The sequence below is a fragment of the Xenopus tropicalis genome, chromosome 4 (assembly GCF_000004195.4).
Source record: "Xenopus tropicalis strain Nigerian chromosome 4, UCB_Xtro_10.0, whole genome shotgun sequence".
In the NCBI taxonomy this organism is placed as follows: Eukaryota; Metazoa; Chordata; class Amphibia; order Anura; family Pipidae; genus Xenopus; species Xenopus tropicalis.
The window spans coordinates 58,098,587-58,166,333 of record NC_030680.2 but is presented as its reverse complement, the minus strand read 5'-3'; the positions used below and the strand labels follow the sequence as shown (position 1 = coordinate 58,166,333).

The following is a 67,747-nucleotide window of genomic DNA, read 5'->3' as shown; positions in this document are numbered from 1 at the left end:
TTTCTCCCTCTCATGTGTCTCAATTCACTGCAAGAGGTCAGTAATATCTCATTTTGCACAATTTGCCAGTGAACGGGTTTCATTTGCTCTTGGCATCCTATGTATTCCAGAAGAGGTATATAGTGCTCTCTGATCCACTGTTTGACAAAGGAATGGCTCAGTAAAACGGTACTGCTGCTGTGTACCCTTAATCCCTGAGGAAGCACCTCTGTGATAACAGCTCTGAGATTTTCAAGTGCCATTCACACCTGGAACAATATTGATATGAACCCCTACCGCGCACAAAATGCATCAGAAGACAGGGGAACTGCATCAGCAACCAAAGTGTTAATGCATTGTTGCATGTATACAATCTGTACTGTGTATGTTGCCTGCAGTGCCCTGCAAAGTGTCCCTCTATATGAAAGGATCACAGTGATTGATATATACAGGACATTGAATGCAGGTATTTAGCTTTTTTGGCTGCCAGATGTTTTTTTTTAATTGAATTTATGTTTTTTGTTTTGTGTTTAATTTTTAAAAATTCTGCAGTTCAGGATAACATCACCTATAGGCAGTCTGAATATATTTCATTCCCACAGTTCCTCAGAGCGTCACTGTGTGCCCCAGAGATCAAGGGTCTTATCTTTTTATATTGGCTTTTATGATAACAACAGGTTTTGGCATTTTTACTGCATTAGTGTGAAGCTTTGATATTTTATAGTGTAAAAACCTATGTAATATACACAAAGATAAGGAGACAATTGTTATTCTTCATACCGCAATGTCTGTGTTTGGTCTGTAACAATAGTATTTTTATGGAACATAGGTACTTGAAAAAAAAAAAGTCTATTTTTTTTAAAACATTTTTCAGCTTTAGAGCAGTTGGTTTAAAATCTGATATGGTTCAAGGAATGATTCCTACACTTTTTTTTTCAGAATGTGTGCAACAAAGGTACATCTGCCCTTAACTATTTTGACATATATTTTTTTGTACGCACAACCACATCTCAACCATTCTCATTTTACCAGGCTGCTTACCAATACACAAGTTTTTTTTGTGTTACATTTTGTTACATATTTGTTACATACTTTCTGGACTTAATGCTATATATTGCTTTTTCACTGTTGTTTATGTTTATCTTGTCTGATACATATGCTACTGTGGGTAAAAGCACATTGATCTGGGTCAGTGTTTAGTCATACCCTGACTCAACTCACTAAAACAGGCCACATGTTCAAACATCTGGCTCCCAAGGTAAGGATGGCAATCGGTTCCCCCAAACAATGCTCCCACCATGCATTTACCCATGTATAGAAAAGTTAGTGATGAATACACACCAGATGGCACAGTGAGCTGGTCCATTGATCTGCCACTCATATAGTGTGCTGTTTTGTACTGTAATAAACATTTGCACCCAGTGGCCCACTTAAGCCCTAGACAGGAGCCTCTGCTGCCTAGCCATAGTTCTGGCCCGATAAACATCATTCATGAGAAAAAAGCACATGTTCTGTAGCTGCCTTCTGGGGGCCTGTTATATTAATGATATGGGGCTTTGTTGCTAGTATTAAAAAAAAGAAAAGGATTTATAACAAAAGCAGCAATCAAAATACCATGTGTGGTATTGCTCTTAAGTGATACTTGCATCATAGAATGTTCATTTTTCTGAGCATTAGAAATGCTTATTAAAGCATGAGGATGGGTTGTTATCCACATTCAGCCTTATTTACTTACCTAGTCTTTAGGTCTTTAGCCCTTTTCCCCTTTACAAGGAGGGATGAATTTACATCCTCCAATCAAATTGCTACCAGTAAAATAATTTGTCCATGCAACAACACTTGTTCAAAATTCAAGTGAAATCCTGTTGTCTCAGGACTACTGGGACAAATGAACCCTTTTTTGTGAGATGGCAATATTTCTCATAAAGGCAGGTTTCCTCTTTAATTTAACCTCTGTTGCTTGTAACGTTTTTAAAGACTTGAGCCAGTTTAAATAATGCAGTGAATGATTATGACCAGTCTATTACTCAGAGCTTGGAAATAAGGTAATCGATGTTTAGCACAAATGAGAAGTTAACATTTCTAAAAAATATACAAATACCGGTAGAATATGTACAATATGTTCTTTTGTAGAGAGAGAGGGCAATACAAAAGGCAATGTGTTTTATGCAAAAGGGCATAAAGCTAAGGTCACATTGACACAATGTGTTGTCTTTGATAGGGTCTGGGTAAATTGCCGTGACAGTATTACAGGTTATAGAGCTGAGTGCTCCTACTGGAAAATGGGTTACTTAAATGTACCTAGTATAGAGGAATGCAGCTGCTTTCTTGCTGCCCATAAGCTTGAAACAGTGAACATTTGTCATTTATTGTACCCCAGCATTAGAGGTCCGTGGCTCCATGTACCAACAGTTTGGCAGTTTGTTTAGTTAGGAGTCCGTGACCTGCATCAAGTGAATAAAAGGTAAAACAATGGTGAGGGAACGAAGAGGCAACACTCAGGAAGAAGCCCATCAAACCCTCAAAATCAGTGGTAGACTTTCATGTGTTTAGTCAGGCCAACTGTCCTATAGTGCATATGGTACATCAGGGGGTGCCTGGTTCATATAAAGGGCCAGACGAGATTCAATTTAAAACGCAATTCAAAGTCTATGGAAAAAATTAAACTGAATTAAAAGAAGTTTTTTTCTCCTCAACCTGAATCTTGTCCATAAGTCTTAACATGATAAGCCATGAGATGACTTTTTCTTATTGAATTGAATCTGGCCCTGTTACCCTATGTTAGTGTTTTTAATTTTTAATTCACCCCATGCTTCTGTTGATGCTAATGATTTTTGTGTTATGAGTAGTTTTACGAACTTGCTGGTTTTTCTTTCCTTGTATCCCTGTCATGTTCCCGAGTGTCCGGTAGAGGTTACTAATCATCCCTTGCATGATGGCCTTTTGCACATTACTTCAACCTTTTAGCTCCCTTTTGGGTAGGAGTGGGCAATGTCGGTACAAAGCCTCTTATGATCTCTAAATGATTAACACTTGTAGATGCCAAAAGGGTTGTAGTTATATATTGCTGCTAACTTGTTGGTTGCAAATGTCAGGAATGTCCAATACATTCTGGTTTGTTATGTATTTCCTAATATCCACCACTTTTCCCATACCCCTTATTTCCCCATTGCCTTGTACACATCAGGTTAGCAAGAACCAAGCGCCCATTCCTGCACTGCACATACCACATGTATCCAATGGCTTCTGATGAAGAGGAGCACCTTTGTGCAGCACCTTTCTTAGATGTAATGTTTTCATTTGTGCATGAAGGCAAATCTTTTACCTCAAATGAACAATGCAAATACTTTATTCTTTCTGTTGGTTGTAGGCTGCTTATTGGTTTGTTCTTGTTCAATTCTGTTTCCTTTTTGTAATTGAATTTGACAAGACTGATTTAATTTCTTCCCCATTGTTCTATTGAGAAGGATTATAAAGGCACCTGGAATCAGCATGGTTAAAGTTACTGTCGGACATTCCAAGCTGAAGTGGAGGAGAAACTGTACAAAACCTGGATATGCTCAAACACAAACTTTAGAAACTTACTGCTTTAATGACAGTTGTCACTTTGCTGGTGTTTGGGACAGGCCATGCTGAGAGTGACAGTATTAAGGCAGGGCGGCTTGCAAAGCTCTTTTATCAGTTTGCTGGAATAAAGCAGCTGAATGCTTGTTTTCTTTCAGGACTGTGCCACCCTGTGGCAAAATGAAAGAAGAAAATTGCACATGGTTTATGGATATTGTCTGTTTGTCTGTCTAGTTATTACACTGTGTCTCTGTTACTTGTGTTATTTTGCAGAACATGCTAAATACTAGAAGTTTTGATGATAAATACTGTTTTTTGAAAGTAAAACAATTTATTATGTATTTGTAGCAAAACCATTTTTCTCAGTAAAATGCAGTTTCATTTCACTTGCCTGCAGTTGTGTCTATAATTTACCAACACAATGACTGGAAAATAGTAACGGTAGGGAGTATGGAAGGTACCACTCACCAGAAAGCTTGAAAAGAAATGCTTGTGTGTATGTGTAGCAGTCAGAGCTAGATACAGTCATGCCCCAAATTGTTGGCACCCCAGAAATGTTTCCAGAAAATCAAGTATTTCTCACAGTAACCTTGAGATTGTTAATATTTTAACACAATTTTGGTTCTCAAGTCCTCAGACAGTTCTCTTCTCCTCTTTCTGTTGTCCATGCTTAGTGTGGCACACACAGACACACAATGCAAAGAGAACTTCTCTCCTTTTTATCTGCTTTCAGGTGTGATTTTTATATTGCCCACACCTGTTTTTTGCCCCAGGTAAGTTTAAAGGAGCATCACATGTTTGAAACAATCTTATTTATCCACAATTTTGAAAGGGTGCCAATAATTTTGTCCAGCCCATTTTTGGAGTTTTATGTGACATTGGGCCTGATTCACTAAAGTCCGAAATAAGGAGTGCTAATTTATAGCATGCGTTAAAAATCTTATCACTTCTTATTTTTCGCTTGATTCACTAAAAGGACACTTGTGATAATTAAGAAGCGATGTTCTTGGCGTTATTTATCTTACGATGACATATTTTAATGAAAAAAACTATGCGATAAGCGTTATAGGGGCCGATTCACTAAAGGTCAATAACGCTTATCGCATTGTTTTTTTTTATTAAAAAGCATGCGATAATTAAGTACCGATTCATCAAAGTCAATTCGCATGTGTTAATCCGCATATCGCATGCACAAAAAAAACGCATTGCGTTAATTCGCGAATAGAAATAGTACTAACGCATGATTCACAAACACATATGAAGCTTTAAACGTGAAAATATCGTGTTAATCTGTGTGAATATTAACCCTACTTGGGGCAGGCGGTACTTAAAGAAAATTGCGGTTCGTGAGCTATTGGCAACACAACATGGAGTTTGCAGTCGTATTTTTTCAAGTATATGTTGGCCCTAGAGTGATGCATCCTCCAGTTTTCAGGGAAATGGTGGTTTTCAGAAAGTAATGGTTACCTGCGTAATATATTGCGCTCTGCGTAATATATTGCACTCTGCGTAAAATATCGCGCGCTGCTTAATATCTTGTGCGCTGCGTAATATATTGCTTGAAAATATGTCATCGTAAGATAAATAACGCCACAAACATCGCTTCTTAATTATGACAAGTGTCCTTTTAGTGAATCGAGTGAAAAATAAGAAGTGATAAGATTTTTAACGCATGCTATAAATAGTACTCCTTATTTCGGACTTTAGTGAATCGGGCCCATTATGTCCAATTTGCTTTTTTCCCTCCCTTTTTTGTTCTGTTCCAATACACACAAAGGAAATAAACATGAGTATAGCAAAACATGTTTTACTGCAATACTTTTCTGTGAGAAATACTTGATTTTCTGGAAAAATTTCTGGGGTGCCAACAATTTGAGCCATGACTGTATCTCAGAATGGGTTACCCTGACCAATGGAGAGCATGATGCACTGTCGTACCAATCTCTTACCTTCTAACCTAAATAAGTTTAACTAAAGTGATTAGACTTTACTTAGTTGGGGGGTAAGATGGTGGCAGCCCACCCTTGAGATAGTTTCCCTGGGCTTATGTCATTTTTATGAAATTTGAGTGCTGGCCTACGCTAGAAGGTAACAGATTGGCACCCCAGTGAATCATGCTCTCCATTGCTCAGGGTAGCACTACCTGAGATGCTGGCAGCCTTGAAAAAAACATCCCCTGGGGTACATGGTAAGTGATTTTAGCAAAAGGTAAGAGATTAGAGCCATTGGGGGTGACAAACAAATTGGCCTTCGTAGTGAATCTGGGTTTCTTAAAGTGGACCTGTCACCCAGACATAAAAAGCTGTATAATAAAAGTACTTTTCAAATCAAACAAGAAACCCAAATTCATTTCTATATTAACACATCCAAACCCATTATAAAGGAATTTAATAATCCCAGTTGTCAATCATATAACTTAATTCTTTAATGAGTGTGTCCCTTTAAATGTCTGTACTTTGCTGTCACACTTCTTATTTCACTGATAGAATTCAGTTGGTTCTGTGGAAGCTCTGCAATAATGTATATTTTCTGTTGAGCAATCTGCTTGATTTGACATTATCTTGGAAATATACATGCATCAGAGATCATTATTCTCAGCCTTCCATTTGTTCCCAGAAGACCTTGAATAATGTTGTGAAATTGAAAACCCCAGAAAATACCCTGCCATAGATAATACTGAGAATTGCCTCTGCTAAAACACGAGTAGAGACAGTTATCAGTAAGTGATCAGCATTGTCTATTTCTGTAGCCGTGACAAGTGGCTGCTACTAGTAGCTGTGTGTCTTCACATAGAAGACTATGGCCAATGTAAAGTCATTTTCCAGTGAATTTGATCCGTATTAAATAAATCCACTTCTCTGGAAATGGATACAATGTGACTTCATACAGAACAAACCATTTTTGTCATAATACAGTGGCTTGCAAAAGTATTCGGCCCCCTTGAACTTTTCCACATTTTGTCACATTACAGCCACAAACATGAATCAGTTTTATTGGAATTCCACGTGAAAGACCAATACAAAGTGGTGTACACGTGAGAAGTGGAACGGAAATCATACATGATTCCAAACATTTTTTACAAATCAATAACTGCAAAATGGGGTGTGCGTAATTATTCAGCCCCCTTTGGTCTGAGTGCAGTCAGTTGCCCATAGACATTGCCTGATGAGTGCTAATGACTAAATAGAGTGCACCTGTGTGTAATCTAATGTCAGTACAAATACAGCTGCTCTGTGACGGCCTCAGAGGTTGTCTAAGAGAATATTGGGAGCAACAACACCATGAAGTCCAAAGAACACACCAGACAGGTCAGGGATAAAGTTATTGAGAAATTTAAAGCAGGCTTAGGCTACAAAAAGATTTCCAAAGCCTTGAACATCCCACGGTGCACTGTTCAAGCGATCATTCAGAAATGGAAGGAGTATGGCACAACTGTAAGCCTACCAAGACAAGGCCGTCCACCTAAACTCACAGGCCGAACAAGGAGAGCGCTGATCAGAAATGCAGCCAAGAGGCCCATGGTGACTCTGGGGGAGCTGCAGAGATCTACAGCTCAGGTGGGGGAATCTGTCCATAGGACAACTATTAGTCGTGCACTGCACAAAGTTGGCCTTTATGGAAGAGTGGCAAGAAGAAAGCCATTGTTAACAGAAAACCATAAGAAGTCCCGTTTGCAGTTTGCCACAAGCCATGTGGGGGACACAGCAAACATGTGGAAGAAGGTGCTCTGGTCAGATGAGACCAAAATGGAACTTTTTGGCCAAAATGCAAAACGCTATGTGTGGCGGAAAACTAACACTGCACATCACTCTGAACACACCATCCCCACTGTCACATATGGTGGTGGCAGCATCATGCTCTGGGGGTGCTTCTCTTCAGCTGAGACAGGGAAGCTGGTCAGAGTTGATGGGAAGATGGATGGAGCCAAATACAGGGCAATCTTGGAAGAAAACCTCTTGGAGTCTGCAAAAGACTTGAGACTGGGGCGGAGGTTCACCTTCCAGCAGGACAACAACCCTAAACATAAAGCCAGGGCAACAATGGAATGGTTTAAAACAAAACATATCCATGTGTTAGAATGCCCAGTCAAAGTCCAGATCTAAATCCAATCGAGAATCTGTGGCAAGATCTGAAAACTGTTCACAAACGTTGTCCATCTAATCTGACTGAGCTGGAGCTGTTTTGCAAAGAAGAATGAGCAAGGATTTCAGTCTCTAGATGTGCAAAGCTGGTAGAGACATACCCTAAAAGACTGGCAGCTGTAATTGCAGCAAAAGGTGGTTCTACAAAGTATTGACTCAGGGGGCTGAATAACGCATTACGCACAACCCACTTTGCAGTTATTTATTTGTAAAAAATGTTTGGAATCATGTATGATTTTCGTTCCACTTCTCACGTGTACACCACTTTGTATTGGTCTTTCACGTGGAATTCCAATAAAATTGATTCATGTTTGTGGCTGTAATGTGACAAAATGTGGAAAAGTTCAAGGGGGCCGAATACTTGCAAGCCACTGTAAATTGCAGTGCTTGTTATGAATTGATAGGAATCTATCTTTTGATAATGATCATTAGAATTAATGTATTTCTGGAGTGTTGTTGACATATACAAAAATTCAGTGTGTCATTGCCCTTAACTACCGTATATACTCGAGTATAAGCCGATCCGAGTATAAGCCGAGGTACCTAATTTTACCTAAGAAAACTGGAAAAACTTATTGACTCAAGTATAAGCCTAGGGTGGGAAATGCAGCCGCTACTGCTAAGTTTCAATAATCAAATTATTTAATAAAAGGACACTCACAAGTGCTTACATGACTACCATATTAATAAACACAAGGTATGGGCTAGAAAATGAGGCACATCCAACATAAGATAACCACATGCAAGGTTGTACAGGTTAATATCTCATTTAATTTTACATACATATTGAAATTTTGATGTGTAAATTTGTTATTTAATTCTTATATAGTTCTGTATACTTTTTCAGGTGAGTGATGTAGAATCACAAGTTTATGTTTATCTAGAAACTCCGGCTCCATAACTGTAGCCTGAAAGTGAAACAAAATGTAATAAATGATGTATAATGTCTGTAGAGCACCGGAGGGAATATGGCAGTGCTATATAAATTATTAATATTTGCTCCCCAGCAGCACTTGTATAGGAAAATCTTGTCACAGTTCAACCAGTCAAGTTATCATGTTTCTATGGGATATAGATATATTGATTATGTATTGGCTTTCTAAGGGATTCTACCAAGTTATCATCCATAAAAAAAACCTTTTTCCAACCCTGCTTTGAATCAAACAATAGGAAGAATATAGTTTAGCTCCAAACACAGAACTGAAGCCTAACATAAGGGCTAATTAACATTTAAAACAAATAATGAAAGCACCAGTAAAGGTGGCAATACTAACTAAATGGAAGTCCTAGACATCGCTTGTCTAAGGTGCTTCCAGCGCGATGCTTGCCAGCCAGCTCCTCCGCTTCCGGCTCCCTGACATGCAGGACTTCATGTGCACCGTAAGTTTAGGCGCCGCGTAACCATGGATACCTTCCGATCCACTGGGCGACGGGGGGATGTTGCGCGCCTCTTCCATAGCGAATGAACGTCCGTGGGGGGTGATGTGTCCAGAAGGCCAGAACGTAAACTACCAAACTACCGTATATACTCGAGTATAAGTCGAGGGGCCCTTTTTCAACACATTATTGGTACTGAAAATCTCGGCTTATACTCGAGTATATACGGTACCTCACAACTACACCAGGGGGAGAGTTTTTTAAGTGGCACCATGGCAACCCATTGGCTAAAAATTGTGGCTGAAAAAATTCAACCACCTATTCATTCTAATAGAAATTTTAAAAGAGTATTTATCAAATGATGAATAGAAAGTAGGTGGTTCTTCTGTGATAAGTTTTAATCTCACATTTTGATAAATCTGCCCCCAGAAGTATAAAAAGGACTTTTGGATACAACCATGCCATTATAATGCCCTTTGGCAATGACATTAAATGAACTGTGGCCCGTGGTATTGTCCAGCAATTAATTCAGTGAGGGAACAGGTCTTTAAGTTGATTTCCCTACCCTAAAGGTGGCATACATGCACCGATATTATCTTGGCAAGGGCCTTGGATATTGGTTGTCTCATACCAACGGTTGCAGGAAAGTCATAATTGTAATATGTATGGCCACCAACAGTCAATTCCAATGAGACCTGAAGCAGCACTTATGTACATGGGCACTTTGTATGGAATTTAGAATTCACCAGCAAAATTTTATATGTTCAGTGCCGCAGCTCTATATTGCTAAAAACTGGAAATAGCACACACCAGGGAGTCTGCAGTGTAAGGGCAGTGGCACACATGGAAATTAATCGCCCGCGATAAATCTTCGTTACTGTGGGTGATTAATCTCCTTGACATGCCATCCCATCGGCAAGAATGTAAATCGCTGGTGGAATGGCACTCGTGACGCTTTGTTTTCTCGAAAATGCCTTTCAAGGAAACATTGGACGACTTCGGGAAACCGAAGCGACGCATATGCCATCCCACCGGCGATTTATATTCTTGCCGGTGGGATGGCATTGCGGGGCAGATTAGCCACTTGCGCTAATGAAGATTTATCGTGGGGTGACTAATCTCCCCGTGTGCCACTGCCCTAAATGTTCACAGTACCACTAAAAAGATGGGTGCCCCCCCCCCAAAAAAAGTGAGCAAGGAGAAGCCTAATTTCCATAACAGCTTTAATTTTCATAAAACTGAAGTATGAATGTTCTTTATGGCTTTTTTATGCATCCATGAGTTTATAAGAGAGGAATCTAAGGAATGTACAGTATTTAAGTGTCTATGTAGATGCTAGTCTTAGAGAACCCCATTAAAACTTATCTTTCTCTATATACTATGCTATGCACCACATGCCTCGCCATCCATAAAAAGGGGTGTAAAGGCAGCATACACCACTGCCACTGGACGCCTTTTGGGCAGGCAGGAAAGACACATAGTGGGGGGCAAGCACTTGTCACCAATTCAAAAGCTGAAACTCTAAGGACGCCAAAAAGAGGTAATGTGCTGGGAAACAAATGGTCCCATGGACCAAAAAAACCCTGTCCCTAGCATACCTTATGGGCAAGCCTAATGCTTTCCCAGGGTTTAGAATCAAAATTTTACTTCCAACAGGAGCAAATGCAGAATTCGAATAACAAGACAACTGTAGGAGGTGAGGCTGATGTTTTTGAGAGGGTTCTTTAGATGGGAGCAGTGGAAAGGGACTATCCCAATTAGTACCAGCATGGAGTTCATCAAGGGAAAAAGTTATGGTTCATGCCACTTGGGGCAAATTTCTATTTTTTGCCTGTGCACTTAGGCCAAAACATTAAAAACACTCCAAATAAAGTCCAATCATTAGAAAATGTAAAGAAAGGAAAATGTGACTTGCAGGGTTTGTTGCGCTTAACAACTTTAGATACAATTTCTGTGTTTTTCCATGTATTTGCTAGTGCTTATTGTATGCAGCCTTCAATAAAATGTGGTTGTTAATGGTGAACAGAAAAACCAAACAGGCCTAATCCGGTCTCCAGGCAGGAAGAGTTACCACACAAACAAGCTGATAACTCCAAGAAGAAATGTGTTTGCATTCCTCTCCGCTGACAGCACAGGTAGCTGGGAGTATGCTGAGGGATCATTTGGTGCAGTCTGAAGAGGTAAGTAAACCCAAGGTATCTTCAAGTGTTCCCTGCAACTCACAGGGAAGTGATAGCAATCAATGTGACTGCTCTCTGTGACCTTATGAGGTGATCTATTAAATACTTGAGTCTGATTTAAGTAGAGAATGTTTTCCTAACTCCCCCTCTCATCTATATTGCATTAACCCATGCTGCCAGGCTTGGAAAAAGAGCCGGGAACCAGTAAAATGACGTGTAATCTATCTTTAAGTGGGGTTTGTCATAAATAGTCACATGGGTGGTTACTGTTCCTCTAGCAGCTTTTCTCTACTGGGGTAAAGTCAAATGGTATTTAGGTTACAGGCAGGGCTGGTCTGGGGTTCAACATGGGCCCTGGCGTTTCATGTACACAGAGACCCAAAGAGCAGTCCACAGGCCCAATAAATAGAGCCTATTGAATCTTACTGCAGACCCTCTGGAATTTTATATTTTAGATTAGATTCCATGAGAGGAAGCAGTGTACAAAGCTTTGGTACATAACTGTTAATGGCTCATTTCTATTGACTTCTTAAAAGGGGATCCCCAAGACTATCAGTCATATGACCATGTGCCTTGCCAACTTTTGTCACATCAGTAATACCAGTGCCTGTATCTTGCACTTTGGTCTCATGTTTGGCAACCATTTTAACATTGCCTTTGGAAAATTCCTTAACCAGAATGGCAAGTCTAGTTTATATGTGCTGCACACTGTGTTAATAAGTTGCTATAACCAGCAGGACCCCCATCTGAGATGTAATTGCACACGACTCAAAGAACTGCAGCCACCAAAAAACATTGTTTTTGCCAGTGTTTTAAGACCAATGGCATATGGGCATTTGTAAACAACAGGTCCTCTCAAAGAATCACAGCAATCAAAATGCTTTTAAAGGAAAACTATACCCCTAAACAATGTAATTCTCTCTAAAATATATTGCATTAACAAGCTCATATGTAAAACCCTGCTTCATTTAAATAAACCATTTTCATAAAAATATAATGTAATTAATGGACAGAGTTGTCATTTGCTTCCACACTTTTTCCTGTTACAGGTAGAGCTGCATTATTTCTGGTCGTGTGATCTCTGAGGGAGCACTCAGCCCCATCAGAAAGGCAATATTAACTGGTATATATTCCTGTTTGGCGAGATTCTTTAATAGGTCACATAATATACACCTCTTAATAGGTCACTTAACATGATATAAACTATTTGTAAGTATTCATTCTGGGGGTATAGTTTTCCTTTAACAACAAATGCAGCCCCAATGTCTGTCATAGAATCTTTCCCCATTTTGTAAAGTCAGGGGGACTAATAACAGAAAAAAAAATATTATACAAAAAATTAGGTTTGCACAAATAAAAATTAGTTATTTCAGATATAGCTGTTTCCATGAATTTGTTCTAAAACTGCTCGGTCACTGTACAAAAGCTGGAAATGCACAGTGCTGTAAGCTCCCTCCAATGCACCTGCTGCAGCTGGGAATATCAGCTGGGAAACCCCTCCTTATGCTTTGCCCACTGCACTTGTCTGGCTCTTTCATTGGCTCCTCTTTAGTTTCCATGCTAATTAGCCCAGGGAATTTCTGTCCAGAGTGTCACTGTCCCAGGCTGGAACAGTGGGAGCAGGAAAGTGACAAAGGATGCCCAGGTCATTCCTTGTGAAAAAACCTTGTAGCTACAAGATCCCCAACTATGGACAACTGCTAGAGGCACAGGCAGGTAAGGAAGCACATTCTGGATGGGTGCCCATGTTTTTCACTCCTTAAAAATGCATCTTACTAAAATTGTTTCTGGGCAGGTGATTTCATATTACATTTTGAAAAAAATCTGATTTGGGGCTTCTCAGAACAGGGTGAGACGAATGCATGTGATGTAGGGATACCTTTAACTGCAGTTTATGAAGACAGGCCCCTGACATGCTTGGAATCTGTATCATGTAGGAAGACACCTGTCATTCTCAGCACAGACTGAGCATTTCTCTATACTGTAACAAATATGTTTCTGAACTAAGATAAACCATGTAGCTAACCACCTAAGTGCAGGTGTATATATATCTAGATGTTTTACTAACATAAGGTGCCTTTTTGGATACAGAGATCCAGATTGGCACATACTGTGCTGGCTGCTATATAATATAGGTGAGCTCCTGACGGCATGCTACCCTTATTAAATGTTCTGAGTGTTGGTCTTCTGTGTAATAGAACTTGTTTTCCTGAGTATAAGTCCTAGAGCACTCACAGCTAATATGTTTCTTATTATCTATTCTTATACTCCCTACCTACCCTGTAGCTATAGTTTTTCCAGGAGAGACCCTATTCATAGTTTTGGTTATTTTAGTAATATATGGGTGACTTTTAAATGTCCATTTTTAGAACCCAGTCATCTGAGTTCCAACAGCAGAGTACAGATCTGTTGCATAATAAATAGTAACTGCCGCTGGTTTTTGAGTTAGAGACATTTTCTATAAGTGCAGAGCATTTCCATGGAAAATGTACAATCTTAGAGGTGCTACAAAAGGCACAGCCATTCCAGAAGCTGGTGGGTATAAAAGATAAAGGTCTGGGAGATGAGAGAAATGTTAATAGTAAAGTTGAGTCCAGTAATCTCTAATTGTGGTACTGTTTAATGACAAACATTTCCAGCACATGAACTGTTAGGTCCACTGAGGCTGGAAACTGCAAGGCACTTTTATTTGCCTTTTGCTGTGATTACCTGCATCTACAATACCATCCTTGTGAGCTGCGTACAGAGCATAAACAAAGGCAGCAAGTTTAACATTAAAACTTAAAAATTATTTCTTTTTCTATAGCCATATTGAGGAAAAACCACCATTTACCAACAGAATTTTTAAATTGAACCGTATCATGGCACAAAGCAATGCTGTACTTGCTAAGCTGGGAATTAAAGTTAGTTTCAATTAAAGGGCTGGGAGTTTAGTTTGCATTTCTATTTCACTCTTCTTATTACACTATTCCTATAAAAATTAGTTATTTTATACAATTAAGAAGCAGGTCCAGCCAGGAATCAATGCAATGGAGAGACCAGCTATGGTACAAAATCCACCTGTAGCCATAATTTGATAGCACTGTTACTATTATGTTGAATAAGGGTTGCTTACAACCAATTTCTCTTTATTCTACTTTTTCATGAGAAACAGCAAAGGTAAAAATAGCTCTGCACCAATGCATACAGTTACATATTAACTTTCACAAATATCTGGACACCCGTTCTTATTAGCTTAAGGTTCTTAGTTATGTGACCGTGGGTGTATGCAGCTTTACAGTAGGCAGTGCAATTTTTTAGAAAATATTTTCGACTCCTTGATGTATAAATTTATCAGTACCTCTGCAATGTACCTCTATATGGCATATTATCAAAAGTTAAAATAGAAATCACTGCAGCAAATTAGTACAGGAGCTGAACCAACCCCGGCTCCATGCCGTAGCCCAGGCTTACACGAACCAAAAGCAAAGCTGATTAATAGGCCTGCACACATTGCAAATAAGAGCCAGGTCAAAAAATGTGGATTGCCTGGAAATTATATTAACAATCACAACAACAAAAGGTTATTAACATAATAGAATATACATAATAAAAAATATAATATATATAATATCAGCTCTAAATGATTTTCTTATACCCACTCCCTGAGTATGCATTCCCTGAACTATTTCACACATGTCTGAGTGGCACAGCATTGCCATGCCAGAGAGAAATCAAAAAAGCAACTGCTACAGCAGCCAACAAATGTTTTTTGTTAGAAGAACTACTATTTTCCAAAGAGAAAACTTATGCCAATGATGTAAATGTTGCCACCCTCCAGCTTTCCTGTTTAAAATCAGAGCAAAGAAAAACAGTCGGCCCTCTGACTTGGAGAAGAAAATATCACCCATCCCTCTAGCATACTAAATCAGTCAAGTCCTTGCCAAGTACAGAGATTATTATACTATATGTTGGGGGCATATCTATTATGTATCGAAGATCATTTGTGTAGTATATTTGTGTAGTATATTTGTGTAGTATATGATATGGCATTGATTGCTTTTTAGACATTCACTAAGTACATCAGACATCATTTACTAAGCCCCATACTCTTAGGATTGAAGCATTTTTTTTGTAGTTTTTAATGTAAGAGAGGATCACTGACAAAAGCGTGAATATTAGGAAACACACAATAACATGGGTTTAGGGGCATATCCCCACAGATGTAAAAAAAATGTGCAGTATTTTTTAACATCTACTTAGTGGGTGTTGCTGCCTCAAAGTTAAAAATATTACCATTTATTCTGTTTGGGTAGTTCACTTTAAAATATATGTGTGGAGGCAGATTTATTGACATTCAGATTTTTGTGGTTTTAGAGGTTTTGGAAAATGAGAATAAGCTCATTTCCACTAAAACCATTAGTCATTTATTCATTTTGTACAAATTTTCATGGCCTTACAAACAAATAAAAAGCCCTGAAAACCTACCACACCACAAATAAAATAAAGATTGTTACAATTTGCCTAGGACAGTTTCCATTGACTTCTACATGACTTCGACAGCTTTTAGACAGCATAATTTTACATTTCTGGGTTTTCGTGGTTTTGACACATAATAAATAGTAAAAAATGTGTTTTTTCCAACAAAAAATAAAGTTTTAGCTTAAAAAACCCCACAAATCGTGGGAAAAACTTAACATTAGTAAATGGTCCCCACAGAGTATGATACAGATAATGATATTCTGAGACTACCTCTAACTTTTTTTATGGTTTTGAAATCATATCGTTTTTGTTCAACATTTATTCAGTTTGTAATTTTACCAGTTATATGGTTTCTAAGGTCCATTCCCCCTAGCAACCAAGCAGCAGTTTGAAGACCAACTGCAAGATGAATAGAAGAGGCCCTAAGACAGATAAGTGCTAACAAAAATATAACAGCATTGTACCCTCACAAAGCAGCTGTTTTGTGACCGTGTTCAATGCCTCCACACATACAGGCAGCATTTGAAAAAACAAGAAGGTTAATAATTAAAACTATATACAGAATAAAAAGATCAAATATAAGATGAAGACCAGTTAGAAAGGTGTCAACAACTGGATAGTATGTAACATACTAAAAGTTAATGTAAAGGCCAGCATAGCCTCAAATTGTGCTTAGAACAGGGCAATACCTATACTTAGATTTACAGTATATCTTTGTACAGACCAGGGGACTAACGATAGAGAAAGCAGTTTCAATAAAAAAATATCTTATTTTCAAAGTTTAGGTAGGCACTAAAGTGATTTTGCTGTGGGACCCAGCAACTTATAGTTACACCATTGGTACATGCTATGTGAAAATCTAAGGAAGTTCCATTTGTGGCCTTGTTCAGCTGGCCAACAGGAAGCCTGCATAAGCCATAGGAAAAAATGCATCTGGCCTATCAGTGAGACAGTGACTAATTAAATATAGATATAAATTGCATAATAAGCCAGTAAGGCATATAGCAAAAGACAGACTTTTGGGTTGCTTCTTTCAGTTCGGCTCTAACATACCTAAAAATCACCCTTGCCATTTATAGGAAATGCCTGAATGTGCCATAGTAGAGTGTTTCCATCCTACAGTACCCTGAAAAGAACCACTCCTGGAACTCTTTTTCACATTCAACACAATTGGACTATATTGAGCTTTTAAGTGGCATGCCTAAAATGTGGTGGGCAAACTGACCAAAATTGCATAGTGTGCTATAGGTCGTCTTAAATACTAAGGGTGGGATAATAATAATATTGATGTATATTGCTCTGCAAGGTCACGGGATGGCATCGGAAACAGCATTATTTCCAGCCCTGCACTTGAGTGGGAAGGCTGGTCAAAATGCCTCTCACCCTAAATGTATGACACTTTACATGACCCTAATGGTGTATGTAGAGCCTATAGACCTCAGCCCATCTTTAGCATGTCCCCCCTCCCCATGCACTACCCCAAGCAGGCAGCTTCTTCTTGAGCAGAAGTTTGAAACAGCAGCATCCCAAGTGGATGTTAGTAAATAATTTGCTTGCCATATTGCTTACATTACAATATTCTCCATAAACTGTGATAAATCATTCCTATTTTCCTTTAAAGGTGATGCTCCCTGTAAAATATAGTTTACTGATCATAGACAGTAGTAATGTTCTTATACTTTATTGTGTTTCAAAGAAATCTACATGAAAAAAACTGTTCATACAAATGAGCTACATTGGGGATCAAGTACAAGGTACTGTTTTATTATTACAGAGAAAAAAAAATGTGAATTATTTGATTAAAATGCAGTCTATGGGAGATGGCCTTTACATAATTCGGCACTTTCTGGATAATGGGTTTCCGGATAAGGGGTCTGATACCAGTACTGACACCAAAAAAACTACTCTTTAAAATATTAAGGTGCATTAAAATTTCCCTATCGGTAATGTTTATTGTTTTTGCTGATAGGGCTGCTTTTCTACATAATTGTCACTTGAACTTCCCATACCTGACTTGTTTGCTAACCTGTCCTTTCTCAAACTGTCAGTTATAGCTTCTAATGCTAATGGACTCCTGCTGCACAAATATAGCAGCCCCTCAAATTGGAACATAGGGATCAGATAGGGAATGTAAAAGCATCAGGAAAATACTTTTATGGCAAAATAATAAATAGCATGCAAAGCCAATGTTATGATATATGTAAAAAGGTTTTATTTCTGTTGTCAGTATCTCTTTAAGGTTCTACCAGCTGACATGGGTATTCTCATTGGTTTCCAGATGAAATTGGAAGTTGCAGACTACTTAGAACTTGATAAGTGGACCAGGCAGAACTGTTTGCTGTTTGAGTCATAAGACTAGCAGCTCTGTTGTGTGATATACACCAGCTCTCTCCAAGCATACTCATATTTATATCATGTGACTGACAAATAGTTATTTCTGCACCTAATAATTTATAGTGCCAGTACTGCCATCACAGGACAGCTATCAGCACAACCTCTTATAAGTCAATGAGTGGTCTACACATGAAGAGATTTATTATAATCTAGCTGCACTACAGCTACCTACACCTCCACTTTTACTACAGGTACAGTATGTGAAGAAAATTAGTGCATCCTTTTGGTAATAGAAATTTTATAGCTATTGTTACTCCCCCAGTACCAACATATTCTGCAGTGCTTCACAATTATACAGCTGTCACATCAGCTCCTGCTTCAGCTGAGTCCACAGTATAAGGTCCCTATTACATTCACACACTTTGTTTAGGAGCCAGTTAACCAGCCAGTATAGGTTTTTGAGCGTGGAAAACTGGAAAACTGGAAAACTTAGAGCAAAGCAATATATGCATGGCAAGAACTCCTTGCCCTGCAGTCTCAGGCCGGGATTTAGCCCACACTATTTTCCTTTTCTTCTCACTAAACTTCTTTATCATCCTTCCTGACTTCTAAGCCCATCAGGAGTTTTCCTGGTTTCTTGGTTGGCCAGTCTGACACTGGTGCTCTAGCTGGAATCAAACATTAGATACCAGCAGTGCAAGGCAGTGGCAGTATCCACTGTCATACAGGTGTCTGTTATCCAGAATGTTCATAACCTGGGTTTTCCATAATTTGAATATCCATACCTTAAGTCTATTAACCCTTTAAGTGCCACAGGACGTAGAATCTACGTCCTGTTTATAAAAGTACCTAAGTGCCACAGGACGTAGATTCTACGTCCTCCTGCACTTCCGGATTTGGGAGCGGAGGAGCAGCTTTTTAAGCCGCTCCTTGACTCCATACTCGTTCCCCAGCCCCTAGGCAACGAGCACAGGCGGGGAAACGAGTGTCCCCTGGGGCGCAATCGCCCAGGGGCCCCATAGGAAAAGCCAAACACGTGTTTGGCTTTTTCTTCTCTCCCTCTCCCTTCCTCCGCTCCCCCCCCTCTTCCTGCAACGCCCACTCACTGAATCGGCTGCAGCTGCTGCTGTGATGTCTCTCTTCTTATGCCCAGGTAAGTGCCACATACACACACAAACACACACTTATTACACTTATACACACACACATTTTGGGGGGGGTTGGGGGGTTTCACACATTCACAGCACTTACACTTACTTGAACACACACACATGCACAAAAAACACATTTTACCTAGTGTACACATACACTTACACACTTATGTAATTTTGTAATTTTTTTTTTTATCCCATCGTTTTTATTCTTGCCTGAAAAAAATCTTTTATTGTGATTGCGGATAGCGTATTCACTAACCGCATTGTGCAATACCTTTTGTGTATTATTTTGGTGTTTCTACTACATTTTCTGTGATTTTGGTGCATTTTTGGGTATTTTATTGCATTTTTAGCCATTTTATGGCATTTTTAGTTATGCATAGTTGTTGTTCGCTTGATTTTGTCTGTAAAACTTATTTGCCTAAGCCACAATACTCAAACTGTTATTCTGACCGCAGATATTATTAGGCAAAAAAAAAATGATTTTAGTGATTTTTTTTTATTTTTATCAATTTTATTGCATTTCTCATTGTTCTTTGTTACTTGTCTTTGCACATGGACATTTTGTCTGCTGTATTTCAATTTGGCATCCTCTGTATATTGCATATTGGACATCAAACTGTTCAGTAGACCCCTGGCGTTCATATTTAGAGTGTTTTATGTTGGTACATTACTAAATGTGGGGTACATAATGAGGCAACATGCAAGCTTTGTGACGATTTTCAGAAATATCACAAAAACCGTTCTGTTTAGCATAGCTTTGTAGTTTGGTAGTTTGCAGTAGAAAGTTGTATTTAACCATTTTTGTTTTGTCAGAATGTGTACTTTCGGAAAATATATGGTTTTCTAGGGTCTCCGTACTGTTAGGGGGTCTTATGGCACATAATACACATACCGGGTGCAAAAATTGCATGAGCCGGAGTATCTTATGTGAAAATTCATATGCACTATTTTTATTTGCATGCCCTTGTATGGCACGTAGTTTGGCCAATATATGCATATAGGGCATCAAACTGTTCAGTAGACCCCTGGTGTTCATATTTAGAAAGTTTTATGTTGATACGTTACAAAATGTGGGGGTACATAATGGGGTAAAATGCAAGCTTTGTGACGATTTTCAGAAATGTCATAAAAACCGTTCTGTTTAGCATAGCTGTGTAGTTTGGTAGTTTGCAGTAGAAAGTTTTATTTACCCATTTTTGTTTTGTCAGAATGTGTACTTTCGAAATATATGTGGTTTTCTAGGGTCTCCATACTGTTAGGGGGTCTTATGGCACATAATACACATACCAGGTGCAAAAATTTCATGAGCCGGAGCATCTTATGTGAAAATTCATATTGACTATTTTTATTTGGGTGCCCCTGTACGGCACGTAGTTTTGGCAATATATGCATATAGGGCATCAAACTGTTCAGTAGACCCCTGGCGTTCATATATAGAAAGTTTTATGTTGATAAGTTACAAAATGTGGGGGTACATAATGAGGTAAAATGCAAGCTTTGTGACGATTTTCAGAAATGTCATAAAAACCGTTCTGTTTAGCATAGCTTGGTAGTTTGCAGTAGAAACTTGTATTTACCCATTTTTGTTTTGTCAAAATGTGTACTTTCGGAAAATATATGATTTTTTAGGGTGTCCGTACTGTTAGGGGGTCTTATGGCACATAATACACATACCGGGTGCAAAAATTGCATGAGCCGGAGCGTCTTATGTGAAAATTCATATGCACTATTTTTATTTGGGTGCCCCTGTACGCCACATAGTTTGATAACCCCTGGCGTTCACATTTAGAATGTTTTATGTTGATGCGTTACAAAATGTGGGGTACATAATGTGGTAAAATGCAAGCTTTGTGACGATTTTCAGAAATGTCATAAAAACCGTTTTGTTTAGCATAGCATTGTAGTTTGCAGTAGAAAGATGTATTTACCCATTTTTGTTTTGTCAGAATGTGTACTTTCGGAAAATATATGGTTTTGAGGGGTGAATGTATTTTTTTGTGTTTTTACCCCACAGAAAATGCAGTAAACGTGTTGAATTTTCAGTAGCTAAAGAGACCTCTGGAGCAATCTCTATGCACTAACTTCCTTATGGGGTCTCTAAATGCCAGATACAGTGCTGATCCTATGCACAATGGTCATCAACTGTTCAGTGGACCCTTGGCTTTCATATTTAGGGTGTGTTCTTTTGGTACCTAATGTTATGTGGGAGATAAGGTGCTTGAAAGTGGAAGATTTGATGTGATTTTCAGGTATTTCATCAAAACTGGCAATTTTGGGAAAGCATTGCGACTCTGTAGTTTGGAGTAGAAAGACATGGGTACCAATTTTGAATTCGCCCGAATGTGTACTTTACAAAAATATATGGTTTTGGGGGTCAATGTATTTTTTTGTGTTTTTACCCCACAGAAAATGCAGTAAACGTGTTGAATTTTCAGTAGCTAAAGAGATCTCTGGGGCAATTTCTATGCACTAACTTCCTTATGGGGTCTCTAAATGCCAGATACAGTGGTGATCCTATGCACGAGAGGAGCTATAGGGAGCTCCAATAAAGGGGCCATTGTTACAAATAGGGTTAATGTTTAGCACAAAGTGAAACCAGCACCATATATTATTCATAATTGCCTACAAAATTAGGGTTTTCCCCCATTTATCTAATATGTCTCCTTTAACACACCTGCACACTAGCTTGTGTCCGAGTAGTAAGGACAGAGTAGTAAGGGCAGCGCTGGATTACTTGTCCAACTGGCCAACCTAAATGTTATCATTTTAATTTTGCAAAACCTTATGGGGCTGAACCCTCACTAATCAGTTAAAAGAAACTGCCGGATTACTTATACTTTACTTGTTTTACAACCACCTTATTGTTTTACAAACACTTTAGCACCATAGCAAAGGTTCTGATTCCTCTGTAGGAAATCTGTGTTACTGAAAGCCGTGTATTGGGTTCCCCAAGAGATATTTTATGGCCTCTAGACTCGAGCTTCATAGTTGGATCATTCTATTTGGTACTGAGCTACTATATGGAAACTGCTGGAAAGTGCTGATTTAAAGCCACGCCCCTGCCTGAATATAAAACATAGCTGTTACTCACTCGGTACTACTTGTATGGTTGGCCTCCGGACTTATCCAGGTGCACCCCTCATAGTTTGCTTCAAAAGGTAATGGCAACCGTCGCGCACGCACGTCGCGGCGCGCGCGGGGGGGTTCTCCTGAAAAAAACAATATATAGTTTGCCTACCTAAACTTAACCCTTCCCCCATTAAAAGCCCCTAAATTGAGAGAGCACAGAATGTTTACAAAACGTCTGGCACTGAGGGGAACCGAAATGTCAAAATCATTTATACATAAAATAAACACAATAGTATTGTTTTGCCTTCAATAAGGATTAAGTATATCTTAATAGGGATTAAGTACAAGGTGCTGTTTTATTATTACAGATAAAAATTAAATCATTTTAAAAATTTAAATTACATGCTTAAAATGGAGTCTATGGTTGATGGCCTTGCACAACAGTTGCTTAACATTGTTTAATTAGCAAATTTGACCCAAAACGGACATATCATGTGTGGCCTGTCTTACTTTTTAAGGGTAATGTCCCATGGAGAGGTTAGTCGCCCGCGATAGATCTCTGCTACTGGGGGCGACTAATCTCCACGAAAACCCTTTTCCCCGGCAATAAAGGGGAGAATAGTCACCCACAGTAGCAGAGATTTTTCAAAGGTGACAAATCTTCCTATGGGACGTTGCCCTTAAGGAGTGAAGCATGAATTGTGTTCCATATAGAGGTGATTAATGCATGAACTGTTGTAAAAACTAAAGTAGAAAAGGGAAAAACCTAGCATAGTACAATACAGGTATTATGGTACTTATATATAATACGGCACAGGTAAAATTCTAGAATACAATCCACAACCAACATTCCAAACTTGATTTCCAGCAGAGATCAGATATATGACTGCAACCACACAATACCACTAAGCTGTAGCTTTTGGGGAGATGTAATATACACCATGGGGCACATTTACTTATCCACGAATGCTCCGAGCGCTCGTTCGATCGGTCCAGTCGTATTTTCCATGACTTTTTCGTACCTTGCGCGACTTTTTCAGCGCTTTCGCGGCTTTTTTAACACTTGCGCGACTTTTTTTGTATTTTTTTGCGCGAAAAAAAACAGATGGGTTTTGCCGCTGTTTACAATCGTTTGGTAAGAAAATTTTGTGACTTTTGGATCGCCAATACGATATTATCGTGACCAATACGATTTTCTCGTAAGCATTTTCGTGATATTTGTGATCTTCAGAAATTTTCGTTTCCAATCCAAATTTTTCCCATTTGGGATTCGAACTCGTGTTTTGATAAATCTGCCCCCATGAGTCTGCACACACAAAAAAACCAAAATAACTTATAAGCAGCTATTTTTGCTTTTGGTTAAACACAGTTCTTATAGGTTAAATATAGTAAGAAATTTAGTGTATATATAAGATGGAATTTAAGGCATACCCGATCATAAAATAGAGATCTAATGATATGCAGAAACAGTAACATGGGATAGCCATTACACATAGCATGAAATTACAGATTTGTAATTCATCCCTTGTTGAATCCTACTCCCCAAATTGAAAATCCAGAAGCTCTGCTCTTTGCCAATAAGACCAGTGTACCAGCATAACTGTTTTACAGGAGGATACAAATAAAAATGTAAAATTAGTTACATTTATTTTTTTTACTTTTTGGTATTTTGCTTCATTAGATATTACTGTGATATCAGTGATGCCTCACTGGATTACAGAGGGCTCTTGACAGTTTCAACGTTGGTGAAATCTTTTATATTGGGGAAATAAAGCTCTGAAGTATTTAGCTTTGGGCCCCAATGAGTGTAGTTCAGCGCTTTTCAACCGCTGTTCCGCGGCACGAGATATTCCCAGATAGCAAAAATCATGTGGTCCAGATCTGGCCCAGACCCATCGTAAGTTCTGGGCCAGATTCGCGCAACTGACTTGGGCCGGTGTCTTTTGGCACAACGGGCCAATACTGGCACATATCCGATTGTACTTATCCGGACCAGCACTGAGCCGGCTCCGGGCCAGATGCGGATTCCTTTATGATGATCTGGCTCAAATGTGGACCAGATCTGGTCCAGCTCTGTTCTGGTTCTGGTCCCATACCAGCCCCAGATGTGGGCCAGAAGTGTGGAATAGATGTGGGCCAGATGTGGTTCACATTTGAGCCAAATCATCATAGCATCTGGCCTGGAGTTCGCTCAGCTGACTCAGATCTGGCCCAGACTGCGGAGACTTATTCCCTTCCTTCCACCTAATCCCCCCCAATGAGCCCAACTGACATAAGAAAAACACAATGACGCCGTTTTGGTGGGTGGAGTTCGGCCACAGCTTTATTAAAGAATCCAACAGTATATTTATACTAATTTATACTAATAAAAGAAACACAAACACTGATCTTTACAACACTGTTGACAAAAATAGGTATTGTGCAAAGTGTAAATAAAAAACAAATAAAACAGTACAAGAACAATGCAAATAAATTCATTTATTTATTTATTTACTATTTTTTTAACTGTGCAACTACAGGAGTTGGTCCCCTGAGTCCAAACAATGTGGTCAGAACAAAACAGAGAATACTAATAATAACATATTTATCCCAATGAACTAAAAACACAATCAGATAGTATCTAGTAGAATTAAGTCTAAAACAACTGGACTTTTCTGAGTCCAGTGTAGTGAAGAGTGCTCAGACTTATACATTGGGGAGACAAAACAACCTCTCTGTAAGAGAATGGCCCAACATTGGCGGGCAAACTCCTCAGGACAAGACTCGGCAGTCTATCTACACCTCAAGGAAAAAGGTCACTCTTTTGAGGACAGTAACGTGCATATTTTGGACCGAGAGGACAGATGGTTTGAAAGAGGTGTGAAAGAGGCCATTTATGCCAGCCTGGAAAAACCATCCCTGAACAGAGGAGGGGGCCTGCGACACCGCTTGTCACCAACATACAATGGCGCGTTGACATCCTTACCCCGGCAGTTTCACAACAGTTCACACTTCCAGTCATGTACTTTGAAGGATTAACACCTTCATCAATGAGAATCTTGGTACCATTGTGATTGGATCATACCTTCCTACACCTGTCAGTTTCAGCTAACACCTAACTGAACAAGTTCAATGGAACCATTGTGATTGGATGTCTGTGACTCTACTACCATCAAGAGTTTAAATACCGGGGAATTCCCTACCAGTCATTTGAACTGAAGAAGCCACTCGGATGAGTGGTGAAACATTTCAAGAAAAACTCAGAAAAGTCCAGTTGTTTTAGACTTAATTCTACTAGATACTGTATATCATGACCTGGATGAATGAGAATCTTCATAGACACAATCAGATAGAGCAGTCAAACAATTTAATTCCCATGGGCCATCTGAAAAAAAAAAAAAAAACACCAATAAGAAAGCTGTTATTTTTCCACTAAAGCAGATTAAGTTATCTCACAAATTCTAGTAATATTTTTATTTATTTATAAATTTTTTATCTATAAATCAATGGCTGTTTAATAATGTTTGAGTTTTTTGCCTTAAATAAAAGTTGAAATTTATTTTTATCATGAAGTCAACCTCTATTACTGACTTGTTGTCCTAATGAAAAAATGTAACTGCCACTATGCTTCTTGGATCTGAATTTACCTCAGTTAACGCCTCTTTGATTCTTGAACGCTCTTTCCGGCCACCGCCACGGTCAGGAGCAAGATTGAACCAACGGATGGCATAAGAATCTATCTCACTGTCTGCTGCATTGGTCGAAGACTGGTTCTTTCTTACAGCCCCTGTAAAAAAGAAAAATAAGAATCTTTAACTTCCACAGAATAATAAGCTCCATAATAATGGCATAGTAACTTTATTGCTTAGGTTTTAAAGATGTATCTAATACTCAACTTCTTGGTATTACTCAATACTTACTGATCAATAAACTTCTTGTGAGCATTTCCTTAAAGCACTTCGAGTCCCATTGACTCCTTTCCAGTTTATTTGTTTGGCTACTGCATCTGAGTAAAGCCTTGAAAGTATGTTCCATGTCACTCTTTTGGTGTTTTGACCTCCAACAGCACCCAGAGCAGATATCTGAAAAGACAAAAATATATTATATTCTCTGCTCTAATCAAAACGAACAAATTTTATATAATGTAGAGAACAGCATATTCCAGGACCCTCTCTGACTACAAAAGTAGAGAGAGACATTAGTAAAGTCAAGATGCTTTTATTGTCATTACAACCATATATAGCTGATGCAGTACAGCAAAGGGACTAAGTTTTACCTGCAACCTGCAGGTAAAACTTAGTCCCTTTGCTCAGAAGGGCCAGAAGGGATGACTTTGACGTAGTTGGCCAGCTTGAAGTATATTGCAATATATGGACAAACAATCCCTCTTTTTGGGGTGGGGGGGGGGAAGGCATTTCTTAGTAGCTGAATGCACAGAAATGTCCTAATGTCCTATTTCTACATATTGATAATGGGTGAGTGCAGAGGATTTTTTGCGGTTGTTTATATTTCTTTCACCAAAAACTAAAAAGCGGCGGTTGAGTCGGAATTTAGGCGGATTTCTGTCTGTGAATCTGGAGAAAGTGTTTTCCACCGGTTTTTCCACAACTTTTACTCCAAAAAAGGGCTCTCTCCACTTTTGTGAATTCCCCCCCCCCGTAGGAACAACAGCGCTGCTCAGGAAAATGTTAAAGATGCTAGCTGTCCTGCACATTCCCTGAACACTCTGCCAGGAATGTTGTCTAGTCCAGCAGATTTCCATGGGTTAACTCTGTATAGAGTTTGCGTAATGTTTCTTAATGGACATACAGAGCATCTGATCACTGGAGGGAGGGATGGTCTTCATCATGTTGTTCTGTACCATGAACCGAACGAGTACCAAACTTTATATTAATTGGTGCCCTAAATCTAACACTCTCACCTTAAATAATATGTAACCAAAACTAAGAATATTAATATTCGAGGCCAGTATCACTACAACAGGCACAGAACCACTTTAGATAATGTAGGTACAACAACCATAAAGTAGCTTTAGATAATGGGAAAAAAACATACCATGTTTTGTTTAGCTTATGAATTTCCTGAGTCTTTAAGCCATTCCTCAAACTCCTCAACTTCAGGCACAGTGGTCAGGGGGATACTGATGTCTTTAGGCATTTCAGCCACAGGAGCCTCTGTCCCCAGTCTTGCAGCAAGATTGTTCACAGCAGCAGCAATCGCCATTTGCTGTTCCTTCACATGTTCCAATAAAGTTAGGATGTGCAGCTGAGCAGCTACAATAAAGGAAAGATTGAAAGTTAGATACCATTTTGAAAAACTAGATGTTTGAAATAAAAAAAAAAAGATTTTACCAGAGCATGGAATTGGTCTAGTGCCTGTCTTCCCCAGTCTAAATGTGGGCCTAAAGAAATGCTCATCTGGCAGAGGCGTGGCAGAGATCTGGCCCATAGAGCTTGATGGTGTGTGAGAGACACGTGTTGCAACTTGAGGCACTGAGGATGGGGAGAGTCATTATTTTTAGCAAAGATGGCATGCAAACAATTATTAAAAAATATAATATATATATATATATATATATATATATATATATATATTAATTATTATAAAAAATACCTGACTGGAAGGCATGCAAGATGTACTTAAGGGGGCAGGTGGTGCTGCTGTGAAACATAGGTATGTCAATAACATATTTTTAAGTGAATAACAACAAATTATGATAAATGTACTATTATAATAATAAATCCTTTATGTTTATAGTTTCTATTGTCCTTATGTGCAAGTTGCTTTGTATAAAAGCATCTGCTAAATGACCAAACTAAATGTAAGCTTACAATGAACAATGTTCAGCCAAGATCTGTCAGATTCACTCAGCACATAAAAACATTAACTTTAGGGCTCTGGCACACGGGGGAGATTAGTCGCCCGCGACAAAACTCCCTGTTCGCGGGCGACTAATCTCCCCGAGTTGCCATGACCCGCCATCTTTTTCGGCGATTTGCGCCGGTGGGATGGCAGGGGTAGGCAAAATCGCGCCGGTGGGATGGCACGGGTAGGCAACTCGGGGAGATTAGTCGCCCACGAACAGGGAGTTTTGTCGCGGGTGACTAATCTCCCCCGTGTGCCAGAGCCCTAACAGTTACATTAACTGCATCAGATCCAGGCAAGTACCTTGACTTAAGATAAAATTTGCCACGGCTTGACTGTATATACATGTTCAGTTGTAACATTAACATAACAGTATTAAAAAACTATTTAACGAAAATAAAAGAATATACCAGTAAAATAAGATTCTGTCTGCCTCTGGTCTAGGAGAGGTCTAGCAGTAGTCTGGCAAGCTTCATTGTCAGGAGTAGGGGAAGGAATAGGTGGTACTGGACAAGGGAGGACATTGTGGCATCTCCTCTTTATAGCCGTCTCTGGCTCACTGTCAGAGTCTGTATCGCCAAAGATTTGCCTAACAAACAACACAAACACCACCTAATCATGTTTGGCAGAGTTAAAAACTTTAACAAATTGCTTTAAGATTAAAACCTAAAAACACTCAAAATACATAAAAAGACACACAAAATATTAAATTAACTTACACTATGGAATCTATAGTATGACTTGTATCAGTTGACCCTTTATAGTACTGCAAAATATTTACACTACCTAGCCTTTCAGCTCTATAGTTAAATATTTCTAAATGTATTTTAAATGGTACATAGTAGTAGTAGTGTAATAGTCTCTAATAATATGCTGTGATAATGGCTGAGTTTCCCCTGAGACCCCTCTCCCTGGGCTTGTATGGAGCTGGGCACAACCACCTTGGGCAATCTTTGCCAGATAGCAGAACTCACCAGACTCTTGGAATCCACAAAAGGTTGTTTATTTGTTGTGGGTTAACAAACGTTGGGGTGGATGGACAAATGCTGGAGGTCAAAAGAAATATTGCTTTCCCAACCCCTGGAGTAGCTCCTCACACATAGGAAGCAGGAACATGAATGGCATGATGGGAGGAACTGACGTCACACATAAGGAAGGGAATGGGAGGGTATACAGACTTTGAAGTAAACAAGTTGTAATGCGACCTTGGTCACTAGGTGGCAGCGTAACAATGAAAATACATATAAACCATTAACTTTAATGGTTATGTACTGTACAGTATTACCTGCTGGGGCAGCACAGTGACTTACCTTTATGAAATTTGTAGCTCTGAGGATGTACTGTACCGCCGATAACTACCACACCGAAGAATTTCACGGATTCGTTTTCACAGATGCGGCACAGATCCGTTTAGCGAATGTTCCCGCCCACTGACACCCGGCCCTGAGCTGTGAAACGGAGGTGACTGTAACACGGATTTGCCGGTTTGAAAACTGATCCGGCTCGGAGTCAGCTGCCATGTGGGAAACGGAGGTGACTGTAACGCGGATTTGCCGGTTTGAAAACGGATCCGGCTCGGAGTCAGCTGCCGTGTGGGAAACGGAGGTGACTGTAACACGGATTTGCCGGTTTGAAAACGGATCCGGCTCGGAGTCAGCTGCTGTGTGGGATTGCCTGGTGTGCCGTAGGCAGGGCCGCAATTTTTACTTTCAAAGGGGGCCCGGTGATGCTACAGTTTTACTTAGTAGCTCGGGCCCCCTTTAATAAAATCCGGGCCCTGTCATTGGTTGCGCCCCGTGTGTACGGGTGACGTCAGTACGCACGGGGCGCAACGTTATAAAAGGGCCTGTGTGCGGTCGCGTGTAGGCAGAAGTGCAGAGGCGGCGCGCGTGAGGGGAAGATGCTGCTGAAGCCGCCGAAGAGCAGAAGTAAAATGCTGCTGGGCACCAATGTATTAGGGGGGGCCACGGGGCACACTGACTTATGGGGGCACTGCTGCTGGGCACCAATCTACTAGGGGGGCTGGCTCTTGGCACCAATGTACTGGGGGGCACTGCTGCTGGGCACCAATGTACTAGGGGGGCACTGCTCTTGGCACCAATGTACTAGGGGGGCACTGCTCTTGGCACCAATGTACTAGGGGGGCACTGCTGCTGGGCACCAATGTACTAGGGGGGCACTGCTCTTGGCACCAATGTACTAGGGGGGCACTGCTGCTGGGCACCAATGTACTAGGGGGGCACTGCTCTTGGCACCAATGTACTAGGGGGGCACTGCTGCTGGGCACCAATGTACTAGGGGGGCACTGCTCTTGGCACCAATGTACTAGGGGGGCACTGCTGCTGGGCACCAATGTACTAGGGGGGCACTGCTGCTGGGCACCAGTGTACTAGGGGGGCACTGCTGCTGGGCACAGAGTTAAATTTTTTAACATTTTCTAATGGTGGTGTGCCTCGTGATTTTTTTCATGAAACAAGTGTGCCTTTGCCCAAAAAAGGTTGAAAAACACTGGTGTAGTTAAGCCACTAGTGCCAGTCAACTGCATGTATTCACCACTCAGATTAGGAAAATTAGCTGTGGCAAAACTTCTGGTACTGAAGTGGGTCACTTTTTTATTTTGGCAAGCAGACCATGGCCTTCAGTTATCACCAAAAGCAAATTTCTACATTAGGTAGAACCTGAGAGGTTTAAGGCAAATCTGCTTTCCATAAAATACTGTAAATCCCTAAAGAGTGCTTTGGTATTTTTTCTCTTTTTTGCAAAGACTGGATCCATCTTTGAAGTAACATGCATTACAGAAAACTCACTTCATAATTAAATGTCTTTCTTGACAACGTGCCCTGTGGTATTTTATAGTATAGAGAGCTAGATATAACCGGTTATCCTGGGAGGTGGGTGATATGCAGAATTTCAAATATTCTTCTTTAATTTTTTTTGCAGGTGCCAATACTTCCTGTTTCTCTTGCTCTGGCCTGGTGTTGTCCTTGCTTCAGAATGAGGATTCTTCATCTTCATCAGGTACAAAACATGATGCCAAAGAACACTGGGGAGCATTCCCAATTCAATCTCAACCCCTGGAAGATACAGGCCAGAAAGAACATCTTGATAAAGTATCACTTTACCTTGGAAACAGAATAGTAGATGTTATACCAACTGGGTTACCCCTCAAAGATAATATGAACAACCTAAATTTGCCAATAAGGAGAAGGCCGTCAGATATGATGCCAGGATTCAAGACTACTCCATATATGTCTCTGCAAACTGAACAACAGTCCAATACTTTTGAATGCTCAGACTTTCACATAACCTATGGAATGTTAGCAAACAACAAAACACAGCAGTGCCATGGGCCAGCACACAGACTCTTCACTTGCCAGCACTGTGCCAAAGCCTACAGCAGCCTCGGTGCACTCAAGATGCATATACGAACCCACACATTGCCATGTACCTGTAGAATCTGTGGCAAAGCTTTTTCGAGGCCTTGGCTCCTACAGGGACATATTCGGACCCACACAGGTAAGGGATTAAAGATAAGGCAGTAAAATAAGTGTACTGCTCTTGTGTGTATAACCTAATCCCTCTCTGCATCTTATTTGTAAACAAATGGGTAGGGGCTGAGATTTAAACCCCAGCATTTTAGTGATAATATTATTTTTTACACTAAAGTTTTCTATAAGTACGTACAGCAGCCCCTCTGGCATGTCTGTGTCTGGCTACTATATTGCTTTCTGTGGCTACCAGAAGCTAAAGCAGGGTATCTGAAGTAGGTTTCCAAGCCATTTAACCAGGTACGATTCTGTAGCCTGAGACACCCCATGCCGACCCAATTGTCTAGCTGCCTGCATGTCATTGGGGGGGGGGGGGGGGCTCGATGGGCACATGTAATGCTACAGCAGTAAGGAACCAAGTGTTTTTTTAAAAAAAAAAAAAAAGCCTACTAAACTACATTGTTATCCTTTGAATTTGATTGGCAAGCTAATATTTAATCATTCTATGGTTTCTTTAGTAATTTCACAAAGACACACTTGACACTTGAGTTGAGCCCTGGGACATATGGGATCCCAGAGATGCTGACACTTCTTTAGCTATCTCTCTGGTTACTGGACCTTGCTGATTTCCTCTCCAACAAGACGGGGGGGGGGGGGCTTTATTAACATTCAGATTTTTGTGGTTTTATAGTTTTTTGAAACCACAACTAAACTCATTTCCATGAATGTCAGACATTTGTAAAAAGATCCAAATTGAAAAAGCATGAACAAAAAAAGACCCAGAAATAAAGTAGTGTTTTACGTCCCCAGATTTTAAATCATCTTTCCAATATTACTCTGGCAAACTGTAGTTTTTCTTTTCTGGATTTTGTAGTTTTCTGGAATTTATGCAGTTTAGACATGGGAAGCATAAATCAGTGTTCTCCTCTATCTGGGATTACTAATATTTTTGATATAACTGCCATATTCCAATATGGTAACAAAAGCTTCCTTCATTTTATACTGTTTATAATATTAAGGGTTGCCAAACTTATTGTAAATAACAAACTGAGGACTGCTAAGATGTTAAGAGTTGCAACAATTATTTTATTTCTTATATTCCTTCTTGATCAGGTGAAAAACCATTCTCATGCTTTCACTGTGGCCGTGGATTTGCAGACCGCTCCAACCTGCGGGCTCACCTGCAGACACACTCAGAGATAAAGCGATATCAGTGCCCTGGATGTGGAAAGACCTTTTCTCGAATTTCTCTCCTTGCCAAGCATCGTGACGGCTCCTGTTGCCCAGTTTCATGACTCCTCCATTGTTTAGCAAACCAGTGATTCCTGTGGACTACATACTGCATTTCATGCAACGCGCCAAAGTGTGTTTTTACAATGGTTGTTCAAAGCAGAAATTAAGGATAAATTCAGCATTTAAAATCCAGAAATAAATGTGTGGTTTGTGCATAGCTATTGTTCTTTCCTGAGCCCTTCTTTTCACAGAATTATGTGGAATTGCGCCAGAGTTGCTAGGGTCCCCAACATCGACAATATTTTGAATTGCTCTCCGTACTTCAGCAGGGGAAACGAAGGGGCCTATTTATAATGCTGTGCAAAAAACAGTTATAAAATTTGCCCGCAATGGCCGAATTTTTTACATATTTTTATTTTCACCAGAACTTAAGTAAAGTAACGGTGTAAAATCTAGCGTCTGAAGTATGTATGTATGTGTGTATGTTTTTATACATAATTACAAATATATACAAAGTACTGGGAGATACCTGCCCCAAACAGCTTACAATCTAAGTGGGTGGAAAACTTACAGAGACAAATAGGAGGATATTAAGTGCTGCAGTTTCCCACTGCATTATAAGTGCCAGAATTGGATCAAATGCAAGTGCTCTAAGCGGTGGCCTTTGAGCGCGACTCTGGTGGGGGCCCTTGGGGTGGCAGCCGAGTCGGGCCCCGGACACTTCAGTCCGACCCTGCTCTCCATAGGAATTCAGGGATGGCATTGCAAATGTAAAGTGCAGAAAAAGAGAAGAATTTATTGACAGAAACAGCATCAGCAGTAGTGGGTGGTGTGACCAAGTGATTGCTCTGAGAGGAACAGAGGAGTCAGCCAAGAATTGTATGGGCACACAAGAGAAGAGATTAAATGAGGTGCAGAGGAGTGAAGGACTTTGTCATGAGAAGGAGCTTATAATGAAGTGCAGAGGAATGAAGGACTTTGTCATGAGAAGGAGCTTATAAGTTATTGCTTTATGGGAAGCCATTATTAATATTTCAAGACTGGAGGGGCCTGTATTCTTTTAGATTAGAGAAGGAGGATTCTCTCAGCCGGATTTAAAGGAGTTGTCCACCTTCAAAAGTTTTCAAATGCTTTTGATGTAAAGAAATGTCCCCCAAGCTTGCCAAACTCGTTTTCAATAAAAAAAACACTGCTAAGATAACTAAATCCACATGTGTATAAACTTCCAGTTTTCAGTCTTTTTATACACAAGCATTTCATAAAATCTAGGGGTGGGAGGACCTCGTTACTAGAGTCTAATTGTATAGTAGATTAGTTCAAATTAGTAAGTGATTAACATGGGGATATTTTTGTATGCTCTGCTTGCACACACCCAGTCAATTGTACAAAAAGGGTCGACAACCCCTTTCCCCAGGTGCCTATAGCGGGACCAATGATAGAAAGTAATGCTACCATCACAGGTATTTACCTGCAAACGAGTCACAATTTTAATTTAATGCACATATATAACAAACTTGCTTAAAATTATATAATATGATAGTTAGGATGGAACAACCCCTTTAATTCAGACTATAGTGGGGAGAGATGGAAGTCTGCAGGTTTCAGCAGTCTGAGTGGGATAGAATGCATGAGCACCTTTTCTTTCAAAAGAAAGGGACAATTTTGTTAATTTTTTCACAGGTGTTGACAGTGGTTATAATATAATCAGAGACAGAGAAAGAGTCAAACACTACCACCAGACAACGTGCTAAGTTGACAGGATTAATGACCATGCCCTAGTAGAAACAGTAAAGGAAGGAGGCATTATATAAGTCAATGTAGTTTAAAAAGAAAAGCAAAATAACAATACTTTATAACACAAATAATTAAGAAAGAGCTAAGATTATATATTCTTTATAGAAGGAAGTAAAAACATAGTAGGTCAGTATAGAGTGGCGTAACTATAGAGGAAGCAGACCCCATGGTCACAGGGGGGCTTAGGGGAACAGGGGGGCCTGGACCGTGGGGTCTGCATTCTCTGTTATTGTAAAGTCTTCTCTGTCTGCTTGCAAGTAGTAGAGCAGCTGGGGAGGGAAGGCTTGCTAGTATCAACTGTAACTGCTGAAAATCAATAGGTCCAACATCACTATTATTAGTAAATAATCAATTTGCCATGTAAATGCTTATACCCATACCGCACAATTATGGATTGCCCACACAATTTTGAAGGTCTGCATATTGGCTATGTAGGCCAGTGCTGCCTACTACCACCTTACTAACAATTCCATAAATGTAAGCACACATTTCAGATAAGAAGTATCCCTTTAAGTATCAATATCAGGCCATTCAAAATGAAGAATGGCCATAAATTTCTTCTGTTTTTAAAGGAACAGACACAAACCAGGATACCACAAAGTTCTGGGAATGCTTATTTTATTTATTATGCTCAAATGTGACTCATTTATGCCTTGTTCTTTAAAAAAGAAAGGAAACAAGTAAAAGCTAATTGGCTGCAGTTAGCTACTAGACATGTCCCAGATGTTGCAGCTTTTTATGACATTACTCCTTTAGTGGTTGATCCAGGGAATTAAAATGATGACTGAATTTCTGAAGATTGCCATTTTCGGCATCAGTTTCTAGGGTGTTTGACAAAGATTACTCATGTCCTTTCTTTAGCCTCAGTGACATTGTTAATATCATCTGAGCAATTCCTTATGTGTTACATGTTGTACTGAAGCCTTTATTTTCTGGGCCATCTATATCCACTGTAGGATACCCTTATCATGCATATGAGTTGTGCAGACACAAAATGCAGGGCATGTGCTGGCCAATCCCGCAACTGCCTCCAACCCAACCTCAACGCGGATACCAAGTAGATCTTATTGTTAAGTAGCTTCTATTTCAGACTTTAGATTCTAAATATGGCACTGCACCTGTTTTGGAGGGGGGGGCAAGTATTCTGCAGATCTAAAATAAGATGAGATGTTTTCCCTCATGGAAAATAAACTGGTGTAATGTCCGCTTGATAGCAGGTGGAAAAGGGTAAGCTGTGAGAGGCAGTTATAAGTGACATGGGGTGAGTGAATGGGATTTTTCAAGCTCAGGCCTCCCTCAGTCTCCTATAATATATTTCACACCTCTCTACTCTCTTCCGCATACACATAATCACTTTGATTTGCTATTGTTGGGGTTCCCTGGGCGAAAAGCTTGAAAGAGACAACTAGATCTGTCCCAGATCAGAGCAAAATAACCTATGCCCAGTGTTCAGAAGTCAACAGAACAATATGAGTTCTACACTCAGCATGAACATTGTTGTTAAAGGGACAATATACACCTGTGATCAGCTTGAACAAATAAATAGGGCTTGTGTTGAAAATGTATTCCACTGCTTCTTTAAAGGAGTGGTTTACATTCAGGCTAATTTTAAGTATGTTATATAATTACCTATTCTTAGCAACTTTTCGATTGGTCTTCATTTTTTATAGTCTTTGCAGTTTTCAAATGGGGGTCACTGACCCCAGCATGAAGACTAATTGCAAACTACCTAGCACTCTCTACATCATACTAAAAAATTATTTAAAAGGTGAACAACTCCTTTAAGTTAAAAAAGTAGATATTTTTCATTATAAAGCAATACTAGATTGCTTTGTTTTTACCCTTACTACTGCCTCATCCTTCCCCCAGCAATCAGTTTAATAAGCTCTGTATAACAAGACCCATTATCATCATTTATTTTATATAGCACCAGACAGTTACGCAGCACATGCATTTATAACAAATAGGGGTCTTACAATAATTTAACAAACAAGGGTTACAGAACAGACAGTTAAATAAATTAAGTTATACATACAGAACGAAAATGGGAGGCCCTGCTCACAAATTTGCCTTTCCTTCCCCCAGTACTGGCAGTGTTTCAAGCTAACAGGTAAAGAGGAGTTCATTATATAGGGGGGTTAACTGTTAATTTCTTTCCTTTCCTGCCACAGCAGTTCTGAGGAACCAAAAAAAGTGCACTTACACACACACACGCATATTAACACCAACAGCATGCTTGTTTTATTTGTCCACATACAAGTCAACAATGTTGGCTATAAAATGCACTAAGAATAATTATTTTCATGGTTTATATTAGACATGATTGGGTGAAAGATATTTTATATGTTTCCCATAGTAAATAATAATCAAAGCATTTTTACAGCTCAACTTACAGAGGATGTAATATAATATAATGTAATAAATGACATTGCTTGATAAGTGCTTCTCTCAATCCAGCTACAGAAGGGTTAGTTGGCTGTTATTTACCCAAGCCTGTGTCATGCCCGATTATAATGTGGCCCTCTCACTAAGTAGTGCTAAGTTAGAAGTTGTCACAGAATGCCATGCGCTATAAATATCCCAGTGATGGCTCAGAGAAGGGGATTTCTCCATGGTGGCATGTCAGCAGGGATCTTTAAATAGCCTTTGTGTTACTATGTATACCGTTGAGTGGCACATCCCCTCCTCTCTTAGGCACTCAGTGTGGGTCTCTCTGGATCTTTCCCTGGCCACGCATCAGCCTCGAGACTTTCCTACAGGCTTTCGCCAAAGCCGGACATGCAAAGTTATTCTGCACAACTAACACCTGTTAAAACTAATGGTGGTTTAACCCTCTAACGGTTAGAATGGCATGGTCCTCTGTTTCCTGTATTAGAAAAATCCAAACCATAAACATACTGTATTAGTAATAATACAGAGGCAAGACTGGGAAACTATAAATACATATATATAATCAGACAAACACAAGAGATCCCCTACACTCACAATATTTATATATTTAGGACAGTAAGGCATTTTGTGAACAAAGCTACTAACATTGCCTTCCCCTTTAGGGAATCCTCTTTAGGGACTGTTTGTCCATATATTGCAATTTATATAAGCTGGCTGTCATCTGGCCAGAGATAAGGATTGCTATTTAAAAAAAAAAATCATACTGTGTAAAATGTATCACTTCCAAATTCTTATAATTCTTTTAAAGATTACAGTCTCTTAAAAAAGACTCATTTGAATCTTTTAATCTTTTATAGAACCACATTTGTCACTTTATTGAAGGGGCAGTATACCCCCTTTTCCTAACATGAGCACAATGAATAGGGCTTGAGCTGAACATACTTTATTGCCAATTGCTTTAATTGCAAAAACATGTAAACTAAAGCTACATCATGTTTAGTCCTTGCAAGGCAGATTAATTATTAGATTGTTATTATACAACCTCCTCCCTATTTTGTGTAAAAAGACAAAAAATAAAGTTACTAGTTTAGAACTCCCTCCCTCTTTTGCAAAGATAGATTTTCCTGTATCATCTGCAAGACTTTGGGTAGGTATGTTAATTAATTATTCTGGGTTTTTTTTTACAAACTGTTTCAATAAATGGCTCCAGCATTCAAAAGCATCCTGATGCCACAGAGTACTAGAGAGCTTAATACAGTTTTAGTCAGGCCAATATTTCTGATTTTCTCAGGTTCCTTCTCATTTGCTATTATACCAAATAAATGGAGGAAAGCTGATGTATTTAAATACATATATCAGTTTATTGTCTCAGTTCAGCAATATTGGGTCTGCCTTTTGACATTTGTAGTGAAAGAGTTATTTGTATGTATGTATATCTTTATTTATAAGCGCTACTTATGTACACAGTGCTGTAAAGTAGAATCAATTAATACAAACAGGGGGTTATTAAAATAATAGATAAATACAGTAAAAGAGTTATTTAGAGGTTTCTTAAGAGATCCTTAAAGAGTAGAACGATACGCACCTGCCAACTGCTAAATGGAGGCAGTGTGGCTTTGGCCTTGCTGTTTATGCCCCTGTTTTATTTGGTTGTCACCTGAAGCTATTGCGATTCTATATTGGGGCAATTATCTAATTAAAGGGCTATTTAAACCTGCCTTCTCCTCTATCCTGTGCTAGATCATTGAGCTCTTTGCCATGACCATGCGTTTTGAGTTTCGTTCCTAAACTATTATATCCTCCTTAGAGAGAAGTGTAAACACTTCCAACTTGGTCAACCTTTCCTTATAACTGAGACCTTCCATAACATTTTCCAGCATAGTCACTCTTCTTTGGATTTTCTATTTCAAAAATATCTCCCTGTCAGCACTGGAAATGCTAGATGATTAAAACATCATGAAAGACCTGAAGGGGCTAGAATCCTGTTGTTTTATAAATCAGACCCAGATAACAGTAATAGATAAACAAACATTGATTTAAGTTACAATTACAATAACAAATAACTTCAAAACTACTCACAGTCTATAAATGTATATCAGAATGTTGCTTAGAATTTTATTTTCTTTCATTATACACAAAAAAAAATCAGTTTTATGCGGAGGAACCTTTTAATTCAAAATATTTATTTTTATATATTTTATATAATGCTTAATTTCTATACAAGAAAAAAAAGCAAAATGTTAATACACTCACAGTCCATCCCACGTGTTGTGAGAGACTTGGTGCCATGACATTTTTATTCCTGGCTGAGCTATGAATACGTGTGTGTTTACACTCCCCAGAGCCCTGACATGTGTGGAATATTTTCCGTGTGAAGTGGCAGCAGCAGGGCAGATCAGGAGCTGGAGGCTGCACTTGCTAGCAAATTTCTCAGGGAGGAAACTTGGACATGGAAACCAATGTGCAAATATACAGAGAGAGAAATGGATCCCTTCACCAGCTGACCAACACAGGGTTCCCTGAAACTGTATGATATACAACCTGAATAATACAGTAAAGGGCAACTAAAGGTTCACCATTTATTAGGACATACAATTTCTCATCTTTTGATTCCCGCGAGGTACAACCCTATGTATTTTTGGTTACAGGCTAAATCTGAGCAAGCACACCACAATCTGAAAGCAAAGCATTTGGGGATGATGACCCTGTGACTTCTGTGGGGTAAAATATAAAAGTGGGTCCCAAGAAAACCTTATGTAGGGACCCATAGGGTTAAGCTCCTTATGGCTTTACCCCCTACCTCTTCACACCTCTATTGTTATTGGATAAAAGCCCCTGTACTTAAGTTACAGTTCTAACACTATTCCTTATAGGTTTAGTCAGGTTGACCACTCCCCTTGCAGACTGATATAGTGTCTAGCAAGGAGGAGTGGCTTTCTCTTTTGGCTGCATGCTGTGTCCCAAGCAGAGCTCCATCTGAGCCTGGGAGCAGACTGTAGGCCCCAGAAGCCATTGTGCCCTAGAGGACATCTTACCTCTAGTGAAAGTCGGGGGCAGGGCCCCGTGAACGAGGATAAGCAAGCACAGCAGAATATTTAATAGCACCCTCTAGGAGAGTGAGCATAGTCAGATCTATCTAGAATGAGCAGCTGTAGCTCCAACATAGGAGACATTAAAGGGTTTAGCCTACCCCAGGCTCTGTATGCCTTGCTGTAGGGACCACAGTTAAGACAAAGGATTCAGGTTAGTATTAACCCCTAAACCAACGTTGGCTGTAGGGATCTCGTCCAGTAAAGGGCATCCATCTTGGGGCTCCTGCTATTAACTCTACCTATCTCCACTGTCTCTGTATGTCACAAATGCTACTAACCACTGTGACATTCTATATCAACTGCTTGTGAGTATATGAATACCCTGATCTCACCATTGCTTGTCTTGGACAATAAATCTGTATCATAGTTCACCATAAGAATCCTCTGGCGTCCATTTATACCATCTGCACCACACAACCTCAGCAAGTTGTAGTACAACTACACCCTCAGCTCCTATTTAATTCTCCCACTTAGCGGAGGCCCATGCCTAAGAATTAAGGGTCACATGTAACACATGCTCTACACTACGCTACTAGCCTGGGTTTGCCTTATCTAAGTCAAAATAGTGTTACACTTACTATTGCTCAAGTTCAATATATGTTTGCAAAATATGTCACCTCTTGGGAAAAAATTCTGATGTAGTGCAGAAACTACTTGTTATTCTCAAGCTGGGGGACAACACTCTGCAGAAAAGCTTCACTCAGATGAAAAGGGAAAGAAAATAAAAATGAAAAAAATGAAATCTTGCCTTACCGGAAGGTTGTAGAACTGGATTATAACTATTTTTACTATAGCCTCTCCTGTCACTCATAAGGGAGCTCATTTTTTAACATATGGATACTTTTGCCAGAGAGTACTAATTCATCAAAACCAAAATTATAGAGCAGTGGTAAACAATATTATTTCCACTACAACCCACTAACTAATTACAGAAAACACTAGAGAGGCCACTGTTGTCACTTTCCAAATTATCGCCATCATGATATTTTACTTCAGTTATGCCCTGTTTAACTCGTGCCAGTGCCATCATAGGAAGCCTTCCCTTAGTCAAACACAGACAGTGGGGCTTAATAACCAACACTTGGCAAATTTGAACCTGGCAAGAAACCTAGCAGTAGGCAGAACAATAGAAGCAAAAATTTAATTTATCACCATGAGTTAATGCCCAGGTAAAAATTTGCCAGGTATTGATAAATAAGCCCCAGTGTGTTACAGGGGCACAGAAACCAGGGACAACCTAACTTTTAAATGCACATGTTCCAGGCAGCAGTTTATGGCAGTGTGCATGCAAAATACAACGGTGACCAGGGAGGGGGTAGGTTATAATGTGGTTCTACTTAAAATGAACGCAGTAATTATATAATTGTTTCCTGAACCTGTACATGGGAAACCTGTAAGTACAGTATATGTAAATTTCTTCCCCTAACAGCATCTTCTTGCCTGGTGCTCATACAATTTTTTAAAATAAGTCTTGGTTAGCAACATTTATAGATTTGGTACAGAATTGGGACTCCAGCAATCTTCTCCATGGATAGGACAGCTCTGTGACTCCCAGAAAAAATTGCATTGAGGGTAGAGCAGAACAAGAAGCTGAATTCTGACAACTTCGCTACAAATCGCAGGTTGAGAGAGGTGGGTCATACACTTCATGTGCTCTTGTCCTAAATCTCTGCAGCGTGAGGCAGACACTGCCCTCTAAACAGAACCAGAATCTAGCAGTACAGTAAATATGAGCTTTTGCTAACAGCTATCATAGAGCAGAGCCTTGAGTGCAATCAGTTTATTTTAATGTTAACCAGTAAAGTGATTTGAGTAATGTTTTCCTGACCTTCCCTGGGTATTTTACTATAGTAAACATTAAATTCCTCTCTACATTATAAATTCTTCTTTATAATGCCGAAACACAGTTGTACACGCGGATACAGGGGTAAATGTTTTGCATTTCAGAGGGTGTCTATCCCTGTGGCTTTATAACCTTGTAACATACAGTATACGGTACATTCCTGATAAATAATACATTCCTTAGGCTGTGTTAAAAACATCTTAGTGCTAATTATATAGCCCACACACAGAACCTGAGCAAACAGGAGACATGCTGCAGTTTGACATACAATGTCATAATTATGCAGAGTATAAACGCCAGCACAATTCCAGCACATCATGATTGCAATGGCACAATTCCTATTTAAAGTAAAAATGCAATGTAGCTGTAAAAATACACCTCATGTGTTAAGGCAAACTTTGGCAGTGTCAGGTAAGGAGAAAAATGTGCAATTTAGTAACGAGCAATTTTTTTCCCCACAAGCAGGTTTCCACAAAAACAAAAAGCTCTCCAGTGTAAAACCAGCATGTGGGAAAAACTTGACCTTTTTTAACTAAAAATGTCAGTTTCTAGCAAGCTCAAGTGATCGAGTGCAGAAAAACCAAGCAAGATCAGGAAGTCACTCTGTTTTCCTGACCGAAAAACCCAACCATGGCCGATTAAAGGTTACACGTTAAGATCCACTTGTTTGGCAAGGTCACCAAATGAGCAGATCTTCTCCCAATATGCCCACCTACGCTAACAATCCACCTAGGGCCCAAATCACCCTAAAGACTCAAAAATCGGCAGCTTCAATCTACCTGTGTATGGCCACCTTTAGTATAATAAATATGCCCCTTAGCGTTGCATGCATGTAATTTTGTATATCACAAAAAATTGTGACAACTATGAGGTTGTAATATGGGGCAAACAACAACCAAAAACAAATATTGTCATTTTTTAGTTTTATTTTAGTTTGTATTGCTTGTCTATGAGGATTTTTATTCATCTAGGTCATGATATACAGTATGCAATAGAAATGTCTAAAGCAACTGGACTTTAAAAGTTTTCTTCATCATTCATCCGAGAGGTTAGTTTGTTTTAGGCTGATGCCACATGAGGCGTAGGGCTGATATTTTCGGCAAGCGGAAAAACGCTTGGTGAAAATTCAGCCCTACGCCTGCTACTTGTGCCTGCACCCGAATGAATGGAATACGCTCGGGTGCAGGCGAGACTTTGCATTCTCTCGCGTTTTCATGCGTATATCGGCTACATGTGCCTGCACCCGAGCGTATTCCATTCATTCGGGTGCAGGCACAAGTAGCAGGCGTAGGGCTGAATTTTCCCCAAGCGTTTTTCCGCTTGCCGAAAATATCAGCCCTACGCCTCGTGTGGCATCAGCCTTAACTGTGTAGGGTATTACCCAGCATTTAAACCTTTAATTTACAAACAGTCACAGACATCCAATCACAATATTTTATTAAACTTGTTCATGTAGGTGTCATAGAGGTGTGAAAGTGTGATCTAATGGTACCATGATTCTCACTGAGGCAGGCATTCATGTTTAAATGCACAGGACTGGAAGTGTAAATTATTTTTAAACCGCCGGGGTAAGGATATCAAAGCCACATTGTATGTTGATGACAAGCAGTGTCAAGGGCCACCCCTCTGTTTAGGATTCCAGTTTGGCATAAATGGCTTCCTTCACACCCCCTTCGAATCATCTAGCTTCTTGGTCCAAAATACTCACATTGCTGTCCTCAAAGGAGTGTCCCTTTTCCTTTATATATAGAGAGACTGCTGAGCCTTGTCCCGAGGACCCTTCACTATACTGGACAGCATAGACCACATTACTATTGTCAGGGTGTTGCTTAATCTGTTGAAAATTCTTCAAAGTTTTTCTAATATTCCAGCCACAAATGGGATGACCATACTGATTTGCTTGTTGTTCTGGTGTTTTTGCTTGACCAAACTATTATTTTGACAAAAGTCCAGTCTGGGTATCCACAAGTTTCAGCCCAATGGTGTAGCATTCTTATAACCCCCTTAGTTTATTTTAAGGTGAACAGCACCTCAAGGGTCTTCTCCATGCATAAAGAAGCTGTTTATTTAGTACACATGAACCTAAGTGCCAGTCATAAAAATTGTAATGCAATTTCCATATTTTGGGGTCTCTAAATGCCACATACTTTAGGTAACTGTATGCAGTCATGGTACCCTGCAGTCACATTTAGTGTGCTTTCTCTTTGTATTGTTGAGCATGCAGGCAATAAATAGCTATTAATCTGTTTCTTTGGAATCGTTTAATCCTAGAAAACATTTGTGGCTTGCTACTTTACTGTATAAATAAAACATACCCATATTACCCACGTGTGTTTATTTGGGACACATAAAACAAAGGCAACAGACTCTAAAGCTCAATTATTAACACATTTGCTTTTATTTCGCTTTCTTTAGAAGACTGCTGAAAACTAATCATTGGTTCGTTCAGGGAACAAATTTGCCCAGAGCTACTGCAGTGGCTGCGAAAAATCATTTCATGACGGGAAGGTGGAAATCCTTTGGGATCCATCATTTGTCTGTATACATACGGACAAGTAGGGATGTACTTTTCGTTATATAACCCTTTGAGCAAGCTGTTACTGCCTATGTATGGGAACCTATAATGTAAAAAAAAGTCTGGAGAGCGTGCAACAGCCTATAATCCACAGCTGGTACAGAATAGTATGGGAGGAGAAAAGCGCAGAGCCACACAATTCAATAGGCATTCTCTGCCTGCATTAATAGATAAGGAATGAGCGCCCTCTAGTGGCAGGAAGCTGCGACATTCAGTTCCGGGTCACAACCATGGCGCAGGCTGTACACATAAAGGAACAGAAGTATGACAGGCAGCTCAGGTACATTATATCTACATCTGAGTATTGTGTATGGAGTGTTCCGTACATTGTGTATGCGGGGACCCTGTTCCCTAGTAGTTCTGCTGTTTTTTCTTATTCGTGCTGCGGCCGGCACGCTGATATAGCTGGAGTAATGATACGGCTGGGGTAATGATTCGGCTGGAGTAATGATTCGGCTGGGGTAATGATACGGCTGGGGTAATGATTCGGCTGGGGTAATGATTCGGCTGGGGTAATGATACGGCTGGGGTAATGATTCGGCTGGGGTAATGATTCGGCTGGGGTAATGATACGGCTGGGGTAATGATTCGGCTGGGGTAATGATTCGGCTGGGGTAATGATTCGGCTGGGGTAATGATACGGCTGGGGTAATGATACAGGAGTCAGCCCAGCGCTATTACAGGGATATAACCCATGGGGATAGATGTGGTGCTGACCGCTTGCTCATAGATTATATTAAAACCTGGCATGTCTGTATCTAAATATAATGGCAAATGATTCAAACCAGTCAATGTACGTACTATGTTCCAAGTACATTAATGCCCCTCCCCCCCATTTTTTGGAATGCACACACATCATTTTTATGGCAACAAACTAGTAGAATCAATATGGAATCAATATGTAGTTTGGATGTTACAGAGCTCTGGACAATGTACATGTCACTGTGTAAGTACATATTAATATAAAGCCTTCTGCTAGTGGTCTATTGGGCTCTGGCTAAAGGCCTAATCATGGCTCAAGATATAACATTTGGGCACCGCTGCTTTTTTAAAATTATATCAGCGTCATCACATTATAAAACTAAGAGTCATTATAGGGTTATTTCAGTACAGCAATATTGACTGAACAGTTGGATTAAAGCTTTACACATGATCTCTGCCCACACATGCCATAGACAGGGCACAGAAATTCCTGAAAATTGAATCTTTAAACAAATAGCAATTAGTATAGTGTATGTGAGAACCTCCATATTGATGGCACCGCAAATAACCCAACTGATTTATGGCACCTGCAGTTTGCTGGCAAAGTAACAGGTTAAGTGAAATAGGATTGGAATTTGGTTAGATCAAACTGGTTGAAGTGTGAGGTGAGTTGAAAAAGAATATAATTTGAGGGTGACAAGATGTGTCTGTATCTCTGTAAGTGAGCTCCATAAGCTGTCATGCTATGTTGCCTTACTTTTGCAAACCTTCAGTATATGTTGTGCCTGTTTTCCAACCAATAAGCATATTTATCAAAAGGTGAAAAAGTATGTAAATGTAATATGATGTTACCATTCACTAGTAAATGTGTGTGTTGCCATTTGTTGCTCAATTAGAGCTGCTGGGCCCACAGGTGCTTGGCTGTGCAAAATACAGTGGGTTTAGAACTAAAGTTCTAACAGGGTTATGTGTAATTTATGGCTGTATGCACCTATGATAAAAATGTTTTTAAAATAAAATAGGACTGTTGCTGCCAAGAGGTGTTTAGATGATATCTTTAAGCTATACTTTTCCTGAAAGCAAAGTCTAATGCTATGTAGAGTGGTATAGTTTTGGGTAAAAGGATTTAGTTTAGATTTAGAAGAGTTATTGGCATATTTAAGGTTGCATAGGGCATCCATTTTCTGATACTAGACTATTTATGTTTCTTTTTTTGGAAAATGCGTCCTGTCTTGCTTTATGAGGGAGGCGTTTTGAATTTAGGCAGGGGTGTTTTTACTATAAAGCAAGGCTAGAACTATGCCTTGGCAGCACACAGATTTCCATTTTTAACCTTGTGGCTGTAAATTTAACAGGAGTATTTTTCCTTTCTGGTGATACTGACCCTGTAGAGCTTGTATATTGGCAGGTTATGGGGTGACCATGGACAGGAAGCACTGGAATCGGCTCATGTTTGTCTAATAAATGCAACAGCTACTGGTACTGAGATTCTGAAGAACCTGGTGCTGCCTGGTGAGTGATGAGAACCACAAAAAAAATAACTGGACACACTTCCTTTAACACTGTTCGGACATGCCCACCCCTCATTTGAAACACAGACAGGGACATGAGAGGATCTTTAGAGAGCTATTTTTACAGATAGTATTCATTTTTTTTTACCAAAGTAAAACCAGCAATATATATTATTCATAACTACCTACAAGATTAAAGGGTTTTTTTGTTTATCCTATGTGTCTCCTTTAAGGACCTCAACAATATGTTCCCTCCTTTTTTCATTCCTTTTTTTTTCTCAATATATTTGACATACCCATTATGAAGCCCTAAGCTTATACACAGTAGGGAACACCTGCTATTTTTCTATAGATGTTGTAGGTAGGTGCTAATTAAAGTAATACTGACACCAAAAAATTTCTTATAAAAATATGAACCTACTTCCAAACCTGCCTATGGGTCATGTTGACTGTTTTTTCCTAAAAGTCCTGTTTCTCTACATAAATCCTACTGAAGATCCTGAACCCGACTGTAGCTTCTCAATTTGTCAAAAGGTTGAGGTTTACGTAATAAACTGGGAGGATTCAGCTTGCCGTTTGCTTCAAAGAGTTCCCCCTCCCTCCCTCGCATAGCTTCGCATGGCGTTGTGAACTAGATAGCAGGCAGGCTTGATCTTTCCATTGCCTGCCTACTTCAAAGGGCTGCCCCCCCTCTCTGCTCTTCCCACAAAGAATTAAATAGCAGGCCAGCTTAAGCTCTCCAGTGCCTGCCTGCTTCTAAGAGCTCCCCCAAGTGACTTTAATCGCTTACCTTGAGCGCTTCCTGCTTCATTTTGCCGGGACCCCACGACAGGCATATGCGCAGTAGAGTGAAAAGCCGACTTCTCTGTTAAAGTTTGGCTTTTTCACTCTACTGTGCATGCGCACGCGAGCGAACAGGAAGAAGGAAGGAAAAAGTCCTTTGCAAATTAAACATAAAACCCAAAACATCCATACCTGATGTAAATGTATTTAAAAATCCCAGCTATCAATCATATATTGCCTGCCCTGCCTTAGGCAAAGAGGTAGGGGCAGGCAGATATTTTTACTTCCTATTCAGCACTTTCTAGATGTAACTGCACTCCTCACCTTCTCCCTCCCTCCTTACTACATATAATTATGTATCCTGTGATACACATATGTCCCCCATTCTGGCACATTCACAAGATTTTGGGGTGATACAACATTTGCCTTAATAACAGTGTCCACAAAATGGCAGCTGCCTGACTGTGAATTTCAAGACCGAAGGAAACAACATTTAAATACTTATATTATAGTATGAGTAAAATGTATCTAACATAATAGAAAAGGATTTGGAATTACTTCTTAGGGTAGCAGTTCCCCTTTAAACTTTAAACTTGAGCTATTGTTTTAATATACATTTTTTTTTTATTCTTCAGGCATTGGCTCATTTACCATTGTTGACGGGAATGTGGTAACTGGGGAAGATGTCGGTAACAAGTAAGTATTTTACATATTGCAGGGTGTATTTTTTAGATAGAGAAGTGCATTACAGCTTTCTCCATGTATTTGTTGCAACTGCCACATTGATGAATGTAACAATAGGGAAAGTTGACCCTGCTACTGCTGGGGGGGGGGGTCTAAAGTGTAGATGGCCCTGGAGGGATTCTACAAAAGTAGATGCCAAATAATCAGTCTGCTGTCTGATTGCTAAGCTCACTGATCCTAGCATCCGCATAGCATATTACGTTTTACTTTAGGAAGAGACAGAATAGAAAAGAGAATATACACAAAATACGATATGACCAGTTGGAACAATTGCTATTCATAGCATGCTTATGATGCATCCGTTTATGGACCATTATTGTGGGTGATGTTAACTGTTCTTGCTATGAGCAAGATATAGAACAGTGTTCTCTTGAGAATTTTTACTTGATTCATTAGGTTTGTCCCCTGATTTGTTAAAAACTAGCTTTTTTGGTAGGACATGGTTGCTTGAAAGTAAAAATTCTGAAACGCCCAAAGCAGCACTGTCTCCCATGAGGATTCCCTCTGGCAATAATCCTTTGCATGCTGGGGCATACTTGTTGCAGGTTTTAGATAAACCTTATTTTTGGTACTTCCATACCACTTCATTCATTGTTACCTAAGAAGTAGAACATGTGAACAAAGACGTGCAATAATTAGCAACAATGCCTACAACGTAAAACATTGTCCTTTATGTAGTTGCAAATCTTTCTTAGGTTGCACAGGAAATGGTAGGGGAGAGACAATATTTAAGATTTTTAATTGCAGCGTTTTTTGTTACTGGATAGCCAGGGGCTATTCTGGGCTGTGTGCTGCCCTCAGGCATTGTTAGAGAATACATTCTAGAAAATGTGTTTTTAAACCAATCAGTCTGAGCTGTCCACTACAAGTTAGAAAATGAAAGCAAAGTTCTGATGGGTTGCTGTTGTTAAGTACACTGATGCACTTTAGAACCTCTGTTTGTGAATTGGCCTGTGTGGACAATACATTGAATAAGATCCTTTTAAGGGTTGAATACTATGGGTGCAAACAAAATGCACTCAGAATTTCATGTGTGCAAATGCACAAGCACATAGCACAGAGGCAGTATATGAAGTAATTACTTTTGTGGCAGTGAAAAGCCAAAATGTCTATTTTTTTGCCTTGTAGTTGTTGTAATCACTCTACACAGCTGTGGCACTTTCTTCTGGTGCATCATTTGTCAGTTATAAATATACAGTGGATATAAAAAGTCTACACACCCCTGGTAAAATGTCAGGTTCCTGTGCTGTACAAAAATGAGACAAAGATAATCTGATTGAAAATCTGTGGGGTGATCTGAAGAGGACTGTGCACAGGAGATGCCCTCGCAATCTGACAGATTTGGAGTGTTTCTGCAAAGAAGAGTGGGCAAATCTTGCAAAGTAAAAATGTGCAAAAATGCTGTAATAAAATAAAAAAGTGCTTCAACAAAGTATTAGTGCACACTTATGCAACCACATTATTTTAGTTTTTTTGGTTTTCTTCCCTCCACCTAAACGATTTCAGTTTGTTTTTTAATTGAGTGGTGCAGTTTATAGATCACATTAAAGGTGGAAAAAGTTCTGAAATGATTTATCTTTGTCTCATTTTTGTACAGCACAGGAACCTGACATTTTACCAGGGGTGTGTAGACTTTTTATATCCACTGTATATGTGCATAAACATGTATTGTCAGTGCAACAAGCAAATTGTATGCTTTAGTGTTGGAATTCCAGAGCAACAACATTAATCTATTCTGAAATACAAGTCAGTGTGTGCTGTTCAGAGCACTTTTATGCCCCAGTTTAACATCTCTGTTTTAAAAGCAGACAATGTGGGGTTTAGTATAGTGTAGCTATACAGAATTGTGCTGGGGTATGGAGTAAAGCACACCTATCTTTCTTGTAAGCCTGGATGGTATGTCTAAATACATTAGTGAAAATCAGTGAGATGTACCGATTTTATATTCCTGTGCTAATGAACCTTTGCTTTCTCTCTAGCTTCTTTCTTACTAGAGAAAGTATTGGAAAGGTAAGGTCTTGCTAGATTTCTTGTATTAACATCTGCCTTTTGTCAGGAATGTGAGAGTGGGAATGAGAGTGGGTTTGTCCTAAAACTTCAAATAGTTTTACAAGACTGTCTACACTATAAACACAAAATATGTTTATACAACTTCACCAAAGTGGTGAAATTGAGTCTTAAATGAGTCATCCACCCTAAAGCTCAAAATGGAAGGAAATGTAATTCTAAGCAACTTAGTAGGCCTTAATTGAACTTAATCTTTGTTTTAAAATTATTTGTAAATGCAAGAACTTTTAAAAGTAATATCTGACACATTTTGCACTACTGGCTCAAACTCGATTGCATGAGCAGTTTAATAAGGTTTCCAAGACAATTCCTTTACACCACTTAAACGCACACTTCAGAACTGCAGATTGTGGAAATTTTACATAGTGTGCAGTGTAAAACAGTCAGTGTGTACTGCACATTCCTGTTTTGCACAACAAAGTACTTGCCCTTCATGACTATCTTTCTGCAGCAATTGTATAACATGAATTATTGGCATATGTTATCTCACACATTTATATGTCTACAAATGAATTTTTAGCACTAGAAGTAACATTTACAATAAGAATAAAGTAAGGGCAATGAATAGGCTGTGACATCATCATCAGGCATGTGACCTGCTCACCCAGACTGATTTCTGATCCCCTCCCAATTGGCTTGATATGGAGAAAGCAGACATTGAAAGAAGCTATTTAGGGCAATATAAAACATGCATTTTTGGACGATTTTTGGTTAGAGCACTTTTAACCTTTTTAGAGCACTTTTAAAGTTATACACATGAAGGTGAACAACAGAGTCAAAATGAATAAACAAACACTGCTTTTAATTGCAGCTACATTTACAAATAAGTTTGAAAACCATTTAACATTTTTAAATTAACGTTATGGAAGGTTGCTTAGAATTACTTTTTCTTTTATTAGGCAAAAAACTGTTTTTGATGGGAGATTCTTTTAATGTATGGCAGTTTGTTTCTTTGAATTTTGACTCCTTTTACCTAGAACAGTCTTCATTTTAATGCATATCAGGGTTAACTTAATAAATTGTACTGATTTTGAAATAAAGCCTCCATGTGTTAATTTTACTTATGATATGATCTTATAGTTTGACAGCTATATTATACGTACATACATAGCCAAAAGGGAATGAATTAACCTAAGTATTAACCTACATATATCTTTCAGCTGACGATCTGAACATATATTAATTTGTCATATTTTGTCAAATAGAATCGTGCTCAGACTTCCATGGAGCTTTTACAAGAATTAAATGATGACGTTACTGGCAATTTTGTTCCTGAGGTGTGTAAGGTTTTATTTTATTGGTTATAATATCCTTAGTCTAGCTATGGATACTGGCGATGTTTTTGTTTTACTAAGTATTTACACAATCCACATTAGCTGTGGTGCTTTTTTTGTTCTTTTATTTGTGTTTGGCATGTCCCTATTTACTAACACCCAATTCCTCCATATGTGCATATGGAACATGTTCTATTGAATTTCTGTTTAATTGTATACATGTAGGTGGTAGGGTTATCTTTAGTGCACTGAGAAGTGGGAAGGTAAAATTTTTTTGCATACACCACAGTGTTCACTGGCCTCAAATGTTGTAGGTGTGCTTACAGCTTAGAGGGAACATTAGTAGTGGACCAGTTATGTGATATACCACATAGTACAGGGTCTCCAGTGCCAGCCCTCTTGTATTTATTAGAAGTACATAAGATACTCAAATGTTGCAAATTATTTTAGGAACTTGTTACTATGTGGTGCTATCCTCACTTTCTAGATCTAATTACAAGTATACCTGGGTGTTTGATCCTCAAGTCAAGTCAGACTTTATTGTCATCACATTCATATTTGTCATCTGCATACAAAAAATATACACATGGGATGAAATTACAAATTTCCTGTGGGAAAAGTCTGAATTTTATAACACAGTTCTCCCTTGAACAACCTTCTCGAACCACTAGCAAGGGAAGATGGCTTATAAACATTATAATATTTCACTAAAAAGATGCAATTTTTGACACATTAGTAAAGAGCAAGGATGTTGGTATAAAGCGGAGAACAAGCACTATGCTTATGTCTGATGACTGTAATCCATACAATGAATGCTGTTTTGAAATTTAAAACACTGAGAGAAACTATGGCCAAACCAGTGTAAATCTCCTGCACATTATCCTTCTTTTTATCTTCTTCTTTTTATGCCAGTTTGGTTGTCATACTGTAACATACATATTTTTAACAGCTGGATCCCATTAGCTTGAATGAGAAGGTAGAGCTTCTGCCAGTAGGTAATATCTCTAGGGAATATAGGGCTCCCTCTGCAGAATAATCTACATCTATATGTTTTAAAAATCATAGCATATCCTCATCCTTTTTCTTAAAGTTTGTTCTGCTTTTTTTTTTTTTTTTTTACAATTTTTCTAAAATGAAGGCTTTAAAAATGAATATGTTTCATTTGATTCATTTTCTTGAATTGAGGAAAAACAATTCAAATTAAATTTGAATATTTCAGCTTAAAAGAATGGTAGAAAATAGAAAGCCACTGGAAACACTAATTATTGTGGGGTATTACTGGAAAACAGTTTGTAAGGTAGAAATCCTGCTTTAAAAATAAAAAGGTAATGGTTAGTTTGATCACTCTGTTTATTTTCTGCAGAGCCCAGAACAACTTTTAGAGAAAGATCCATCATTCTTTTGCAAGTTCACTATAGTGATTACCACACAGCTCCCGGAAAGGTTTGTAGCGCATCTTAGTTTTGCATACATACATTTGCATACATGCATAATAATTTTTTGCTGGCCAGGATTCATTGCTCTGCTTATTCTAGCACACTTCTGCGTCTGGCTGAAACACTCTGGGATTCCAATATTCCGCTATTAGTCTGCCGCACATATGGGTTTGTTGGCTACATGAGGATTGTTGTGAAAGAACATACTGGTAAGCATATCTTTGCACTCATTTGAAAATCCTGTCCTTTCATTTGTTTCATAGATGCTGGTTTAAGTAAAATATAAAATAATTGCTGCAATTTATTTGTAATTATTGGTCCATAGCATCTGCAGAATTGCTCCCCCCTCTGATTGTTGTGGTTAAGGGTGCTGGACAGTTTTTGAATGTTGGTACATGAGGGTATGTTCAAGAGCTACTGCATTCTTAGAATTTAAATTTTATTATTAGCTAAACATTTGTGGTGATTTCCTGTTGCTTTTCTGTAACAATACTAGACATTTTAAGGATTTTATTGTTTAATTGTTTTATCTGGTTTTTAAAGATATCACAATGTACACCTTTGTTCTAGCTATGACCCGCAGTTCTTAATGGTATATTTTTCTTTTTACCATATCTGTTCATCAAAACAAGCAAGTTGTGGCTTTACTGCATATTCAGACACATGCAGTAGTTCTATTAACAGAGCCACACATGTTTGTGTAAGTAAAGTTCTGTGGAGGTCAATGACGGCTAATTGTTCCTGCATAGCAAAATAAATAGCATGGAGCTTTGCTGCCTATAAGCATAAACCATAAAAAGACCAGCTTTAATCTGAACAGGGTTGCACACAGAATTTTTTGCTTACACAGAATGTAAATAATTGCTATATTTTGAAGAACAAATAACCAGGAATAGCTCACACACTTTTTTAAAAAAAGCTTTTATAATACAAGCATGTATTACCACAGAAAAGTACTGTATTGTTATACTGAATTATCAAATATTCTGCCAGGAAAAAAAATATGGTTTTATATGGCTTAGATGCTGTTACATGTTTCTGTTTTTCAGAATGAGTTTAGAATTGGCCTATGCACAAGAGTTAATGTTTTTAGAACCCTTTCTGTTATATTTGTAATTGGTTTGGATCTATGTGGTTGGGCTTCAGACTAGGGGCACATTTACTAATCCACGAATCCGAATGGGAAAAATTTGGATTGTAAACAAACATTTTGCGACTTTTTTGTATTTTTTTGTGATTTTTTTTCGTCGCCGTTATGACTTGCGCGAATTGTTGCAACTTTTTCATAGCCGTTACGATTTGCTCGTATATTGTCGCGACTTTTTCGTATTGAGCGCTTGTAAACGGCGGGGCAAACCTTTCAGACTTTGCATGATTTTGGAAGCCTCCCATATGACTCAATGGCACTCTGCAGCTCCAACCTGGCCCAAGGAAAGTCACGATACTGAAGCTTGAATGAATCCGAAATTTTCGTACTCGGCGCGACGGCTACGAAAAAGTCGCAACAATTCGCGCAAATCGTAACCGCTACGAAAAAGTCGTGACAATTTACGAAAGAAACGCAAAATACCGATCATTATGAAAAAAACGCATTCGGATGCTTTTCGGACGTTCGTGGATTAGTAAATGTGCCCCTAGGTGTAAAAAAAAAGATTCTGTGCAAATAATTTTTCTCTGATTTTTTTAAACTAGTGATTGAATCTCACCCCGACAATGCATTAGAAGACTTAAGGTTGGGCCAGCCATTTCCAGAGCTTAGGGAACATCTCCAGTCATATGATTTGGACCACATGGAAAGAAAAGTATGTTTGTATATAGCTTATTTCTTTAGCTTAAGATAAACAGCAACAGAGCTTTTGAGTTTTAAAGTTTAAAACATTGCCAGGAGAGTGAAGGCTGTTCTAGCAGTAAAGTGGGGACCAACTCTTTATTACTACCTGTGATCTTAAAAATAATGTTCAACAGGCATATATGGGTGTGTGGTATTTGTGTGTCCACATACTTTTCACCATGTAGTATACTTTGAAGCACTTTCTAACCAGTTCCTTTGATCCCAAAGTGGTAGAAGCAGTGACACATACCTAAAAAACAGATAAATGCTATCTTTGACACTGTTAGCAATTCTCCAATGTTAGCAATTCTCCATGGTGTATTTTGCAATACTAAGCTCAAAACCCCTGTGTATTTTAGCATAGTTTTCATGGTTATTGCATACTTCCTGCTGTTTAATTCAGTGAACAATATTGTGCTGTGTTAAAAAAAAAAAACCTGGACAACAAAGTATTAATATCTAAACAGTTAACAAATTTGATTTTATCCAATCAAAAAACCATCCACATTGTATGGTTGTGAAGTAAAAAATGTTCCTTCATGCAACATGTAGTTGTGGCAGTATGTTGGCTTAGCCATCTTTCCTTCTGTTATGGTTGCCGTTTTTAAAAGAACAATGCATTGCTTTGTGACGTAATTTTAAGTTTCTTTTGAAGGGAGTATTTTTGACCAGTTATGAATTTTTACCATACAGAATGAAACATCTTGCTTGGGGTTAGTAAGGGGGCTTTGATTGAATGGGTACTCGTGAGTGAATGGCTTTTCTTGTCTAGTATAACAAGTACATTATGTTTGGCTGAAAGCATTTAACTTCTAAGCTTTATTTTTGTTGGTAAAAACAGGAATATGTTTAGCTTCATCCCATTATAGTATGTCCACTGGGTGCACCAATAAAATATATTTACTATTGTTTTAGGAGCTTTTAGGAAGTTATGTAATTCTTATTTTAACATTATCTTGTTTTGTTTTTTAACAGTCCATTACATTGTCATATATTTAAAATGGATTTTCTTTTAATATTTTTATTTTTAGGATCACAGTCATACTCCATGGATAATTGTAGTAGCCAAGTTTTTAGACAAATGGCGCAGTGAGGTATGAATATTGTTTTCTGAGTATTTCTGAATTCACACTGAGAAAATGCTGTACAATTCTGGTATAATTGGTTCCTTTACTATTTCTCTTGTTTTAGAATGGAGGGCAAATGCCAAAAAGCTACAAAGAAAAGGAATCTTTCAGAGATCTGATCAGACAAGGTACCTCTCTCTCTTGCTGTTTTTACAAGACATGACCTACTAAGCTGGGTTCTAATTAGATATCAATATCCACTAGGCATACTGAAGAATGAGAATGGGGTCCCAGAGGATGAGGAGAACTTTGAGGAAGCTATTAAAAATGTGAACACTGCATTAAATATCACAAAGGTATGAGGGTCTAGCAATGTCCCTGTTATGGATTCACATCTGCATAGGGTTAAGGTCATGTGACCCAGCGGCATTGCAAAGTAATATATCTGTATCTCTGACATCACCATACTGGATGGGTCTAATTGCCATAGTATTTGTTTTTTTGTTTTTTTTTTTATAGTAAAGGCAGCCCTGCCATGCACACCATTGTAGTTCAGTGTTCTTTTGATGGACAGTGGTCCTTAGATATTAGCTTGGGTTTTTTAAGATTTCCCAGAGTATCCCTTGCTTTTGGCTTAGGGTGAAGACACATGGAGCTGCTTAGTAGCAGGTACTCATTACAGCTGCTAAACGCCAGAAAATACTCTGCCATAGACAATACTGAGAGTAGCCTCAAACACAAGTTGAGAAAATTATCAGTAAATGATCACCATTGTCTATAGCCGTGACAAGTAGCTTCTACTTTTAGCTCTGTATGTCTTCACCCTTAATCTTTTTTGGCCGACTACTTCTGGGGGAGGGTAACAGTGGTGTTGGTTTGCCTACATTTGTACATGATCTTTTTGGTATTGGAGTCCAAACTCTTTATAAATAACTATTTATCATAGGTCCTTTAAATAAGGCAGAGCCTCCCACACTTACACCCAAAATTGCCTTCCAAATGACCTGAGAATCCTAGAAGCTCACATACTTTGCCACACGTGTATTTAACTTTCTCAGTAAATAAATGAAAGAGTACACGTATTATAGGATCTGTTATCCAGAATGCTTTGGACCAGGTGTTTTCTGGATAAGGAATCTTTACATCATTTTAATTACCGTACCCTAAGTCTGCTAAAAAATCATTTAAACATGAAATAAACCCAATAGGATTGTTTTGCCACCAATATGAATTCATGCAGCTTAGTTAGGATCCTGTACAAGGTACTGGTTTACTATTATAGAGGGAAAAAAATCATTTTTAAAAATTATATTTATTTGCATAAAATGGACGCTATAGGAGATTGCCTTCCGGAAATTTGGAGCATTGTGGATAACAGGTTAAGAGATCCCATACCTGTACAAAGTTTCTGACTCATTTATCTAATTGGATTCTCATTATCTAGTTTTTCGGAGTTGCAGGAAAAACAGATCACTTTTAGGTCATACATATGCAGAAATGCTAAAAAAAAAAAAAAAATTCAAAAGAGTTAATAAATTACCAAGCACCACTGCAAAATGACATTCCTTATAATGTTGTAAGATTATTGTTATTTTGTTTCTTCTTTTCCACAAGGTTTTGCTGACAGCGCTAAGTTATTATACTGATCAGCTTTTTCTCAAATTTTGTTTAGGTTCCCAGCAGTGTTGAGGAAATTTTAAATGATGATCGCTGCACCAATCTCACACATCAGGTATAGAGCTTTTTGTACTTATTTTATTCACCTGCCAGATTGAATAGAAAAAATGGTGACACTCCCTGGTTAATCCCTAGTCAACTTCATTTTGGATCTTGGCTCGAGCAGTGAAAGAGTTCATGACTGTGGAAGGGAAGGGCAATTTACCTCTTCGAGGGACTATTCCTGATATGATTGCTGACTCGGACAAATTCATTAAATTGCAAAATATGTAGGTATTTAAAATGTATTTGTAGAATATTTAGGTTTTTAATATATTTCTATAACTATTACATTCATTTCTCAAATGCACAATTCCATGTTTAGATATCGCGAAAAGGCCAAAAAGGATGCTTCAGCTGTTGAGAGTTGTGTCTCCAAACTCCTGCAGTCTGTAGGCAGAGTAAGTATTAAATATCCTCATATAAGCTTTGGGGACAATCATAAACCCAAAATAGATGAATCAGTTTTTACTTTGCAATTACATCAACAAATAAGGAATTAAAGTTTTTGGCTAGAGATCCTGTTTCAGTATATTTGTTATCAGTGCAGTTATTGTCTATAAGCATATCTGTAGACCATACTATTAATGTCAAATCAGATTTTGACCACCCTCTTGTAATCTATTTCCAGCCCCCAGAGTCCATATCTGAGAGAGAGATTCGCTTATTTTGTAAGTTGATGCCATCTCTTCTAACCTTTCTATATCTGTTCTGAAGTGATTGGTTATTGTTGTGCCATATCATTCTAACATGTTTTTAATGGAAGGCCTTTAGGCCAAATCTTGTTCCATTTGAGTTTGACAATTTTGTTGTTGCCATTATTTATTCCCTTTATATAGACTATATACATAGTAACATAGTAACATAGTAAGTTGGGTTGAAAAAAGACATACGTCCATCACGTTCAACCATAATGCCTATATCTAACCTGCCTAACTACTAGTTTATCCAGAGGAAGGCAAAAAAACCCCATCTGAAGCCTCTCTAATTTGCCGCAGAGGGGAAAAAAAATTCCTTCCTGACTCCAAGATGGCAATTGGACCAGTCCCTGGATCAACTTGTACTAAGAGTTATCTCCCATAACCCTGTATTCCCTCACTTGCTAAGAATCCATCCAGCCCCTTCTTAAAGTTATATAATGTATCAGCCAGCACGACTGATTTGGGGAGGGAATTCCAGAACTTCACAGCTCTCACAGTAATATAGCTTGAAATAGTAGATGGAATGTCATAGCACCAAACTGAAAATTTTGAAGATTTTCTGTGGGCTGTTGTCCAACATTGTTTATTAAAAAGCATACAGTGAAGGAAAGCTGGTGTCTTTATTTCTGCTTTATAATAAATTATGTAGAGAATATTCAATAGCATAACCTACAAGGTTCTTCCATTTAGAATCACTTTCTTAATGTGTGCATGTGTTCACCCCAGTAAAGAACATTTGCACAGATTTGCTTTTCTATCTGTGTGACCCTGTGCACCAGTGTTCCCCAACCAGTTGCTCACCACCCCCTTGGATGTTGCTCCCAGTGGCCTTAAAGCAGGTGCTCGTTTTTTAATTTCTGGTAAGGAGGCAAGTTCTGGTTGCATAAAAACCAAGTATAATGCCAAACAGAGCCATTTGTAGGCTGCCAGTCCACATAGGGGTTATTAAGTAGGCAATTATAACTCTTATTTAAATGTGATTTATAGTTATAAAAGGTTGGGGATCCCTGCTGTACACTATACACCTCTCAGTTAGAATATGTCACATGACATAATAGAAATACAGTATAAACTACTAGTAGGTTTAGGGTACTTGGAAGTAAGAAATGTAGCTATAAGGAAACTTCATTTAAAATAAAAGATTAAGAAACTAGGGATGGAACAAAGACAACATTTTTGTATTCATCTAAATACTGAACCATATCGAAACTTTAATTTGCCTGTTCAAATTGAGAAATATTAAAAAATGAGCATGTTCTGTTAACAAAATATACTGTCAGTTGTCCAGAACCTTCATAAGGGATCCTGCAAAAAGTGCTTGGATTAAGCTGAATCCCATTGCAAACCCTGTATTTGGTACAACCCTATTAGAAAAAAACTGACTGCTGAACTCCCTATATTTGCTACCCTTGGGGGGTGAGAATTAGGATGCAGATACCTATGCCCCAGAGGCCGGTCCAGTTGCCCTTTTGGAATTAGGAAGGATAGGGTTTGCAGACTGGTTTGGATGGGGTTTTATTTCTCCTTTGAATTAGCTAAAAATGACACTAGTCTCACTTAGCAAAACCCCTTTTTTTCAACCTCATCTGTTATGTAACTAAATGGACTAACATTTTTGACATCAGCACCTGCTATATTTCTGGTCACAATATTCCAATTAACCAATTCATTTCCCATTATGTAACATGGTAATCCTTTGTTAATGGTGCAAATCTCTCTTTTATAAATTTGATTTTCTTTACTTTTACTACACAGATATAAGTATTCCTAACTGTGATTTCTAATTCAGGCAGGAACTGTGCTTTTCTTAGAGTTGTCAGGTGCCGATCACTGGAAGAGGAGTATGGCTTGGATACAGCTAAAAAGGATGACATTGGTAAGCAAATGCCTTTAGTTAGTGCTTGTGGCTACCTATGATTCAGTAAGGAGTGTGCTGAGCTGTTTAAATTTACATTAGTGTATCAGATGGTAGACTTTAGTGTATCAGTTGCAAGAAATCCCTGTACTTGTGTTTTGAGTACACCTAACTCCTATGGACTTGTCCCTATGGAATAGCGTGCTAGGGAGCGGCATGTAGTGGATTCCCACCCCTTTGCCACCCCTTTGCTGTCTCTTGGTATGTGCAGCTTGTGCCCATTCCTCTCCTGTTCAGCTGCCATCACAAATTGTGCCACCAGAATTGTCTACATAGATTTGTGCAGAATGGTTCACCAGAGGCCATCCCTTTGGATTAGAGAAACAGAACTTTCATTTGAAGCAGTGTAAGGGGTTCATCACAGTGAGGGCAGTGAGGTTGGGGAATGCCCTTCCTAGTGATCTTATGATGGCGCATTATGTTAATGCCTTTAAGAGGGGCTTGGATGAGTTCTTGAACAAGCATAGTATCCAAGGCTATTGTGATACTAATATCTACAACTAGTATTGATGTTGGTTTATGTATGTGAGAGATATAGATAGGTCAGTATAGATTTGTTTGTGCTGTGTTTACTTGGAACGATTGAACTTGATGGACTTATAAACCCTATGTAACTTGAATGATTAGGAAGAAAAGTGCATTGTGGGTAAAATACATGGAGATTGTTTTGTCCATTTTTGCTTTTCACCAAAAAGAACTAATGAGACTTATGGTGTGCTAAAAGGCTGCTTCTCTTCAATCCGTTTAAAACCAGTACAGGTTTAACCCCAATGCTCAAAAAACATTCAAGCATTCTCTAACGAATGCTTCTTGATGTATTGATCAGTAATGCTTGTGTGTCATATCAAAGGTCCAAGCCAGCACAAGGGAGATGTTGCCCATGTACCACAGCAATGCAATAATGAATAAGCTTGCTTCTCAGATACTTAAGTAACGCCATTTTTATATATTTTTTCATTTGTAAAATGGTATATTTTAGGGAATTAATTTGTTTAACAGCTTTCTTATATCCTTTACATGTAACTAAAGGGTACATTATATGGAATTAAGAGCTATTTATAACTTTGTGGTTTGTCCCTGAGGAAGAGCACAGTCCGTGCTCGAAACGTTGGACCTTTTTTTCAAATAAACTTTTCATTTTTTTGCAAAGTCCTGGTGTGTGCGGCTCACTGTCTGTATACTATTATTATTTTTGCCAGCACCCTGGGCGTTTGAGCCTTTATAGGGTGTGCTCTGTTTGTTTCTTGTATAATTTTGTGGGGATTTTTTGTTTGTTTGTTTTATATTGCTATGGTTAAATTTACCTTAAAGTGGAAATGTGCACAATATCTAACTAGCCACTTTTAATTCTCAGTTTCATTAATGGAGAATCAAGACAATGAAATCGTGTTATACCTGATGCTAAGAGCTGTTGACAGGTTTCAGAAACAACTTGGCAGATACCCAGGTAACTGCTAAATCGTGGATTTTAGAGGGGGATTGCCGTTATTAACCAATAATGCATGCTGAAAACATTAAACGAGGTGCTACCAGTTCTGAGAGTTGCTTAGTAAAGTGAAACAGCGATCAAATATTTTTAATGATTTGTGTGCAATTACACAAACAAAATATTGCACAATTTACAAGTGAATATATACATAAATATACATTTTATGCATAATTATTAGTCATAATAATAAAAATACTGTACTTTATACGTAAATGATCGTGTAGTGTAAAGTGGTTAGAAACCAAACCTTGATAGTTAGAATAATAGTTTTTTTTAAAAAAGAGTAATATGGAATCAATTTACAAACAGTAGTTTTTGTGAAATGTATTCAGCTTGTATTTTGCTGGTGGTATTTGGCACAGCTTATTGGTATGGATTATTTTAAATAGATTTCATTGTATGTGACCTAACAGTTACAGATGAATTCACAGATCAAATAAGTAATATGTTCCCTCGGGTTATACAATGCTATTTAACATGAAAGGAAACATTTTTATTTTTAAACATGGTGACTGGCACATTACCATATTAACTGGCTAGCTTGAGCACTTGGGTTCATTGTGTTACTATCTATCCTTTAGGCATTTACAATTACCAAATTGAGGGTGATATTGGAAAACTGAAGAGTTGCCTCAATGGTTTGCTGCAAGAATATGGTCTATCCCTGACTGTGAAAGACGAGTATATCCAAGAATTGTAAGCTTCCATTTTATGGCATACTGTTTCTTTTCTAGTATGGTATGTTTTTGTGAAAACCTTTTACGTCGTTCACCTTTAAATAAAAACACATAACCGTTAAGAAAAACAAAAGCCTATGAATACTGTGGGCTATATTAATGAATATCCTTTATTTTACATCACTATTGATCTGCAGTCAATGGATATTTGTTAAATGTTATTCCTATGTTGCTGAACTATATTCTAGGTATTTTTAGCTATGCAAAATGCTTAAGGATATCTTGATCAAATTTTAATGGATTGAGCTTAGTAGATGCAATTGCCATTTGCTTCTCTGGGTAAAAGTCAGACACAGGGAAGCATATTTATAAAGTTATAGAATTATGAAATGATTGAATAGCTTATTCATGGCAGTATTATGGCATAGCGTTTTCCCACTTGCTTATTTTATTTGGCATAGAAATGCCTGATACCAACCCCCATGCCTACTGTCTTTTTTTCAAAAAATGAAAATTGCCTGAAATGAAAATGCATATTTCAAGCATTTCATGGTCACTAGCCGTGACAGGTGGTATCCATTCATGTAACTGGAGTCAGGGGTTATCGGTGGAGATACTGCGGCTACTGTGCCATTAGCCTAAAGATATATGCCTCAGATTAAATAGTATGCCAGTGGACTGGGCTTAGCCTGCCATAGCAAGGAGAACTATACTGAGTGATAAGAGTACTATGCAAGGCAAGTAAACAGACTAATTTCCCCTCAAGTTAGCCTCCTGCGTTCTTATTCACTCTGTCTCCTTTGCCCCTGAAAATGGAATGATGAAATTGCTTTAGACAACTCATTTGTAGAAAGTAGGTCAGCATCTAAAGGCTTGTGTCAGTTCCTGTCTGTTGGCCTATGGTGACATATTTTACTTTTGTTTTTCAGCTGTCGATATGGAGCTGCAGAACCTCATACAGTTGCTTCCTTCTTGGGAGGTAATTTTTAAAAGACAAAGAATTTGCCTTTGGAAATGCATTGTTTACTGTATGATTTGTTTCCTTTACTATTATCTCTGAAGTTTCTCACATTAACTTCAAAAGGTGCTGGATGTTTTGTACTTTGCCTTTTGTCTGCCTTTAGTAAATAAGACTGTATGTAGTTTTGATTTTTGCAGAGAAACTATTTTTACCAAGGATGACACACATTTTATTAGCAAAAATGGCAGCAGGAGTAGCTGGAAGAGAAAAATAGACATTCTAAACAGATCTCTCATTAAAGGAGAACTCTACCCCCAGAATAAATACTTAACCAACAGATAGTTTTTATTATGTTAAATGACCTATTAAAGAATCTCGCCAAACTGGAAAATATATATCAGTAAATATTGCCCTTTTACATCCTTTCCTTTGATCCACCAAGTCAGAACTCTGCCCATTAATAGACTGATGTGGCCTAGCATGTATGTGTGCCTTGGCTTGTTTGTGTGCCCTGTGAATCCTATGATCCCAGGAGGTGGCACTTAATTCTTAAAATGGCAATTTTCTATTTATGAGTACCCAGTAGCTCATACTACAGGTAAAGGACCCGTTATCCAGAATGCTTGGGACCAAGGGTATTCCGGATAAGGGGTCTTTCCGTAATTTGTATCACCATACCTACGTCTACTAGAAAATCAATAAAACATTTATTAAACCCAGTAGGAATCTTTTGCATCCATTAAGGATTATTTATGTAGGATCAATTACAAGGTACTGTTTTATTACTACAGAGAAAAAAGGAAATCAGCTCTGTATTATTTGATTAAAATGGAGACAGGCTTTCTGTAATTCGGAGCTTTTTGGATATTGGGTTTCTGGATAAGGCATCCCATACCTGTACTAAAAAGGTATATTTTATGAAAATTGTTTATTTAGATGAAACAGGGTTTTACATATGAGCTTGATTATGCAATATATTTTCATAGAGACCTACATTGCTTAGGGGTATAGTTTTCATTTAACTGGCCTTCCATCTGCGCTACCATAGCTGCTGTACTGAGCCCCTGTGGGTAGGGGCCAGCTCCATGGTTTGGAAACACATTCCCCCTTATTTTATGTAGTGTGTACAAATGTAGGTAAGATAGATCCTAAATAAATAGGAAGAAATAATAGGGTAAACATTAATGTATATTTACATGTCCATGACCAATCCATGTCATTTTGATTGTAAAGTAAAAAGTACTTGTTCAAGCTGCTGTAATAAATAACCTGTTTTGTTTTATTTTAGGAGCAGCTGCTCAAGAGGCCATTAAAATAATAACCAAGCAGTTTGTTATCTTTAATAATACCTTTATCTACAACGCCATGCTTCAAACATCTGCAACTTTTCAACTCTAGCTAAATTGTATAAACATAGGTGTAAATTCATTTTCTTTCTAGCAGTTTTATTGTCTGTGACTTGAATATGTAAAATAAATAAAAATCAGTACTATTACCTACATTTTCTTTTCATATGAGAAGAAAAAAACCAAACCTTAAAGACATGGGCACAATTGTGTATGTGCATGGATAAGAAAAGCAGAATACACAGAGTACACCTCAAAGAGATTTCAATAAAGCATTTTTCAATATATCTACAATCTATTTGTGTATTTGTGCCATCCTATCCTTACACATAAAGATAGGATATGCTGAATGACAACTTTTTATTTCACGTGGTTCGGGAACCTGCTAGGAGTGATTCTCTTTTGGACCTGGTAATAACTAATAATACTGAATTCATCTCTAGCATTTGCATTGGCAAGCATCAGGCACAAGGAGGCCAATAAAGCATGCAAAAAAGCTATTAGACAAGCTGGAGAAAGGGTATTGTAGCAAGGAGAAAAATGAATCAGAAATAATTTTTTTTTCAAAACGACACTGACACAGATTTTTTTTTTTTTTTTTAAACTTGCCAAGTTATTCACCTTTTGAATCTAAGCCGCCATCTTCTTTCTTCTCTTTCTGGCTCCTGGATCGCCACCCCTGCATTAAAAAAAACAAACTTACCTGTAGACCAATCGGCGACGGCACCTGCGCTGCCCTTCTGGCTTCGGTGCGTGATGACGTCATCACAGACGCGTTGGCGCTCCGACACAAGCGCGCGGATGCAGGGATTTCATTAATTAGCATGCTTACCTAGTTCTGCACATATTGTGTATGTATATATGTGAAAAATCGCATTTTCAAATTGGAATAATGCAAAGTATCAGTGGCAACAAATACACAAGATCACATATTCAATATTCAAAAAGAGGAGGATCGTTTGAAAGACTGACGTCAGCCTGCTCCTGCTTTGACTGAAAGGCTTAGAAGAGACAGTCGGGTTTGTCTCACTGTTGAGTCCAGGATCTTAGGAAGCCTTTATTTAGACAACAAGGGCTTTCTGGAAAAGACGGTCCACATGTGTTCTAGGTATGTTTGGAGGTAGAATCATTTAATGAAAAGTATTATTTTAATGTCGGTATCCTTTAATAGTTAAAAAAAAAAATGAAGAAAGAAGGGTTGGGGGGGAAGTTTGTTGATAAGAGCAGGGAAAAAAGAGAGATTCTTAACTGTTATTTTTCTTTTGTCTACACAACTGAGGAACCAGCTAATGGAGGTTTTTCTTTTAAATAATATAACTACCGATGCAAATTGCCAATGTTCTTCTGCTATTCAAAAAGTAATTCCGTTCTAAACCTAAAAATTATAGGCCTACTAGTCTGCCATCAGTGGTAGGAAAGTTTTTGGAAGGGGTAATAATGGATAAATTACTTGAATACATTAAAAATGACAATACTGTGAGTTTGTGCCAGCATGGTTTTATACACAATAGCTCTTAATAGACTAATTTCCTTCTATGAGGAGAAAACCAGTAACTTAGACTCTAGAGTAGCAATAACCACCGGCGAGAATGTAAATCACGTCGCCTCGTCTGCCATCCCACCGGTGATTTACATTCTCGCCGGTGGGATGGCATTTCGGGGAGATTTGTCGCACGGCAACTAATCTCCCCGTGTGTCACAGCCCTGAGGGTGAATTGAGCATTTTCTGATTGGACCAGTGTTACTAGTGGCGTACCGGAGGGGTCCTTGGTCCTTTGTTTTTTAATTTGGGTATTGCTGGAACTGCGTGTGTGTCTTGGTTGATAATTGGTTATGCAAGGTTATGCACTTTGGTAGAAGTAACTTAACTATGTAATTATATACAGAAAAAGAAAAAAAGATAGCATTCACCCTAGTAAAGTTTGTACAGGTAGAGCTGGGCGGTATGACCAAAAATTTATATCATGGTATTTTTCAAAATTATATCGGTATCACGGTATTTGACGGTATATAAATAAAAAATAAATAATAAATATTGGAGATCCAAATTACAGAAAGATCCCTTATCCGGAAAACCCCAGGTCCCAAGTATTCTGGATAACAGGTCCCATACCTGTACAATAATGTTTATAGTGAGAGTGCTTGATATCTCCCTCAAACACAGTCTGTGCAACTTTAACATATAACAATATAGAATTCAATTTAAGGGTTCAATTTAAGGATAAAATAGGTGCCAAATTGTTTTGAGACAACCCTCTTTGTGTCAGAGAGGCTGCACCAATTTACTTCTCCCTGTCCTTTCAGCGCTGAATTTTTATGCACAAGTTTTGACACATTGCAGTTTCTTCCCTAGATACAGCACAAAAGACAGAAAAGGCAGCTTTTTATTTAAGGCATTTTATTTTGAGTTAACATAAATGCAGGAATAATTTAGTTTCCCTCAAGGACATACATATAATAGTCTGAACAATGCAGATGCATGTAGGGGAAAGGCGTCATTCTTCTGTGGTTTCCATGGTTCTGTCAGTTGGTTATTGAAAGGCTAAATCTCTGTTATAGCTTCTTACACCAAAAAGGAGAATGAGCTGTGTCTTTAGCCCACTGCTTTCTCTGTTTTATGCACATGCAAGTACAGATTTCTGGTCAGAGTAAAAGTTTTCTCTATCCTATACAGGTATCTGCTTATAAGTGACTATATAATACATATGTGAGCAATTATTGGCTGTATATTCTCGTTCACAGAACTTCCATGCAAAGACTTGCTGCACTTTAGCCACAAGAATAACAAGATGTTGTTGGGCCCACAGTAAAGTATTATAACAACCCCAGCAATCAAATTTTGGGGTTTCATGGCCTGTATATAAGCCTTCAACCTTATGGGGCAGATTCATCAAAGTACGAGTTCGAATCCCGAATGGGTAAAATTCGGATTAGATACGATAATTTCTGATGATCGGATGTCATGAAAATGCTTACGAAAAAATCGTAATAGTCATGATAATAT

General features: G+C 38.6%; 2 protein-coding genes and 1 long non-coding RNA gene across 6 annotated transcripts; 2 read left to right on the top strand and 1 right to left on the bottom strand.

Annotated features, from left to right (window-relative positions):
• Positions 1-12,820: 12,820 nt before the first annotated feature.
• snai3 (snail family zinc finger 3) lies at positions 12,821-33,045 on the top strand. Its single transcript, XM_002933674.4, has 3 exons — positions 12,821-12,958; positions 31,048-31,623; positions 32,709-33,045. Exons 1-3 carry the CDS (start codon positions 12,880-12,882, stop codon positions 32,888-32,890), a joined length of 837 nt encoding a protein of 278 aa, XP_002933720.2. The 5' UTR covers positions 12,821-12,879; the 3' UTR covers positions 32,891-33,045.
• Positions 25,590-29,587, bottom strand: LOC116410397. 4 transcript variants are annotated; one of them, XR_004222358.1, is made up of 8 exons: positions 29,082-29,122; positions 28,518-28,696; positions 27,856-27,902; positions 27,594-27,734; positions 27,298-27,515; positions 26,163-26,324; positions 25,890-26,029; positions 25,590-25,627 (listed from the first exon to the last, which is right to left on the bottom strand). It is a non-coding gene; the product is annotated as an uncharacterized LOC116410397 (long non-coding RNA). The 4 variants fall into 4 exon arrangements; XR_004222357.1 differs by lacking the exons at positions 27,856-27,902; positions 29,082-29,122 and adding an exon at positions 29,418-29,587; XR_004222356.1 differs by lacking the exon at positions 27,856-27,902.
• An 11,653-nt stretch (positions 33,046-44,698) lies between the features above and the next one.
• nae1 (NEDD8 activating enzyme E1 subunit 1) lies at positions 44,699-65,030 on the top strand. Its single transcript, NM_001126578.1, has 20 exons — positions 44,699-44,803; positions 46,634-46,737; positions 48,155-48,215; positions 50,243-50,273; positions 51,536-51,607; positions 52,968-53,047; positions 53,140-53,249; positions 54,733-54,842; positions 55,903-55,965; positions 56,063-56,126; positions 56,203-56,294; positions 57,611-57,670; positions 57,751-57,884; positions 57,980-58,055; positions 58,286-58,325; positions 60,145-60,231; positions 61,625-61,717; positions 62,341-62,455; positions 63,366-63,415; positions 64,686-65,030. The coding sequence occupies exons 1-20, from the start codon at positions 44,754-44,756 to the stop codon at positions 64,793-64,795; spliced, it is 1,602 nt and encodes a 533-aa protein (NP_001120050.1). The 5' UTR covers positions 44,699-44,753; the 3' UTR covers positions 64,796-65,030.
• Positions 65,031-67,747: the final 2,717 nt, after the last annotated feature.

What these genes read in the sequence shown, in the direction of transcription:
- snai3 (XM_002933674.4), top strand. Translation starts at nt 12,880, where the DNA reads ATGCCCAGGTCATTCCTTGTGAAAAAACCTTGTAGCTACAAGATCCCC. An exon ending in ACTGCTAGAGGCACAGGCAG is followed by an intron (nt 12,959 to 31,047) that starts GTAAGGAAGCAC and finishes TTTTTTTTGCAG; the next exon opens with GTGCCAATACTTCCTGTTTC. An exon ending in ACATATTCGGACCCACACAG is followed by an intron (nt 31,624 to 32,708) that starts GTAAGGGATTAA and finishes CTTCTTGATCAG; the next exon opens with GTGAAAAACCATTCTCATGC.
- nae1 (NM_001126578.1), top strand. Translation starts at nt 44,754, where the DNA reads ATGGCGCAGGCTGTACACATAAAGGAACAGAAGTATGACAGGCAGCTC. An exon ending in GAAGAACCTGGTGCTGCCTG is followed by an intron (nt 46,738 to 48,154) that starts GTGAGTGATGAG and finishes TTTATTCTTCAG; the next exon opens with GCATTGGCTCATTTACCATT. An exon ending in AGTTGCTTCCTTCTTGGGAG is followed by an intron (nt 63,416 to 64,685) that starts GTAATTTTTAAA and finishes GTTTTATTTTAG; the next exon opens with GAGCAGCTGCTCAAGAGGCC.